The sequence below is a fragment of the Xyrauchen texanus genome, chromosome 21 (genome assembly GCF_025860055.1).
Source record: "Xyrauchen texanus isolate HMW12.3.18 chromosome 21, RBS_HiC_50CHRs, whole genome shotgun sequence".
In the NCBI taxonomy this organism is placed as follows: Eukaryota; Metazoa; Chordata; class Actinopteri; order Cypriniformes; family Catostomidae; genus Xyrauchen; species Xyrauchen texanus.
In genome coordinates this window covers 22,381,760-22,453,848 of record NC_068296.1, presented here as the reverse complement: position 1 = coordinate 22,453,848, position 72,089 = coordinate 22,381,760, and positions in this window count along the sequence as shown.

The following is a 72,089-nucleotide window of genomic DNA, read 5'->3' as shown; positions in this document are numbered from 1 at the left end:
TCTTCTAAGCTACCTGCTTCTGTCATAACCCTGGAACTGGGCCAGATTTATGATGTTTTGAGTGGCGCTGAATCCTCTGTCACGTCACTCTCTACTGTTCATCCATCATTTTGATTCATATTTTAATCAGCTAACAGTATATTTAGAGTTTGTACACAGAAATCATTGGATTCCATAATGCAGATACATTTTTTTTATTTATTTATCAGGGACAATACACATTATTTGTCACCTCTTTTATATTCAATATACACAGATGATTGCACATCACACACTGAATCTGTTAAAATGTTTAAATTTGCAGATGATACAACAATAGTGGGGCTCATTTCTGGGGACGACGATGTTGCCTATAGGAAAGAGGTCCTCGCATTGATTGAATGGTGTTCCAACCACAATTTAGAGTTAAATGTCTCCAAAACTAAGGAGCTAGTGGTTGACTTCCGTAGAAGGGGGAAGTTGTCCCAGCCCCTGTACATTAATGGGGAGGTGGTGGAGCGGGTGGACAGTTTTAGGTTTTTAGGTACTACGATATCATCATCTTTAAAATGGGATGATAACATAACTACCATTACTAAAAAAGCCCATCAGAGGCTTTTTTTCCTTCGACATTTGAGGAAATTTGGAGTTGCTTGCAAGGGTATGTTGCAGTTCTACCAAGCTGCCTTCGAGAGTGTCCTTACTTTTTCTATTACTGTCTGGTATGGCAACTCTACTGTCCAGCAGAGGTCTCAGCTAGACAGGATAGTGAATACAGCCTCAAAAATCATTGGCTGCAAACTCTCCCCAATCTGTGAGATCTACGAGGCCCGTATTCGTCGCAAAGGCCTTAGAATCCTACAAGATGATACTCACCCTGCCAACTACCTTTTCTCCATACTTCCATCAGGAAGAAGGTTAAGAGCTATTAAGACAAAAACCTCCCGCTTCCTCAATAGTACATATTGCAGAGCTATAAAATCTCTTAACAGCCCTCAACCCATGAACCAGTCACTTATGGAAAAAAGGCTCTCTTAACGAGTCTGCAGTATTTGCATATTTTTTTGCATTATTGGCACTAATTTTTTTTATAGTGTTTTATTATACTTTTTTATATATTTTATGACAACCATCAGTGTTTTTTATCGATTTCATCTATCTATTGAAGAGTTGTGGATTGCGCTCTGTATTCGTATGTAATTGTCACTCCTATCTGACATCAGCCACTATAGCATACTGGACTGTCATCCAAGTACGTGGTGAGCGGTGTGTTCCTTTTACTTTTATCTGTCTGTGTCAAGTGTCATCCCGTGGGGGATATCGTTGTGTATATAATTGTTCTATGTCTTTGGTTGCATCTTGTTGTTATGAGCACACTGAAGCAAATCCTTAACAACTTGTACCGAGTTGTATGGCAATAAAGTATTGAATTGAATTATGTAACATCACGTTGATGTAAATGTGTCAGATTTAGCCAAGATGGATAGTTTTCATCTGATATCTCTTTAATTAGAGAAGTATTCCATTTATATGCAGGGGCGTCGTGCACCGTATTTATTTGTTTGTTTATTTATTTATTGGGGGCACTCACAGTCCTGGCTCACTTATTTCTTTTCATCATCTTAGTAGCTCATTACTTGTGTAAGACATGCTTAAGAAAATATGTAGTGGAACAATATTTGTTTAGTGTGCAAGGAGACCTGGGTTTAAATCCTGACCTAACATAAGCATAACATAATAACATGCATAAAAAAAACTATCAAAATTACATCTGAATTTACAGCTAGTGCTCCACATGCAATTTTGACAGTTTAATAACTCAAAGTCATAACGGTTTTAAGCAACATGGGGGTGAGTAAATTATGACAGAATTTTCATTTTAAAGCAAATTATCTCTCGATTAGACTAACCAAATTTAGACACGTAAATGGGTGATTTACCACACGGGATTTTAGGCACTTTTTTCCATTAAATTAATTATCAACAGACCATTTCGATTTCATGAATCTAAAATCTACTTGGTTCTAAACCTAAGGGGGCACATTGGAATCGGCATGATGCTTCTGTGTTTATTAAATATAAAATTAGTGTTTTCCTAATTTTAGAGGCTGAAAGCAATTAACTGACCAACTCTTTCCTGTCTCCAGACATTAGTGTATGAGGGAGCTTTTTTTTTTTAAGAGTTTACTGAAAACCACTCTTTGTAAACTAACAAGCACATTGCAGACCACCAGCTCTATATATAATAAATGACTCTCTTTCCACACACACCCTACTCTCTCAACAAACACACACACAAACCCTGTCATGGTATGAATAAGCAGTTCTTGGCCTGTGGAGCCAGCAGTGCTGTCAAGCCATTGATGTACAACACTCTGGCCTTTGTTCCCCTGTACACAAACATGGTTGCCACATTAATATTTCACAGGAAATGTACTCTCTGCTCCTGATTTAAAGCCCTTTCTTGTTAACAACGCTGTTTGCCTCATTGGGCTGCTCTGACGTATGTGACTTACAGGCTCACAATTGTCCCTGATTTTACACTGGCATTTAGGACCATACCGTTTTTATTTTTGATAGCGTAGTGTCTTTGTTAAGAGACTGAAATTAAAGTCTCTTTAAGGTTATGTCTCCTTTGTAGCTTAATTTGTTTTTAATTAGAAATCATTAAACTCATCTGTGGTTTGCCTCTAGTGAGATTCATTTGTATGGTGTTTCACTGTTTCTTAATATGTATGAGTGCAATCGTATTTAAGTGGTCTGTTTTTCTACTGGCCATGTGCCTGTGTTTGTGTTTTAATAAAAGTGAACCCAGTGTAGTGCGATCATTTGTTATAAAGGGGAAAGGAAGCACTGTAGAACCCAATAAAAGACAAGTGATCAATAGATTCTCCCCACAAGAGTGAAACGCAACAGAAGCAACTAAAGCCTTTTATGAGAGAAACAATACATTATTCATGCAAAATCTCTCTTGTTCTGCTTTGTTGTGTCTTATACAGATGGATTACAGAAGGCTAGATCTTGGAAACATATGAAAGATTAATACATGAATAGGGACATGGTTTGCTTACAAAAGGACTAAATAATTATTCTCGCACAGTGAGTGGTGGAAGAGCTCCAAAGATGGAGAACTGGGAGGACACTTTGACTGCAGAATGAGACAGTAAAGTCAGAACGAACTCCTACTGAGTGTGACCTTGATCTAAAAGACACTGCTAAGTCTAGCCATAGATGTGATTATGTAATGTCAGATTTATGGTCTTCTTAAAGACCCCAAGAAATCACTTGATAAATGTAGATTATTGTCCTGTGTTTACATACTATATTTTCTATTGAAACAGGAGATTTGTGCTGGACAAATTGAAGGACTCGTCTCTTTTAAAAAAAAAATAGTTAATAGGTTTAGACATCACAGCAATGAACCATAAACCACTTGCTGGTCAGTTGCAGGGAGAGGGCCTTCTCATTCTAGATGGCATTTGGTTGGACAAAAATCTGTTTAGTGCAACATGAGTCATCAATATTTTAGATCCGTTTTCCAGGATGTTATTTAGCAGGAAACTGGGGAGGATTAGCCTGGATCCTCAGTCGGCTTCCTCCTCTGACTGCTCTTCCTCAGCTGTCTCCAGCCAAGTCAACCATTGGTTCACCTGAAAGGAATGAAACATACATGTAAAAAAAATATGTTAGGAGTTACCTTAACAGGGATAGTTCACCTAAAAATGAAAATACTCCTCGTATGGAAAAAGATGCAATCTATCTGAATGGTGCCTGAGGCTTACATTATGCCTAACATCTCCTTTTGTGTTTATACATCTCTTTTTGTATAGACAGAATGCATTTTTTTTTCAAAGGGGTCATGATGTGCTTTTTATATAATTTTATTATCTTTTCTGTGGTCCAATTATAATGTTATAAATGTTTGTTTGCACCAAAACTGTCACAATTTAGTAATATATGATAATTTTCCACCCTGTTTTTGGCCCTCTGTCTGAAAAGCTTAGTTTTGGCCTAAGCACTTCCTTTAAACTTCAACATAAATTCCCACTGTTATGATTGGCTAACATCGTGCAGCCCCTCAAATTCAGCAAACTCAATCGGAAGAGAAGAACATTGACATTATAAAACAAAATTGCATGGTGTACATATAATACACATCCAACACACTGCATCTCAATATATTAAACTGCACATAACTCAATAACACAGGGCACCATAAAATCAAACAGTCAAACCATTTGAAATATTCATGAATTAAATGGTTTACTTACATTTTTGAAGTGTTTATTAACTGCACCATCCTTCAATAACAGTTCATTTGCCAATCTTGAATCGTATTTTGACTGTTCACAAGCAATCCATGCTGAAAAAACAAACACGCATAGTCCAAAGAATGGTGAAAGTACACACATACATACTGAAGGCGCACTGAGGCACAAATTGCTCTCTTGACCTGCGTGACAGTGGGTGGGTAAATACAAATGAGCAATGTGTCGTGACGTCATTAGCACACATTTCAAAACAAGATGTTTCAGCAGAGTGGCAACTATAAATGCTCTATTTAGACTGGAGAAGAAGTTTTGAGTTCTGACAATTACAGAATGCTAGTATAGTACAGTTACCTCTTATATGCCTACATATTAAGGAAAAATTTATTCTCAATTTCATGACCCCTTTAAATGCATATATCTGCTAAAAGCTGCGTTTTTTGACATTTAGAATCAGAATCAAAAGGAATTTGTCACAAATGCTACCCGTACTCACAGAAATATAACAGCTAGACACAGATTAATAGATGAATATTAGAGTTACAGATGAATACAAAAGCAATAATAAAAATATGAATAGCATATACACACAGACAGTGCTATGTAGTAATGGATTACATGTAATATGGATTACATAATCAGATTAAAAAAATTAATTAAGTGTAAACAGATTTAATTACATTATTAAAATACTTATAATCAGATTACAGTTACTGTTCATAAAAATGTGTATGCTGATGAACGTTAGACCACGCCTTATTACAAATAATTATGCAAATGAAAAACTGATTAAGCAGAGCTATATAATAATATGTCTACATCATAACAAGTGGCCTTAACTTGCTATTGATTCTGGAAGTCTGGACAAAAAAAATGAAAACCTGGCAAACAATAGTTTATAAAAAAAAATAACCCTCTCTAAATAAGAATAATTTTGGCTGAAAATGGTGATACAAATGAATTTTGATTCATTATGGTTCTTACACGCATATAAGCAACATTATGTCAAAATAGTATAGATTATTCTGCTCAAATGCATGTATCAAATAATATGCAACATCAAATAATAAAATAAGAGTCAGGTCAGAAGTAATCCAAAAATAATCAGATTAGACTACTTTAAAATGTAATCCAAGAGATTACATTAATGATAGTCATGAAATTTGTAATCAGAATTGAACTGCAAATCTGAAGTAATCTACCCAGCACTATACATAGAGTTGTTGTATACAGGAAGAGGTATGGGTTTGTAAAAAATAGAGAATATCAAATAAAATATATAAAAGTAATGAGTATACAAGCATCTTGATGACCTCCAAAAAACACACATGGACTAAAAGCCACAACGCTCATAAATTTGATTTCATGGGGTCTTTAAAGACCACTTTAGGTGAATTTCCATTGGCTGCATCAGTGGGACATTAGTGCTGCTGATGGTGCGTGATGTTTGCTAGGACTGGACTGAGCAATCAAACGCTCTTAGAGACCCATTTTCTGTGAACCATAGGCAACTCTATGAATAAATAACAACGAGAGATGTGAAGCGTACATTTAAAAGCATATTGAGGTTCACTCTCACTGGTCGCCAGTCGTTTGTGTACACAGATAGATATCCCATCGACTTCATTAAGGAGCTCTGCTGGAGTGTAATTGGCGTGTCCTGACGTGCAAGGTTAACAAATCCTTCCGCAGTCCTTGTCCATCATCAGACTGGCACATTAATTGATATGAATGCACAGGCACAATCCAATACGCCACAGAGACAGGCAGATGAGGCGTTGAGTTAGCAGAAAAACACTGGTGAACCAGAATAAATACAGCCGTTAAGGAATGAAAATGAATTGATTTATTTAAATTGATTGAATAAAACACAGCACGTCCATAATCTTTGCCGAGACGTTCCGAGGAGGACTAAACATTTGTCAGTCTTTATCTATTTTCAATTAGCTGGCTATAATGATTAATTGAGTGCTCAGAGTTATGGATGAGTTAATTAGTGCGGAGAGTTCATCTCATTAGAGCAGAGTGGCATACTCACCACATGCTGCAAATGCTGCTTAGGGTGGCACCGCTCTCTCGATCTCCACGTGTCCACTCTCTTGATGCAGTGAAGAGACTTCCTCATTAATGACACACTGCTGCTGATCTTCATCATCGTCGTCATCACCACCATTATCAAGGGCACAGAGTGCAAAGCCCTGAAAATGAGTTAATATTTACCTAGATCCTGTTTTATAACTTGGCTTGGGAGACAATCCTATAATTATATTCTGTGCTGTTCTGTTTACATTGTTCTCACCAGGGGGTCAGGCTTTGGTAAGGTAGCATCAGCAGTTAGCTCCTGCTGGTAGATGCCGTAATTATGCCATTATGCAAAATGCAAAGTTCATCATTGACAGCCAATTACAAGTAGCCATATATTCTAGGGCTCAGTAATAAGGATAGTGCCGTTTTCATTAAATGTTCCATTTTTTTTATCTTGTTAATGTGTTTTTATGCTTTGCAACTTAAACACAACATGTTCTTGCAAATTCTGCTCATTTAAAATGTTCCTGGACTGACTACCACCCCTGGAGTCACTAGTTTGAATCCAGGGTGTGCTGAATGACTACGGTCAGGCTCCCAAAGCAATCATTTGGCCCGATTGCTAGGGTGGGTACCGTCACGTGGGTTACCTTCCTCGTGGTCGTTATAAGGTGACTCTCACTCTCGATGGGGCATTTGGTGAGATGTGCGTGGATGCCGCTGTGAATACCGTGAGCCTCCATACACACTAAGTGTCCGCGTAATGCAAGCCACGTGATAAGGCTGACTCTCTCAGAATCTGAGGCACCTGAGATTTGTCCTCCACCACCCAGATTGAGGTGAGTAGCCACCATGAGGAATAAGTGCACATTGGGAATTGGGCATGCCAAATTGGGGAGAAAAGGGGATAATAAATTAAAAAAAAGATACTTGTAATATGTATCTTTACGCTTATTATTTACCAGAAGAACTACCTTACCTCATGTGCTGGAGCCCCCGCACATCCAGCAGTCGTTCAATCCAGCGATGTTATTGGACGACCAAATTCCTCTGCTAAGCTTTCTTTCCGGTGTGTATATGTTATCTGGTTTTATTACTATGATCTTGTTTATAGCAACTTTAAATGTTTATGTCCTTTTATTTAAGGCCTATTTGTTCACAGGGAATCAGAGAGTGTGAAAGGGCATGCTGAGACAGCTCTCTCCATGGTTCTCACCTGATTATTCCTCCAGACAGTATGTTCCTGCTCATAACTGCCTCTGTGACCTTGACAATGGCTGAGGTCATCCAAATGGGGCTTCATGTGTTTGCCCCCCTTGTGTTCTGAATGCTTCTGGGGCTCTCTGTCCCCAGACTGTGACCAGGGAGCGACAGCAGTATGTGCTGGCAGCATTTGCCCTTTAATGCTTATCTGAGACCGGTTTTGCAATTTCTTCTGAAATTATTAAATGGTACCCACACAATGCTCTCAGCTGCCCCGAAATACAAATAACAACCCTGGTGCGCTGGCCATATCTCTCAGGACTAAGCTGGCATTTAACACAATCCTTTATTAATGGCTGGCTGTGTGCCATTAGCTTTTGTTCTTGTTTTGTACTTCATTCTCCTCCTCGTTCTCTTTTGAGCAATATTTCTGCATGAGTGATTAGAAATTGGTAAGCAAGCACATCATTTAAATTTTAACTATAATTAAGCTTGATGAAAACAGTCCAACAGCAATGAGAGAGAGAGTGTGAATATCGGTTCTTTGTCTCTGTTTCCCTACATGTCTCGGCTCACCTTTGTGTCAACCCCCCGAAGTACACCAGGCACGCCGACCACTTCTTAACTCTTTGCTAAGTGTTAATTAAGCACACAAGAGCTCAATAATTGAGATAACATGGCAGTTGGGTGGCAGATTCCTTTTTATTTTTTCCTTATTAAGCCCTTAGGGTATATCTTAATGAAATATGGACAATTTGACAAATCAGTCCCTCCTAACAGCCTTAATGCCTGCTGCATATTCATGGCTTTTTAGAAGTCTAATCAAAGTCATTGTTGGCCCTCCCGTGTGAGTATGGGATATATGTGTGAGCATGTGTGTGTGTATAGTCTCTCGCCTATGAATGATTCATGCTGTTTTGCTCGCAGTTGCTTGGGTGCATCTGGTTTGGGTGGTGTGTGTCTGGCCAAATGGAGGGGCCACATGGAAGCTCCAGATGTTCAGCATTTGTATGTGCACAGCTCATCAAAAACAACAACCCATGCCTTGCCTGGGTCTCTGCCATCTGGGGGAGAACCTAACTACAGCTTCCTGCCAGCCTGCTGGTGCATTGTTGGGGAAGTTTGCCACAGTACTGTTGGGGAAATAGCAATAGCGCTGTCAGATGGATCTTCAACCAAAAATGTTTCATCTTCTCAAAATCGTGGGTCACGATGCACAACTGATTGGTATCCATAGATACGCATATCCATGTAAAATCCTGCAGCACTCAGGGAGGATATTTCATAGCCTGCCTCCCTTATCTTCCCTTTGATACATTTTTTATCCACCTCGATTGAAGATTCAGCTCTTTCGTTTCCTGTGATATGTGTCCTGGCTTTTTCCTCGGCAGTGAGGAACAGATAAAGCCCCCAATAACCAATTAAAAACTACAGAACTTCTCAACTGCCCTTTTTCACACCTTAACCCTGATAATTAATTCATTAGACATTACAATAGCATCTGCTTGTGGACCAACCTCTAATAAATGGTTTATGAATTGATCTGGCTTTCATTGGCAAGTTTTGGCAATAATGTAATGCATGCTAGGTGAAATATGCACAGAATTCTTTATGACACTAAACAGTGTGAATTCAAGATATGGATGGTACAGTCATTTTAGAGATGTATGACTGGTGAGCACGTTGTTATCTGTTGCTGTAGAGGTTTTATTCACTTTTGGATAAGTACTAATGTCTGCCTACCCATCGTGACATCAGCTTTGCAGCTTGTTGACACCCATTTATTATCTAATTACAAATGATAAAGATCAGAAACCTTGAGGAATATACTCACTTATCTAAAGAGGTAAAAAAAAAATACCTATGTGATCAATTTGCAGATTGATTGTGACTGTAACAAACACCTCCCCCTTGTTAGTCTGGCTTTAATCTCAAAAGCATCAGCTCCTGTCCTACCATAATCAATAAACTGATTGTAATCCTGTTGCATTACTGAATAAAAGTAGAGCAGAATAGTAAAATATTGTATAATAGGTTAGATTATTAAAATAAAGCAAATTAGAAAACAATAAATTGTATTGGTATATTTGGTAATTAATGGGTACTAGTTTCATGGTTGCAATTTCAAGCTTTTTTAAATGATATAAATTAAATATACATTCAAGAGTATACTCTTATAAACCGTATATAATTGTATAAAATCTGAAAATATTGCAACTGTAAAAATTTACCAAGTAGTATTTATATCAATGTACACTCACCTAAAGGATTATTAGGAACACCATACTAATACTGTGAGATTTATGGGATGCACATCCAGGGCACGAAGCTCCCGTTCCACAACATCCCAAAGATGCTCTACTGGGTTGAGATCTGGTGACTGTGGGGGCCATTTTAGTACAGTGAACTAATTGTCATGTTCAAGAAACCAATTTGAAATGATTCGAGCTTTGTGACATGGTGCATTATCCTGCTGGAAGTAGCCATCAGAGGATGGGTACATGGTGGCCATAAAGGGATGGACATGGTCAAAAACAATGCTCAGGTAGGCCGTGGCATTTAAACGATGCCCAATTGGCACTAAGGGGCCTAAAGTGTGCCAAGAATACATCCCCCACACCATTACACCACCACCACCAGCCTGCATAGTGGTAACAAGGCATGATGGATCCATGTTCTCATTCTGTTTACGCCAAATTCTGACTCTACCATCTGAATGTCTCAACAGAAATTGAGACTCATCAGACCAGGCAACATTTTACCAGTCTTCAACTGTCCAATTTTGGTGAGCTCTTGCAAATTGTAGCCTCTTTTTCCTATTTTTAGTGGAGATGAGTGTTACCCGGTGGGGTCTTCTGCTGTTGTAGCCCATCCGCCTCAAGGTTGTGCATGTTGTGGCTTCACAAATGCTTTGCTGCATACCTCGGTTGTAACGAGTGGTTATTTCAGTCAAAGTTGCTCTTCTATCAGCTTGAATCAGTCGGCCCATTCTCCTCTAACCTCTAGCATCAACAAGACATTTTCGCCCACAGGACTGCCGCATACTGGATGTTTTTCCCTTTTCACACAATTCTTTGTAAACCCTAGAAATGGGAGCAGATTGTGAAATACTCAGACCGGCCCGTCTGGCACCAACAACCATGCCACGCTCAAAATTGCTTAAATCACCTTTCTTTCCCATTCTGACATTCAGTTTGGAGTTCAGGAGATTGTCTTGACCAGGACCACACCCCTAAATGCATTGAAGCAACTGCCATGTGATTGGTTGTTTAGATAATTGCATTAATGAGAAATTGAACAGGTGTTCCTAATAATCCTTTAGGTGAGTGTAAATATATAGTAGTCTGAAATACTAGAGATTGTAAGGCATTTGGGGAATTGTGTTCCGTACCAAAGATTAATAAAATACAGTTACTATGAAGAATAACACTAGACTGCCACTGTCAGTTATAGTCTCTCTTTGTGTTTATCAGTACATACATGTATGTTTAGTTTTCATGCTAACATATTCCATCAAAAATAGAGTTCATATAGCCCTATTATCGCTTTGTTTGGCATACGAGCTCAGAGGCACCTGACACAGAGAGAGAATTACAGACAAGTTCTTTGAGTGAGTATTCACTTTAAACTACAGATGAAATTTACAGTTCAGAAGAGATTATGAATATTAAAGATAGATTTTTTTTTTAATGAATGGGTTTTGTTCTAGCAGACAGTAAAAGAGCACACATAAACTAAAAGGATTAGATAAACACAAAGCTTCAAGGTCTTTGCCTGGGAGAGAACTGTATTTATAAATTGCCTCTATAATTTCCTCTAAATAATATATTATTGCTGAGACTAGCAGATCATCACTGAAACATGGTAAAAGCATTGGGAAGTCAGCCTAGAGAGATGTGTGCTTGGTTTTGATTGGCATAGGGCAGCACAGAATGTCTGGCCTTTGATTAGCGGGTATGTATCCATGTGTGTATTTGTGCATATATTTTTGCTTATGTTTGCAAGTTTTAAATTTTACTTGATCCAAATGCTTTTGATGATAATCCCCTATTTGTTTTGTGAATAATTAACTTTATATGAAATAAAAAGGCTTTTAGAAAACACTCTAGGGTGAAATAAATGGATTAAGTGTAACCTTACCTTGGTTTAAGAGGTGACAGAATGTAATGCATATTTAAATCTGCCAAAAATCAAGAATTTGGAGATCTCAGACTGGCAAAACATCTATATAAAACATCGTTTTTAATCATCATCATCACTACTGACAAACTATCACAAGAGAATTAGATGCACTTGTACCCTATAGCAGTGATGAGAGAATTGTTATGAGCTCATATATCGTATCTGCTGTAATCACGTTTCTCAGTGAGCCTCAGTGGTGGTAATTAATGTGCATTGCCTGCTGAGTAAGACAGTAATAATAGTGGAGAGCCATTATTGTAGCACACCCCCATACTTCACATATGCTTGGAAGCAAATTACTGACCCGGTCGATACCCAGTGGGCATAGGCGTCGATCAATACCTGCTCTCCCAGGGAACAATCTTCAACTTTAATGACAATACATTGATTTTTAAATAACTGCTCATGTTTCAGAAACGCTAATCACTCCGCCTACTCTGGGGATTGAGAGCTCTCTCTCTCTCTCTCTCTCTCTCTCTCTCTCTCTCTCTCTCTCTCTCTCTCTCTCTCTCTATGTTCATATAGTGGCCCTTTAAAGTATTGGGCAGTTTTGGAACCTAAAGTCACACTTAAACATGTCTGAATGTCATTGTATTAGATTTAAAATATCAAACCAAGTTTCATTTGCACACAGCTGATGCTAGAAACTTTTTTAGCCATGTTTTTAGAGATGTAGTTGACCAAATGAACTATTAATTTACAGTATGTTCCACTAAGTTTGACAAGCAGACATTGTCCAAATACATAATTATATTTAAACAATGTATTGTTTTATACTTTGAAACCTAACCAAATTCTCATGAATTGCTTTGCTTTTTAAGTGTTTTTGCCTTTATAGTCAGTATTTGTTGTGAGCATCAAATTTGTTAACAAAACACCCTATCACCTTCCTGCTGTGGTATTGTGCTCTGGTCGCAAAGAACCCTCAGTGGCATTGAGGCCAGCTGGCACAACTTTACAGGTAAAGATGTTGTGTTACCATCTTGACTGACTGAACTGAGTGACTGCACAACATGAATAAATTATTACATTTATGCATTTGGCAGACACTTTTATCCAAAGTGACTTACAGAGCACTTATTACAGGGACAATCCCCCCCGGAGCAACCTGGATTTAAGTGCCTTGCTCAAGGACACAATGGTGGTGGCTGTGGGGCTCAAACCAGTGCTAACTCAAATTCAATGCTTACAGTGATTACCAGATTACCAGTTATGTGCTTAGACCACTACACCACCACCTCTCACACTACACCACCACCACTTATTAGAGAGTAGAGGTGAGCCGCGTGACAGCAGGATGGCAGGGCTGTGCAAGACTGAATGGGGTATGACAGACACCATCTCATGTCTTTAATTTTTTCCTCCTCTAAGGAGCAGACACTGACTGACTCACCAGCAAAAAAGCCCTGCTGTCGGAATAAAGCCAGACAGCAGTGTTAATCAGAGGAGCAGGAAGATAGAAGCGGCAAGAGCAGGTACAAAAGAGACATGTAAACTCACACACACACTCCACACAGATAGGATGTCTTTGAGGAATGTGACAGGCATGTAATGGTGCCATTTTTTGGGCAAGGATAAATAATTCTGCAATCTTATGTTTATGAATTAGCCAGATGCTTATATTTGAAGTGATTTACAGTGCATTCAAGGTATGCATTTTATCTGGTCTTGCGTTCCCTGGTAATTGGACCCATAACCTTGGCATTATAGTGCCATGCTCTACCAGTTAAGCTACAGGAGTATTAAAAGGATAGTTCACCCAAAAATAAAAACGATGTCTTCATTTATTCACCCTTATGTTGTTTCAGCCCCACATGACTTTGTCTTTGTTCCATGGAACACATATGAGAAGTTAGACAGAATGTTAGTGTACGTACAGCCTCACTTCCAATCACTATCATTGTATGGAAAAAAGAGCGGTATTAACATACTTCAGAATTTCACCTCTTGTGTTCCACATAATGAAGTCATACAGATTTGGAACTACAAAATTGTTTGTATATGGGTGAATTAACCCTGTAGCACTTACCAATTAGTGAAGTGTGTGGTTTGTATGTTTGTTTGTATGTTCTTTAACTAGTTTTGTAGCATTGTGTGTTGAGAGACATTTTATGCTATTGTGAATGAACAGACATGAACAGGTTATTTAGAGTCATGTGTCTGGACTGCAGACAATCAAAACTTTCTCTGACAGGTATCACAATGCAGCCAAACACTGATGTGGGCAGACGGTGCCAAAGCCAAGAAAAGCCTCTGCTCTTTCTGATGCCACGGATTCACTGACAAATGCACCCACCGACTACTAACAAATCCCCCTCTCATTGCCTGGTGTAGAGATAGAGAGAGAGGTGCAACTGAGTGAGAGGTGGTGTTAAGTGTCTTATTAAAGCAGGTTGATTGCAGCAATGGCTATGGAGCCCGACCTGCCACATGGCAGTCATCATTAGAATGATAACAAGAACCTGTTGTCATGGATGGAATTGTATTTGAATCCACAACACATTATTAACGCAGTGAAGGGCAGGTCAGCTCTCAGGCTTATTTAAATACTGACTAAACACTCCAGAGAGCTTATAATATACCCCCACCCCACCCAAACATTAAAGCAGCTTTTTCACAGTTTTATACAGCACAGTAATGAAGAGTCTAATGTAATGCAGCTGCCGAACCTTCCATGGGGACGATGAATAATGCAAACCTACTTGTTCTTTGGGTCTGGCTGATCTCTGGAGGTTTTTCTCTCTGTATTGTCCATTATGACAGCCCATTATCTGGTCTTCAGACTACTATCTCTCAGACGTTGAGCCCAGTCCATTTGTTACCCCTGTTGCCCCCCCATAACCTTCAACCAACTGAGGAGAATGACTGAAGCAGTATTGTTATATAAACATTAGTCACAGGTGAAGAGAAATGGCGAGGATGGTTTTATACAAACCATTGCATCCCACAGTGCACTGGCGCAGAGGACAGTGCTCTACTCTCTCTCTCACAACTCACCTTTTCATTAATGGCACTTATCCACTGCACGTTACAGTTCGACTCAACTCAACTCGCTTTACGTGTCTGACCTTGTATTTCCACTGCGGTTTAGTGCCATCTCAACATGGGTGGGATTATAGGCTGATCGTCATAGTTGCGCCGCCTCTACTGCCGTGATATCATCTTAAACACGACACAAACTGACCAAAACAATAACACAACCGCTAGCTGTTAGCTACTAGCTCATTGTGCTGCATAAAGCAGTTGTTGCATGGTGATTTTACACAAGTGTAACAGTTAAATTGGCCTGGTTGTTTTAGAAGCACGCTTCCAGTAGCTGGTCAACTAAATAAAGTGGAACTTTCAAGCAGAGTATAGAGTTAACGTAACAAAACATACCATCCTCCATCGGGATCAATGCCAGTCCAGGGCACTCTCCTTCTATTGCTCGCTGGTCTAGATAGCGTCCATTTGGTCGAACCACTTCCACTTTTCCTTGATGGCACTTTACTTTTTTTTTTTAAACTTTTCCCTACACTGTTGGTAGGTCCGGTGATAGCTGTGTGCGGCCAACAGCTGAGACAATTCCTGAGAGACATTTTTGGTTTCGCTTTTCGCTAACGAGTGGACTGTCTGCACTCAGTGGATTACTGAAGAGAATAATTTGAATTATTTTTTCATTTTGTTTCATTTAATATTTAGTCCTTTCAGATGGAAAAATTTATACATATAAATGATGCGATCCAAAGTGCATTTGAACAGTGGTGAAACACTTTCTTATGATGTGTTATATTCATACAAGCAGACAAAGAAGTAAGTTTGGAGCAGAATAAATAGAAATAAACCTTGTGTAAATTGTCAGCTTTATGGTAAGCTAAAATTCTGTTTCTAGCCATTTTACATGCATGTTACCAGGCATGATCATATTTTTTTTATCAAGAAAATTTACATTGGATCATAATTTCTTTTTTTCTCATAAGACCTTTGATATTAGGGCAGAAATCGTATTCTTGATAATAATTTTTGTATAGTTTCCCTATAAAAATATCTAAAAATCTTTAAAACAAGATCAATTAGATTTATTGTGTTTTAGAAACAACACTGCATAAGATATTTCGGTTTTTCAGAGAATGTATTTTTAATGTGTATTTTGTCTTACTGTACTGGCAAAGTCAAAACAAGTGAAAAAATCTACCCGTGCTGTTAAAGTAATCCAAAGTATTTAGAATATGTTACGGACCTTGAGTAATCTAACGCAATACGCTACAAATTAAATTTTACAGCATGTAATCTGTAGTGGAATACATTTCAAAAGTTACACTCCCATGACTATATAGACTTCCCCTGTCTATGATATATGTTATACTATATAGACCTATTCTGACCCATCAAGATCATTGCCACATTGAACATTATGAAATATTCCTTATAATTTGAATATATTTTTTTCCAAAACAAATTCATATTTTGTAAGTGTAAGATGTTTTGTGAATTTGTGATCACTTGCCAGCAGCCATATCATGCTGTAGTTCTAAACTGTTTACCCACTGAAGCTAAGCAGGGTTGAGCATGGCCAGGAACTGGATGAGAAACCTCCTGGGGAAAGCAAAGGTTGCTGCTGGAAGAGGTATTAGGAAGGCCAACAGTTGGGGACTGTTGAGGTCCTAATGTCCCAGTGTAGTAATGGGGACACTATTCTGTAAAAAGGCACTGTCCTTTGAATGAGATGTTAAACTGAGGTCCTGACTCTCATTAAAAATCCCAGGGCACTTCTTGTAAAGAGTAGGGGGCGTAACCCTGGTGTCCTGGCCAAATTGGCCCTTCACAATCATGGCCTCCTAATAATCCCCATTAAATAATTGACTGTATAACTCTACTCTCCACCAATTGCTGGTGTGTGGTGAATGTACTGGTGCACTATGGCTGCTGTTGCATAATCCAGGTGGATGCTGCATACTGGTGGTGTTTGAGGAGAGTCCCCTGTTCACTGTAAAGCACTTTGAGTGTAGTGTCAAAAAAGCGAAATATAAATGTAACATTCATTCATTCACCCAAGACCTATAATAAGAATATGATGATATTGGAAATTTAGTTTTGAGGATAGAAATTTTTATTTTATTGTTTATTCCAGATAGTTTTGAACTCAGTGTATGATAACAACATACAAACCCATCGCTAAAGAAACCAAGCATTTATGCAGTGGGAACTTTGTCTCTAAATAGATGTTGAAATCTTATAGTTACTGAGAAATTGCCCTTCCAACAACTTTTCTATGTGACAACTTGCACCAATCTCTCCTATATATGCAGACATATCACTTCTTTGATCCATCATTGGCTTCATAGTGTTGGAGTTTTCAAATTGTGTGTATGCGCGTGTCTGTTGCTCTTGATTGTGTCATTAGATGAGCAGAATGGTTCTCCCTTCGTGTGATACCTCAGCCATCTTGGATCAATACCTGTGGCGGTTCTTAAATCAGTGTAGCTTTAGCATTGCAGGGATTTATCTGTAGACTCACCCTGTGACCAGAGAGAGAGAGCAAGAGCCTTATCTCCTGACCTCTGTAATTACCCTGTCCTGCAGCTCTAATTCAAATGTGTTCTGACTGAGATAATTGCCTATTGGAAAGCCCAGTTGAAACTCACAATAATTCACCAGCAACCCCTGCAGCCTCAAACGTGTGTGTGAGTGTGTATATGTGTGTCTATCTAGGGGGGTTTGAGTTAATGTATGTGTGAGCGTGTGTGTATGCCGCTGCTGACACCACTGACAACTGTGCTACCCAGGTCTTTCTCATCTGGTTAGTGTCCCACTGTTTTACGTGACAAGGAGAATCGAAAGTGCTGTTTGTGTTGTGAGCGCCACCTGGCTGGTCTAAGGCCAGCTAATCAGAGTGCTGATAATATCAGGGCAGAAACAGAGAAAGGAGGTGGTTGAAGGGATGGATATATTTATCTAGTTAATGAGAGGCCAAACATGGGCTTGCACCTTTGGGAGTGGGAAGGGCTGAGGAGTCATGGGGATGCTATGCACGCTGGATGGTCCCTGCGTTGCTCATTATACCAGCATCATCCTGGCTACCTGGTACACACAAACACACTCACATACACATCCACTGATTAATTCATGAGAACAGGGAAGAGTGTGTCTGCCAAGACCAAAGGCAACAGGACACACACAAACACACACACTCTCATTTCCCTGACTTCAAAACAGATGAAGACCTCCCCCTTCATATATTTGGCAATGAGACAGGGTGAAAAAATACCAGTTATACAGATGTGTTGTGAAACATTAATGGCTACTGCGGAATTTCCTTTACAGTACTAAAGAAGCTCAGCCAAATCTGTTTGTGTTTGTTGTGTGTTTGTGTGCATCAGCTCAGGCATGTGTGTGTGCACACTTTTATTTTAATGCTGCAGTTTTCAATGTTGGGTAGATGAGGCAGCGTAAACATGCCAGGCGGTCTTGTGTGTTTGTTGGTGTGTTGCCCACGCGTATGTGCCTTTATCGGGACTCCACAGACGTGCTCTCTAAAGCTGCCCGAGGGAGGGGCTTGCTGGCACAGCCAGACAGGAAATGGGCCTGGATATGGATTGCTCCAATTGAATTAAAAACATTAGCTCTAGAACGAGGGGGGTTCCTCGAGAAAATGTGGGGAATTAATTTGATTACAAGAGCATGGAAAACTGGCTCTAATGGAGCATTGGGAAAGAGAGAGAGAGACAGGAAAGAGACAAAGGAAGAAGCGGCGAGTGATTTTGGAGGGAGAGTGAGATAGACAGACTGGGGAGTGTGTGTGTGTGTGTGGAGGGGGCAGTGTAGTGTAGCGAGATAGTTTCAAATTAACTGTCATCATGGACTGCTCCGTATATGATTACCCATGAGAGCTTAGAGTGTGGAGCTCATTTCCAGAGAGAGAGGTCAGATGAGAGTGTGTGTGTGCGTGTGTGTGTGTGTGTGTGTGTGTAAGACAGACTCAGCTTATCCCATGCCTCATCATGCACTTCACTCCCCATCCTGAGCTGTGTCTCATTATCCCCAATTTCAGGGTGCAGGGTCAGACACACATACACTCATATCCATGCTGCTCAGCTGTGCCTAATGATCGCACACAACCAATAATTCTTCAAATAAGACCAATAGTTTAATTGAAAACAATTAATCTATTCATTTAGTGTAATTTCTCTCTGGCATACACGTCTCTCTCTCTCTCTCTCTCTCTCTCTCTCTCTCTCTCTCTCTCTCACACTTTTTGTAACTACACCATTTACACGAGTGTAACTGAGTGTGAAACATGGGTGCATTCATGGTCCACCAACATTGCTGTTTTTTTTATTTGTGTTTATTCAACTTTTGTAAATTTCATGTCATAGGAGTTGATTTGTATTAAAACTAATAGATTTAATCTTTTTTTCATATATGGTCACATTAAAAACATTTAGAAAAATTTTACCATTTAAATGTTTATTTATTTATTTGTACTGTTCAAATGGCTGTTATGTATAGATTTTAGTGTTTTTGTTTTGTCCCTGACCTAGAATTTCAATATTAAACTAAGAGATACAAATGTAAATTATTATGTTTAAAGCTATGATAAGCTAAACAAAGAGTAAAATAAATATTTAAATTAATAATAAAAATATTTTAAATATTTATCGTGTGAAGATGACAAAATTCTCAGTGAAGAGCGTGCTTGAGGTATATGAGAAATATAAGACGTGCGGTTTGAAAAAAAAGGAATTCAAGGTAAATATCACATAAATATTTATAATTTGTCAAGCTGTAATGTTTACAAATGAGTGAAATGTATTATTTAATTGTGTTTATTTATTTATTATTTGTTTGTTAGCTTTGAAATTAGCTTTAGCAAGGGGTTTTACAAAGGGGTCTGCCATTTTTATGTTATTTTTAAACATTAAAAATCTAATTTTCACCACAGAATTCTGTTGAACACAATACAGAATATGTGATGTAGAGAAAAATTACATAAATCTTCAGTGATGTATGTGCATGCACTGTTGGACATTGTTAGGTGGCAAATAAATTAGTGAGAGTGTGACAAATGTTTTAACAGGATTTTACTTTCTAGAAATTCACAGTGCTTAAAGTGCCTGAAGTTGAAGAACATGTATGTGTGTAAGAATCATACATACCTGCAATACAAGATACATACATAATACACAGTATACACATAATAAGCACATTATACACAATTCACTGTATACAGACAGCAGTAAACATATTACAAAATCTACGAAATGTACAAGCACTTAAGCAGTTCCGTTGGAGTGACAGATGCTTTATTATCCAATAATATTTCAAGTGTCTGGAAACCACACAAATATACCTACATGTTTATTGGTTTTACATCTTATACATAGGGATCTTAGGGCAATATCTTTTATTTTAAATTATCACAATGTATTAAATGTAAACTTAAATGCACATTGCACATTCTCTCCCATCTCTATTTACACAAACAGTGCACTCCCCACCCCCCACATGTCTGTTGTAACTTAATAGGAAGCTCAGGATCAAAGGAGGTTAAACAATGGCAGCCCATCTCTGGTTTCACCTCCACATGTTAGTACTGGTGTCAGCACTGAGAGGGGGTGTGAAACAGACCCCAAGGCCGGTGAAAATAGATCAAGCTTGCATCCCCACCTCTCTTTCTCTGTGCTCTGTGTGTGCACTGGGGGCCATCAGTGCCACATGTTTACAGTCCACCAGGCATGGGTGGTCATGCGTAAAGAGAGGGAGGAACTGACAGCTTCCAACAAAAGTAGCATGATAACTGAATGTTTTGTTTGCCAGTGATTGTAATGACTTATTACAATTGGTCTGCTTATCTTATATAATACACAATTGTGCATGCTTGGAAAGAGTCCCGATTTTTTTTTCACCACATTCCTTCCTTCTCTTTTTGTAGCGTGATTTAGGATGGCAGTGTGTAATTGATGTGACAAGCCAGAAACGCTTTTGCATTTTTTTTTTTAAGTAGCAGGCTGTGATCTCTGCTGTTTTCTAATATTATTAGATCTAAATGCATTCTACCTCATTATCATTGATGTGGAAAATATAACTTTAAATGACTCATTAAATTACTCTACTGACACGAAGCAAGCGCCTCTAATTGGCAAGGCTTTAAATTTTATCTTTTTTTCCACCTGGCTGGTTGGTTTGACTTTGGTGTGGGATATTGGGAGCTTTACTGTTAAAAGAGGCTAAAAGGATGACAAGCACTCCGTTGTATGGTAAGCCTGCATTATGATGCTTAGGCATGAATGAGAATATGAAGCTACATCAAATCGACTGACTGTGCAGGCACCATGTGGTGATAAGATGGTCGAGGGTGGTTTTGCCAATGCTGTCTGTGATACAGAGGGGCTTTCAGTGGGTACATGGCAGACATGACAACAATCGGCCAACACTTGTAATTGCTTCCACCTCTGAGGAGAAGATGTTTTTTTCATGTGTCTGGTGGTGGGTGGTGGGTGGTGAGTGGTGAGTGGTGAGTGGTGGTGGCATAGTGGCTAATGCACAGGGCTGTTAATCAGATGGTCGCTGGTTCTAACCCCACGGCCACCACCATTGTGTCCTTGAGCAAGGCACTTAACTCAAGGTTGTTCCAGGGGGATTGTCCCTGTAATAATTGCACTGTAAGTCGCTTTGGATAAAAGCGTCTGCCAAATGCATAAATGTAAATGTGTCTGGAAACAACACTCAAAATGCCTACATGTTTCTTGGTGCATTTTAGCTAGGTACATATTATTTATAGAGACATTTAGGCAATATACTGTGTATTAAATAATAACAATATATTCAATATAAACTGTGTATATTGCAATGATTTCAGTAAACACATTTTTGTTTCATTATCTTTTAGTCAGAGCGACAAAGATGTGTTTATAGCATCTAGGAATTAGCAAAAAAGGCATTAGAGTAGTTGGTTGATTTGATTTCCATGAATCAGTTCAAACTGTCCGTTTCAATTAATTTAAGCAAAACATACTAAAAATTTATAATTTTCATGTTTTCAATTTTCATTGTTACTATATATTGGTATAGTGTTGCATCTAAAAGAAAATGATTTCATATTTGTCCTGTGTTCACTTAATGAACGGTAGTGTGGTAAAACCTGCCTTGATTTTTGAATCGACATTGTAACTATGATTGATTGGTTGAAATTAATATCATCAGATTGCAAAAAATCACCCTTTTAAGCCATTTCAGAGCAAATACAAAATCTAAAGATGTCTACGTAATATTGTAAAATGCTGAAAAATATCTAGATAAAATTGCTGTAGCTATATTGCTCAGCTCTACTTATGTAAAATGTTCTTTCTTTCTAAAGAATAATATCAATATATACAAGTCAAGCACAGGTACATCTTAATTTAAAACCTATTTATGATTTTGTGCATAAGGCATGCCACACAGCACCATTCAGCTTTATACAAAACCACACAATGCAGGACAAAGGATCTGCAATCAACCACTATTATCCAACATCAATGCACTTAAATGACTCTCAGACAATGATGGAAACAGTTAGAGGTTCATTTCCAGTATACACACACTCACATCCACAAGCATTCTCTAATAGATGCCAATTGCACTAGATCTGGCCTGCTCTGTTTATCTAATGGTGGTTATTTACTTTGATCAGTAATGTGGCTTAAAATTTAAAACGATTCATTAATTCATCTTAAGCTGGTAGATTTGTTTTGAAATATGGTAGCTGGTCCAAGATGGTAATTAGATGTTCCAAGTTGGTCATCAGCTGGTCCAAGCTGGTCATTAGCTGGTACAAGTTGGTCATTAGCTAGACCAAGCTGGTCAATAGGTGGTCCAATCTGGTAATTAGATGGTCCAAGTTGGTCATTAGCTGGTCATAAACTGGTCATTAGCTGGTCCAAGCAGGTCATTAGCTAGTCCAAACTGGTCATTAGTTGGTCCAAGCAGGTCATTAGCTAGTCCAAACTGGTCATTAGTTGGTCCAAGTTGGTCATTAGCTAGTCCAAGCTGGTCAATAGCTGTTCAAAGTTGGTCAGTAGCTGGTTTAAGTTGCTTATTAGCTGGATCAAGTACCAGCTAGGTCATTAGCTGGTCTAATATGGTCATTAACAGGTCCAAATTGGTTAATTAGCTGGTCTAATCTGTTTATCAGCCAATCCAGGTTGGTACAGTAAATTAGCTGGTCCAATCTGGTCATTAGCCAGTCCAAGTTGGATAATTAGCTTGTCAAATCTGGTTATTAGCTGGTTCAAGATGGTTATTAGATGGTTAAAGCTGGTGATTGGTGGTCCAAGTTGGTTATTAGCTGGTCCAAGTTGGGCAATAGCTTATGTTAGATAAGCAACAAACCAGCTACCAGGTGGTCAAACTGTGTTTTGGAACCCGTTAGCAGGTCAACAGCTCATGACCAGCTTGGACAAGCTTATAACAAGCTTAGACTAGCTAGAAGCCAGCTGCCATGTTCCAAAGCTTTTTGCTGCAAGGTACTGCTCTCTTCAGAGTTCGTTTCCTGTATTCATAGGCTTTGAGCAGTACTTTTTCAGCAGCAGTTTAGGGATTTGGTGTGTAGTGGCTCTGGGTCATTTGAGTGATTTGCAGTGAGATTTGTAGTGATAGCCATCAGATCAGTTCAGACTTCCCCTGCAGATTATGGGCCACTATAACTGCTGATTAAGACGGCAGGTTGCTGTTGGAGAGAGATAAGAGATTACACAAGGCACACAACTTGATAAAGGTTTTGTGTGCATGTGTGTTTACCTTAGCGAGTGGGTGGTTGCATGGGCGTCACATTGTTTTAAAATATGTGGGGGTGACTTCACAAAGTGACGAAATTCATGAATATTACTTGCAGATATTGTCAAATAATCCTTTTCTGTTATGATAGTCATTTTTGACCTATGCAAGAGCTCCAATAAATATTTCACATAATTAATTTCATAACTTGATCTGTACACCTAATACTTTCAGTAGTGGAATTTTGTTAGTCAGTGAAATAATAGATGGATCAGTTTAATTATAGCCAGAATGACTGATTTGTCTCATGGTAATGTTTTCACCTCTAGTACAAAGAGTTCTGGTTTGTAACCTACCCTAATATAACTTTTTATATAAATAAATGAAGATTGCATCTGTAGGGTGGCAGGGGGTGGCAGGGGGGGGATCTACCGGGGTGGCACATGCAACCCTACGAAAAGGCATTGCCACCCCATCTGCCACACCAGTTTAAGTATACAAATGTCTAAAATATAAGTGTAAAATGTTAACATTGTATATGGGTTTAGTCATTTCAAACTGCCTCAAATCTCACTGGATGCACAAATGACAACACAGACTGATCGTGTGATTGATTATAGTGGCAGCAAGTCACGTGAAAGTATATCAGTGGTCAATTGCGTGATAGGTTAAAGAAGCAGCCAATGGCGTGATGGGTTACAGCAGCAGCCAGTCACGTACTTGATACTCACGTACTCAAGTGCTGCAGCCTATTGTGCAGTGTGAGTTTATTTCCTCAACCACAACATATTTGGGTGAATTAGAAACCAGATCCTCTAAAAACTAGATGCAAAAAGTAACAACTAGACCAATCAGTCATGTTCTTGATAAAATTGCTGATCTATGTATTCATCTACTGACTAACAAAATCCCTTCAGGTTCAATACAAATTAAGCTCAATTGAAAGCATTTGTGTCAGTGTTGATTACCACAAAACTGTTTTGACTTGTCCTTCCTTTTCTTTTAGTGAGGCTGTCAGGATATAAGCACGGAGGCAGAGGTAAGTGAATCCAAACACAGCTTTATTTTCAGTGGCAAGAGTGTTAGGTGAGTATATGGTAAGTTCAGGTGCAGATACTGTGAAGATCACTCGGTGCAGGGCAGGCAACAGGTAAGCACAAACACTTCGGGAATATGGGCATCGGGTAGTAACAGCTTAGTGATATCAATCCTCTCTTTCAGAAGCAGTCTTAGCAACCAGGTTCGGAAGACTAACTGGAGAGCAGACGGTAGGGGGTACGAACAGGAGTCCTGGAGAACAACAGAATGAGGACACAGGGGTAATGGCGATAGGAAATGTAAACGTTACGTTTTTCAGCAATCGGGATGCTTCAGGGGCTCAGAAGATGAAGAAGAGAGGTCTGTTCCTGTTGGAGGCTTGACCCTGAACTGGGGTTATGGTGAGTGATTTATAGTGCGTGTTGATGAGGTTGCTAATAGTGAACAGGTGTGTGTGATTAGTCATCCGGGGAGAGTGATCATTGAGTGAAGAGTGGAACCAATCTTGGCTGATCTCTCACAGTACCCCCCCCTCTAGAGTCCGCGTCAGCGGACCTTGGACCCCCACGTCGTGGGGTGGATGCGGTACTGAGCAGGCAGGCGAAGTTGGTAGGTGACTGGGTTGAGGTCCGGGAGGCAGCCATAGGGCAGAGACTGGGTCAGGGGGCCTGGAAGGTGACTGTAGGACAGGGACTGGATCAGGGGGCCTGGAAGGTGACCACAGGACGGGGACTGGGTCAGGAGGTCTGGGAGGCAGCCATGGGGCAGAGACTGGGTCAGGGGGCTTGGAAGGCGACTGTAGGACAGGGACTGGGTCATGGGGCCTGGAAGGTGACCACAGGATGGGGACTGAGTCAGGAGGTCTGGGAGGCCGCCACAGGTCGGGAACAGGGTCAGGAGGCCTGGGAGGAGGCCACAGGACAGGAACTGGGTCAGGAAGTCTGGGAGGAGTAATGGTTACTGGGGGAGCTTGCAGAACCATGTGAGGAAGGGTTTCTGGGGCGGAGCCATGGGAGGCGGAGCCAAGGCAGACTCCGGGGGTGGAGCCGTGGAAGCTTTGGCAGGCAGAGCCCTGGAAGGTGGAGCTGTAGAAGACTTGGCAGGCGGAGCCCTGGAAGGTGGAGCCGTGGAAGACTCAGCAGGCGGAGCACTGAGAGACTAAGGAGGCGGCGCCGAGGAAGGCTCGGGAGGCTCAGGAGGCAGAGCCATGGGAGGCTCAGGAGGCGGAGCCGAGGAAGGCTCAGGAGGCAGAACTGAGGAAGGTTCGGGGGGCTCAGGAGGCGGAGCCGTGGGATGCTCAGGAGGCAGAGCCGTGGGAGGCTCAGGAGGCAGAGCCGTGGGAGGCTCAGGAGGTAGAGCCATGGGAGGCTCAGGAGGCAGAGCCGAGGAAGGTGGCGCCATAGGAGGCTCTAGAGGCGAAGCCCTGGAAGGCTCTGGAGGCGGAGCCGAGGAAGGCCCAGGAGGCGGAGCCGAGGAAGGTTCGGGGGCTCAGGAGGCAGAGCCGTGGGAGGCTCAGGAGGCGGAGCCGAGGAAGGCTCAGGAGGCAGAACCGAGGAAGGTTCGGGGGGCTCAGGAGGTGGAGCCGTGGGATGCTCAGGAGGCAGAGCTGTGGGAGGCTCAGGAGGCAGAGCCGTGGGAGGCTCAGGAGGCAGAGCCGAGGAAGGTGGCGCCATAGGAGGCTCTAGAGGCGAAGCCCTGGAAGGCTCTGGAGGCGGAGTCGAGGGAGGTGGTGCCGTAGGAGGCTTTAAAGGCGGAGGCCTGTAAGGCTCTGGAGGCGGAGCCGAGGAAGGCTCAGGAGGCGGAGCCGAGGAAGGTGGCGCCATATGAGGCTTTAGAGTCTCTGGGATCAAAGCCGTAAGAGGTTCGGGGAGAAGAGCTGTAGGAGGCTCGGGAGGCGGAGCCCAGGAAGGCTCGAGAGACTTGAGGGGCGGAGCCCTGGGAGGCTCGAGAGGCTTGAGGGGCAGAGCCCTGGAAGGCTCGAGAGGCGGAGCCCTGGGAGGCTCGAGAGGCTTGAGGGGCGGAGCCCTGGAAGGCTCGGGAGGCTGTGGGAGCAGAGCCGTAGGAGGCTCTGGAGGCGGAGCCATAGGAGGCTCGGGAGGCGGAGCCGTAGGAGGCTCGAGAGGTGGAGCCGTAGGATGTTCGAGACCCGGAGCCCTAGAAAGCTCTGGAGTCTCTGGGGGCAGAGCCGTAGGAGGCTCGGGAGGTGGAGCCGTAGGAGGCTCGAGAGGCGGAGCTCTAGAAAGCTCTGGAGTCTCTGGGAGCAGAGCCGTAGGAGGCTCGGGAGGCGGAGTCGTAGGAGGCTCTGGAGGTGGAGCCGTAGGAGGTTCGGGGAGAAGGGCCGTAGAAGACTCGAGAGGATCTGGGTGCTCGGGAGGCTGAGCCCTGTGTGGCTCGAGAGGCTCAAGAGGCGGAGCCCTGTGTGGCTCGTGAGGCTCGGGAGGCGGAGCCCTGGAAGGCTCGAGAGGCTCAGGAGGCGGAGCCCTGGGAGGCTCGAGAGACTTGAGAGGCGGAGCCCTGGGAGGCTCAAGAGACTTGAGTGGCGGAGCCCTGGAAGACTCGGGAGGCGGAGCCCTGGGAGGCTCAAGAAACTTGAGAGGCGGATCCCTGGAAGACTCGGTAGGCGGAGCCCTGGGAGGCTCGAGAGACGGAGCTCTGGAAAGCTCGGGAGGCAGAGCCCTGGGAGGCTCGAAAGACTTGAGTGGCGGAGCCCTGGAAGACTCGGGAGGCGGAGCCCTGGAAGACTCGGTAGGCGGAGCCCTGGGAGGCTCGAGAGATGGAGCTCTGGAAAGCTCGGGAGGCGGAGCTCTGGAAAGCTCGGGAGGAGCCCTGGAAGACTCGGTAGGCGGAGCTCTGGAAAGCTCGGGAGGCTCGGAAGGCGGAGCTCTGGAAAGTTCGGGAGGCGGAGCTCTGGGAAGCTCGGGAGGCGGAGCCCTGGAAGACTCGGGAGGAGGAGCCATGGAAGACTCGGGAGGAGGAGCCCTGGAAGACTCGGGAGGCTCGGAAGGTGGAGCTCTGGAAAGCTCGGGAGGCGGAGCTCTGGGAAGCTCAGGAGGCGGAGCTCTGGGAAGCTCGGGAGCCGGAGCCCTGAAAGACTTGGGAGGAGGAGCAGAGGCAGGCAAAGCCATTGAAGACTCTGAGGGCGGAGCAGAGGCAGGTAGAGACTGGGGAGAAGGCGCCCTCTTCTTTCTCTTTCGGCCAACAGGGAGCATAGTTATGGGGACGGCCGAGGCTACAGGCGGGGCTCTGGGACGGTCGAGGCTACAGGCGCTGGCTCTGGGACGGTCGAGGCTACTGGCGCTGGCTCTTGGACGGTCATGGCTACTGGCACTGGCTCTTGGACGGTCATGGCTACTGGCACTGGCTCTTGGACGGTCATGGCTACTGGCACTGGCTCTTGGACGGTCATGGCTACTGGCACTGGCTCTTGGACGATCGCGGCTACTGGCACTGGCTCCTTGACGGTCATGGCTACTGGCACTGACTCTTGGACAGTCATGGCTACTGGCACTGGCTCTTGGACAGTCATGGCTACTGGCACTGGCTCTTGGACGGTCGAGGCTTCAGGCACGCTGGCCGTGGCTGGCAAAGGCTCAGGCTCGCCGACCGGGGCAGTCGTGGGCCCCGGCCCGCAGACCGGGGCAGGCGCGGGCCGGGAGACGGAAGCCCTTCCACTCTCTCTCCTCTGGGCAGATGAAGTGGACCGTGCAGGCTCAAGGGAATTGACTGGTGTGGGGGTTTGTTTGCTGGCTATGTTGTGGAACACCGGCTCGGTGTCCACCTCCCCCACGGTGAACGCAGGACCAGCGAACAGTAGGGCGAGGTCAATATACTGAACCAGGCTGAGGGAACAGCGACCACCAGGCATACAAGAAGAAGTTGGCTCATTTAGCCCATAATGAAAAATGTCTTTAAGGGCTACCTCACTGAAGTTGACCTGGTCTGCCAGGGCACAAAATTCCGCGACAAAAGCCTCCAGGGGTTGATTCCCCTGACTGAGAGCCAAGAGCCGAACTGCTGGGTCCATAATGGAGATCTTTGATCTTTCTGTAGGATACAATTGAGGTTGTTGTTCAAGGATGAGCGAGGATTGCAGCAAGAATCCGTTGCAATCTTCCGCCTGACCTGAGAAGGGCGCTGGGTCACAGAGAGAGTGGAATGGAAGTAAATGGGGCCAATTTTTGGAGGGTTTAAAAACACTATAAACCTGTATATGTTCTACTAACTTAAACATTTTAGGCAACTGATTGCCTTTACTTTTAAAAGTATCAAAACTTAAGTCTCAAGTATGCATAAATTATTTTTCTCAGAAACTATAAATTAAAAGAAAGGTTTTTGGTCCAATCAAAATATGCAATTACTAATTGTAAAGCGGTTAATGGGCAAGGAGGAGGCGAGAACCGGCTTGGCAAAATAAATGATAGTTTAATGAAAAACTGAACCAAAACACACAAACATAAACACACAGAGCAGCTGCCTGTCATTCTCCCTCTCTCAAACCGCCTTTATCCCTTGCACGCCCCCATCAGGCTGATTAGTTGTTCCAGCCCTGTCCCGCCCTCCTCCGCTCTACATTAATGTTTATTTTAAGTAACCACAATTCAAAATTTAAAGTTATACATTTTTTTTTTTTTTTTTATTACAGCAATAGGCTCCCTGAATCTATTTATATTTAAAAGATATAGTATTTGTGAGTTACATAACAATTACTGACTTCCTCTTACTGTAATATTGACATGTGCAATTTAACCTTGATACAACCTTTTAACTTAATGTAGCCCTGTGGCCAGCAAAAAGCCATTTGTTTAGGTTTATAGTTAGATATGCAAATGTAGGCCTATATTGATTTATCCATTGTGTATTAATAGTCCCTGGAACATTTCTTTTCTGAAGAGTAAAACAAACAAAAAAAAATAACATCACAAATAATCATAATATATATTCAATTAATTAGACTTGGAGGCCTACATTCAGAACTCAGTTCAGCTTTAGCTCAGTTTAAACCCTGTAACTTGAGATTAAAGTCTTCTTTTTTTATCAGTACTAAAGATTTGATTCTGAACTATAGAGGGCTAAGACTTGAGGTTCTGAAGCGATGTCTTGTACCCATGTCTGATGATCAATTGTCTCAAGTCCCTTGAGCCGCACACAGGTGTACCTTGCTCTCATACATACAGATGCATCATTAGAGTAGAAACACAACAGCAATAGAGGACAGTGTCACCTTTCCTGCAACCATATTAATTTACTTCAGGTGGAAACTTTGCAGGCAGACAGACTATCAGGCCCCCTGGGGAACCCATGTTCCTTGTCCTCCTCCACTCTCTCTTTCTTCCTTGACTTCTCCTGTGTCCCCTGATAGTGCTTTCTTGCCTAACCTCCTGAGTGAAGCTCACATTAGCTGACATTTCCTGCTGCTCGGAGCTGAGACTGCTCACTGCCACTCAAGAGCAGATTTATCAAACCCAAATGTGTACCACCTGTCTGCCTACCTCCCCCCATGCCACCTCGCCACTGCCACCAGTCACAATTATGACATGTCACTTCGTAGGAAGCAGTAATACCCTACCAATCTCTCTTATCATAAACAGCCAATGTGTCATTTTTATTAAGGCTGAGATATGAGACTGTGGGTTACAAATCACACTGTCTTGGCAGATTTCATGCTTGACATATGTGCATACACCACAAAGTCGAAATGAAACCTGACATATCAGAGGGTATAAGTTTTAATCTATTACTTGAACAGATTCAGGACTAAAGAGCTTTGCTGCATGTAATATTGTGTCATAAAGGTGGCCATGCATGTAATAAAAAGCAGGGCACAATATTAAACTTCCACACCTGCCTTGCATTAATAAAGTAGGCTAGAATAAGTAATTGAATTTGCTCAGATGTCCCCAGCTCCTTGAAAGCAAATCCCTTTTGGTGTGAAAACCTTCATTATTCTCTTGGATTTTTCTTATATTGCAACTTTATAAATCTTGGTTTAAAAGTATAGTTCACCCAAAAATAAAAATTCTGTCATCATTTACTCTAGTGCCCTTGTGTCATTTCATACCTGTATGTGACACAAAAAAAAGAATCTTAGCAGAATGTCCAAGCTGTTCACTTCCACACAGTGCAAGTGAATGGGGTCCAGGGACTGTCAAGCACCGAAAATGACATAAAAAGTGTAAAAGTAGTTTTACTTGTGCACTATGAAGCCATTCGAAATAGCTTTGTGTGAGGACCAGACTGAAATGTAAATAGTTATTTACTGAAAATCTTGCTTGACAGCCACTGTCATGTTTTTGTTTGGAAAAGAGCAGCATAGACGTTCTGTTATAAATAACTCATTTTATATTATAGGTTTATCATGCAGGTTTTGAAAGACATGATGATGGAGTTTTCATTTCCAGGTGAACTATTCCTTTAAGGTTTCTACTGAAATAGGCTCATGTTTGAGTAATAAGCAAGGATGTCGACTCTAAAGCAGTGTCCAGTTGAGCGCTGCAGGTTAGGATCATGTGAGTTTGTGCAGAGTCACACAGGGAGACAGATGGCCTGGCACTCGAACACAAAGGTCATGGAGGCAACAGTGTCCATGCTAGCTGTGCACATTCATTAGGAGGGCAAGAGAGCTGCGGGAACCTCCAGAGCACAAATTAATCAACTCTGCATGCAATATATGGGGCCTTTAATCCATCACACTCTGCAATCTAGTGATTTATTAAGGTTATTAATAAAAACAAATTTGGATTGCTTTTCAAACCATGATCTATGCACCTGTGAGCAATGTGGCACATTTGGGAGCTATTTATAAATGAATGAAAACTGAGGTATATTGAGAAAGATGTAATATTCAGAGAACTTCAGGGGCCACAGTAATGTTAACACATTCTGAAACATATGTGAAGATTTTTATAGAATTTACATATTACATACCACTAGACATTGTGAATTGTGATTGTATATGGCACATTCCATGAATACGGTACACCTTAGTGTCTCATTAGGTTAAAAAGCATTATAGGAAAATACCATGCTTTTTTAACTATTATAGATTTTAGAACTATTATGCAACACAAAGTTAACTTGGCATGAAAAGAAGGTAATTTCAAACAAATCAAATGTCTCCCAAACCTACAAAAATGGCAAAATTCGGCTTGTCCAACCGCAGAGATCTTCGGCTGTGTCCAGCAATTAAGAGCATATAACAATGTCATAATCTATTTATATGACAACTAAACTTCCTGTTACTCAAGTTATTATAAGAAAAAAAAAAAGACTATTAATCATGATTAAAATTCTTTAATATATGGACATTTTAAGTTTATACTGTAAATAACTACAGATCAATGTTTGGTCCAAAACTAGTTAGCTCTTACTAACGTTTATTTGGCACTCACTTCTTGGTGTCTCATTCGATTGATAAAGCATTATATTCAAATTCTATGCTTTTGAACAAATACATTTTAGATAAACATTTATGTTACGTTAAGTTAATCTAACATGAAAAGTAGCTTATTTTAAACACATTAATTTATCAGGGCTGTTTGAACCCATTTTTATAATTGAGTTATTATATTTAAATGTTTTTTACTTTTTCAAACCTAAATATTCAACTAAATTGAAAAATAAATGAAATACATAAAGAAAATTAATATTAGTAACTTAATATTTCAGGTGTAAGGTGGGGACAGTAGTTACGTTGTCTGGCCAATTGACTGATCTCTTCTTAATAAGACATTTCTTTTCTTCCATGTAATTCAGTCAGAGCTCAGAGGCTCAAAGGCTAAAGAAGGAAATCGATTTAAGAAAGGATTTTACCAGGGATAAGGATGAATGAATGATGTAAATGATGTAACTAAAAAGTGCAAGAATAAGTGTTAGAGATGCGGTCCTCAAGACTAGAGTTTTAACACCAGCACTCTGTGCGTTCAGTTGTTCTAATTGTGAGTACAGTGGTTTATTACCATTTGCTGTGTTTTGTTAATGGATTGTGAAGTGTTTTAAACATTATTTAAGTTGATAAATGGATAGAATTTAATTCACTCAAACAAACAAAATTCATAACAAAATTCCATCAAATTGAATAATTATTATTTATTTTTTTATAAAAAATCGTAATATATTGAGGTTTTATTCGTTTAATTTGGTTTAAGATGACTCAATTAAATTTCATGGAATTTTGTTATGAAATTGAAATGCGTAAATCTGAAATATAGGCAAGTTTATGGAGCATGCTCTCCAGAGGATAATTTGATTAGACATTTATTAAAGAAAAAAATTTAGATTGAGCTTTTTGCTAATTTAGCATATTTAAAAGTGCTAATATGCCACAATTTCAGACACATGTACAGGCAAAGGATAAAGAAGCGTCTTCTGGCTGCAACCTCTGCTTCACAACGGTTACCAGGAAGTGAAAATATATCTTACTCTCTGTTTAGGAGGTGTTTAGGTTTGCAAGCCCAGAGATTCTTTAGCAGAAATGTGTCACTTCTATTAAAATGAATGGGAGAAATTGGAACGCCTAATGGTCACCAACGGTCAACAGATGTAGAAAGGAAGTCCTGCCTTCAGGTAAAAGTGACTACCACACCTGGAGTCGCAAGTTTGAATCCAGGATGTGCTGATTGACTCCAGTGGAATACAGTTACTTATATTTTGTATTTTAAATACGTATTGCCGTAACATGTATTCCGTTACTCCCCAACCCTTGGTATTGGGGTGGTCGAAACGAATTTTCAGCTATGTTAAATCTTATGGTAGTAATATTTCAGTTTAAAATGTTTAATCGTATAACATTTTATCAAAATGAAAATAGCATGTTATGAATCAGGATCTAAATATCTCTAGTCATGATCACACACAGGCAAAGCTCAAATCATGAGAGTCATCTGCCAGAAGAGTAGTGCCGAAACACAATCACGTTTAGTGTTCTTCCGCAATTTGCTTGTAATCTTTTTTTTTTAATTATTATTTTTCTCCCAACTTGGCATACCCAATTCCCAATGTGCTTTTAAGTCCTCGTGGTCGCGTAGTGATTTGCCTCAATCCGGGTGGCGGAGGACGAATACCAGCTGCCTCTGCGAGACCATCAACTCACGCATTTTATCAAGTGGTTGGTTGAGCGCGTGTGGAGGCTTCACGCCGGGCCAGTTTGGTTGCTTGGAGACCTCGCTGGAGTCACTCAGCACGCCCTGGGATGCGAACTAGCGAACTCCAGGGGTGACCAGCGTCTTTACTCATCTTTTAATGTATTTTACATTTATTTATTAAGAAATTATAAGTTTATCAATAACTAAAAACCAAAATTCGTAACGAGTCCCAAGCTAGCAACATTGTTATTTCCAAAAGGTTGCAACCTTGTTTCCATCCTGGTTAGGCAATCTGGCATAGGGTAATATCAAATGAACAGAAAATAAAACAGCTCACATCATATTTAGTTTGAACTTTGGAGGTTGACAAACAACATTTTCTGAAGGATAAGCACCTCCCATTTTAGTTTCATGCAATCTTTTGTACCTTATTCGTGGAAAGTGGCATATGATGGGGTACATCTTTACAATTTGAATGTAAAATGTTACTGAAAAGACAACATCAAAGCTAGGCTGTAAGCCTGGCAGAGTAAAGGGGGAAATTCTATCAAAAATTAATATTAAAAATATGAGGGAAATAATAAAAAAGTATTTAGTAAACTTTTAGTCAATAACAAATGTTTATTTCCAGATGTTGATTCAAATAGGCTGAATGTCAGCATGTAGCAATCCTAGTACATTCATTGCAGGGGTTTTTGTGACCATATGCTATCAATGCAGACCACAGGATAAAGCGTTTTTCTTTGTCTTAAGATTGCAAATGTTGTCCTACTTTGTAGGGCTGCAGACTTGTACAAATGAGAGTCTACATAGTGGGTTTGTTTCATAAGTAAGTAAGAAGTATCATATATGAACATAATCCGTGATTATTTTTATTTTTTATTGTTGTAGCAATCCTAGTACATTCATTGCAGGGGGTTTTGTGACCATATGCTATCAATGCAGACCGCAGGATAAAGCGTTTTTCTTTTCAAATCTTCAATAATGAAAAGTTCTTCCATTCTGTCTGAGGTTCTTAAACTTGAACAGCAGAATCAAAACAACACAGAGAGAGTTTTTTGATAGGTATCATAGGTTATTCTCACTTTTTTCCTCATCTATTTCTACTGTACATACTTTGTGTGTGTGTCTGTGGGCTGTGGCAGGTGAGAATTGGGGTGAGGGTTCTAAGAATTCATTACATACAAATCTGAATCAGAATGAGCTTTATTGCCAAGTGTGCTCACGTACACAAGGATTTTTTTTGTGATAGGGGAAACAAGCAAGTGCACACAGACCATTACAGTGAGACACAGAATGTAAAACAAGGTAAGAGTATAAATTGACATACAAAAATAAAAATAATAGAACATATAACATAGAATGGCATATGTACATGTGCAAGTGGTAGTATATGTGCATGGCAGGGGTATGTACAGTTTTGGAATTAAATATGAGTGAATTTATATTTATTTACATTATTGTACTATTGGAAGTCTTGAAGGCAGTTTAATTGTTCATCTTGTAAATGGCTAAAAACTTTTCTTGTGCCTGGATGTCCTGGTGCTGAGTGCTCTATGGTGCTGGCCAGAGGGCAACAGTTCAAAGGAAGTGGCCAGGGTGTGTTTCCTCACTCTGGAGACGTACAGGTCTTGGAGGGTGGGCAGGAGGGCACCAATAATCCTCTCAGCAGTCCTGACTGTCCGTTGTAGTTTTCTTCTCTCTGATTTGGTGGCTGAACCAAACCAGTCAGTTATAGGTGTACACAGGACAGACTCATTGACGGCTGAGTAGAACTGTGTCAGCAGCTCCTGTGGCAGGTTGAACTTTCTCAGCTGGTGACGGAAGTACAACCTCTGCTGAGCCTTCTTCACAATGGAGTCTATGTGGGTGTCCCACTTCAGGTCCTGGGAGATGGTTGAGCTCAGGAACCTGAATGACTCCCTGCTGCCACAATATGTTTCAGGATGGTGAGGATTTATCCTGAAGACCACTATCATTTCCACTGTTTTGAGTGTGTTCAGCTCAAGGTTGTTGTGATCACACAATCACAATCATGAACTTTTCTAATCAGAGGTGGCAGCGGAGGGTGTTAATTCATTCTGTTGGAGGGAAGCAAAGAAAATGAGGAAAAGATATTGGAAGGGTAGCCTCTGTTCTCATGGGCTGCTCGGTCGTAAAATAACCACTGTGTGCAGGGACAGAGAGGGAAAGAGAGATCTCACTCATCTCTTCTGCAGCTCACTGCACTTAAGTCGACTGCACAGAGGAGAGCACTTATGGACTGATTATGTTTTTGGATCAGAAGGAGTAACTAATTAGATTTGCTGTAGATTTTTCAAGTCCTGATTGGATCTCAGGTTGGAAGCTCACCAGAGACTTTAGTGCAATTGCAAATCAGGATTTTGTTGTATAAGAAATCCAATCTCTCTGCATCCTGTTATAAAGCCCTTATGTTAAGTCTACGTCCAATTTTTTCTGTATTTGTTGTTGCAAATGTAAATGTAAGATGTTAATGACACTCAAGCTGTTTGCTTAAGATGAAAATAAGCCCAAAAGGCCATTTTCCCCCTTGCCAGTCCCCTGTTTCTTTAATTTCTCTGTGAAAATCTGGGCTTTGGAGCTCAGTACTGGAATGAGCCTCTCCCAGATGCCATCCCTACTTAATAGTGTCTCTGAGCTCCCTTACCACCCAGCTTGGCACCCACTACAAAGAGTGAGGCTGGCAGTAGCTGTGAGAGAGTCTAAGAAGCATGTGTGGTAATCTCCTCCACTGGTTCCATACTGCATTCACTGAGGATTAGTCCTCATCACAACCTACAGCTCTGGTTCATAGCCCGCAGCAGCGCTCTGTAAAAGCCTACTGCCTACCTGGTGCCGTCCGTCTGCCTGGTCCATTAATCTGGCTTTATCTGATACGCATGGCCCACTGTTTTAGCTCCAGGGGAGGAAGACACATTAGCAGATAAAAGATGAAGGGTTTTTCTTTCATTTATGGCTGTTTAAAAACTCAATGGGAGGAGACAGCCTGGTTGGTGGAAATGGAATCTGGTTGGCCACGTATATTATTTTATTTCTTTAGCATATATCTGCATGGGCACACAGTATGGCCAGGTTATATCAAAGGGGCTAAAATGAGAGGGAATGTATTGTCAATTTATTGCATTAAGTTGCTAAAACATTTCTGTAGCACATCTGCAGTAATATGAGAGTCACTCTGTCATAATGATCTATAATGATTTGGCTACTGAAGCATGCAACAGTTCTATAAACAAGAAGTTAATATAGAGTAACTTAAAACTGACAGAATATGGCCAGTTATTTTTGTCTAGTTTTGCACTATTAACGATAATAGTTACAAACGAATCCAAAGCAGGGTCAACCATTGCATATCACTGAAAAATGCTGATTTTCAGCCTGTTAGGATCATAGTTCTAGACTGTAAAAAATGTAATTGCATTTTATCCAGCTTATGGGGGTTTTTGAGTCACAGATCAAAATGTGAATTACCATCTACATGGAAATCTACATAAAAACACGTTAGACCAATAATATTCCATTAAATGTTGTCCCAAATAGCCTAACAGTATTGTCTGAATAAAACGAGTTCCCAGCATGCATTGCAACATAAATTAATTATTGGTTAGGGTTACAGGCTTATTTTTAGCTGTTTATTTATTGTTGTTTTTTGTTGCCAGTGACAATTGTGTTGTAATGTTAAGTCTTTTAAGTTTGTTGATTGTGACCGTTATTGAGGTTTGCATGTTAACGGTTGAGGTCTATTGTGTGTCTGTCAAACAACTGTATGTACAAGTCATCATCAGAGGCAAAGATTCCAGTTAACTTCATGTAAAAACAAATTAAATGGTGATAAAATGAAAGTTCTCAAATTGCAAATTGATAGTTGGCTGAACAATAAATTAGTAGTTCTCTCAACAAGAATTTTTGCATTTTGTGAACAAACACATTCAAATTGACTAAACAAAGCAATGATATTGTGGACAATTATTTAGACAGTTTTTGAGAGAACTCAAAAAATTTACTGCATCCTGTTGTTTAACAATATCTTTTTTTACAGTGCAGTGCCATTATACAAAATATCAGCACTCTTGGAACATCACTTGTCCAATCAGATAAAAAGACCGGAACTAGCTTTTGTATAAAACCAAAGAACTACAGAGTGCGTCCTAATTCACCTCATTTATTTCTGGTGAGTATATTTTAAAACTCCATTCCACAACAAAGTGCAATCTAGCAAAACTTTCCAGTACCTCATTGCAATTATCCCCTCTGCTTTAAATAACTTGCTTTAGATGGATTATTACAAGTGTTTAATGCCAAGTGAATGGCCAGTTAAAAAAAAACAACGAAAACTGAGCCAGATTAAATGGTCCAGAGCGTGAATTGGCAGCCATTCACATTGTAAGTGTAAATATAAACAGCATTAAACTAGGGTTGCAAATATTGAGTCCCTTGATACTAATGTGAGTGCTTTGCAGAGAGATGGCCAAGCATTACAGAGAGGCCTTTCACTGCTCTGCTCACTAAATGGCAAGTATTGTAACGGGAATCTTATTTTCAAACAGGATGCTTACACAGTTCACCTCCCCTGCTACCTGTTCAGCTGACTTCCATTCTGACAGATGCAAGCAGATGTTTCCTGAAACTTGATCGCAGGACAGAAGCATCCCAGCGCGATATTTTCCTGTCGTTTAGGATCAAGGCCAACCCCTGTGGAGTGGGGTCTTGCTCTCACACACTCTTGGACCTGTTATTTCAGTCTGCTCTGTCTGTTCTAATGACCCGCCCACCCGATCTCCTGCTCAGGAGGGCAGCACGACCGTAAATGTGTTGATGTGAAATCATCATAGCATGTCAGCATGTGGGCTGCGGGTCTGCCAGAGAGTGGCTTTGAAAAAGAGCCAGAGTTCACTTCTTACTAATTAATGGGCTGAACTTTCCAATGAGATTGCACAACTTTACAGGCAATGGCTATATTTACATATGCCATGTGAGATAAGGAGGGTATTTATGGGTAAAAAATATTAACCGAGGTGTTATACAACTGATCCTTATATCCAGTTACAACAGTGTTAAGAGAAGGTCAAGGATCTTTGAACTCCATTAGCACAAATGCAGTGTATGCCATTTTTTAAGTCACCAGATGAGGGGAAAGGCATAGGGAATTTTTATGTTTCTGTTCTAATTTGCATGTTTCTAAAGGTTAATTTGGGAGGGAACAATAAGAAACGGCAGTCCCTCACTCTATATAATTATTGAAAGTTCGTTTGTAAGTCTGTTCCAACTTGGATGTTAAAGCTCCAGCCCAGAACAACCTTTATGAAGTGTGTAATTTTAGTGCCACAAGCAATAATAAGCTATAAGATTTCCTGAACCCTCCACCCATCTTCCATTGGTCAGACTAACCGTTAGACCCACGCAAACCCATTGGTTGAGCCAGTATTGTCATATCTGACTAATCAGGATGTTCAAACAAACAGCAATTTTCCGAAATGGCTTTATTATAGTTGTCTATCCACATAACATTTGTAAAAAAAATAAAATTGTAATAATACTTACATCAAGTATTATCCTGCTGAGCTGCAGAAGGTGGCATGAGGATAAAGGGGTGGGGCTTGTGGGTGCTGAAAACCAAGCTCTCATGGTACATGAGGAGTCGTTCACTTTCACAGCAGTGCACTGTTGTCACCTCTTCGTCTCCATCTCTCTCCCCTTCCACCCTCTGTCTGTGATAGCATAGGGCTCTGAGCTGCTGAGGTCAGTGCTGGTTGTCAGCGAGGGGATTGTGTTTCTGATCTGCCTGCCTGTGTCATGACTGATTCGCCTCTTGACAGCGAACATCAGCTGATTATTGGTGGACTGTAAAAGAAACCTGCATTGGAAGGAACAGCATTCAACTTTTATATGCTCACATATTACAGCATGGTAACTTGGGCACTCACTGGAATCTATCCATTATCTTTACAAAAAAAACTGAATTGGGTTACAGATGAATAAAAGAATCGACTGTAGTCATTTATATTTATTAATTTATTAGATACTTTTATGAAAAGCGACTTTTATTTTAGATGAATACCAACAGAAGCAATTTATCCAAAGGAGAGCATAATGCAAGTCGTGCTACCACAACAAATGTACTTAGTAGTAGTATTTCCATAAGCATTTCAGTGTATAGTACAAGTTTAAATGAAACATTTGTGAAGGTGTGTGTGTAGCTATTTTTCAAAATAAAATTTAGTCAGGCTAAAATTTTACAAGTGATAATGCGGCTGTGTGTGATAAATGTACAGTGTGTTCGAAGGACTGTATAGAGTTCCCACGGTCAAGGACAGTGTTGGGTGTAATCTGATTACAAAGTAATTAGTTACTGTAATATAATTACTTTTATGCACAAAAAGTAGTTTAATGCATTACATTTTAAATTACTGTATTCAGATTACGATGACGTTCAATGAAATAATTTTTTTAAGTACATTTCATTAGTTACAATTAAAAGGTTTTTTATAAATATATATATATATATATATATTTATGTGTAATATAGTTAAAATGTGAATTAATATGTTTATGTGTACATCTGTTTGCATGTCTGTGTCAGCTGAAGGGTGTGTGACAATGAACAAGGAGAAAATAGACATTATTTTGAATTTGTTGAGCGTAAAAACTAAAGAAAATTTTGAATTAATTTAAATTTAAACTTAAAACTTAGTAATGTGATCAATTAAGTAATCAGTAAAGTAATCTGATTATAATTTAAGAGAAGTAGTCAGTAATTTGTAGTGAATTACTTTCGTAACTTACCCAACAATGGTCATGGAAAACCTGGAAATATCAGGTAATTTTTACATTTTGATATCCAGGCCTGGGAAAAGTCATGGAAATTACACCAAACACAGACCCTTGGTATGCTGTTTCTAACATGTTAGCCTTAGTGAACTTAGAACAATGATTCAACAACACTTTGAAATGCTTCCTCACTCGATGTTACAAGCTGCCTAGAAAAGTCTAGAATTCAGCTTCAGAGCTAAACGTTCTTTTCCCCTGTGGTCCTAAACAGTGTTTGTGTATTTTAAGTGCCTCTGAGATTATAAAACTAGCAGCCGTTCAAGTAGGCTGGGCAGAATACAGGCGTCTGGTATCGTGTTGAATTCATGTTGAGGTCACATTTCATCCAGCCTGCAGTTATGTGGGCAGATGAACATAGCTGCCTACTGCACATCAGACACACAATTAGAACCCTGTGATCTGCAATGAGAATGCCGAGAACTTCTAGTTGTTGCTATATTTGTTTGCATTTGTACAGTTTTGTACGATACAAGGTAACTGGAGATAAAATATAAACGATTTTCGATCTAAATTATCCTTGTCACCAACTGTCAAGCTTTGTTTACTGCTTTTTCCCTGTAAAGATATAAAGTGACATAGAACTGCATTTCTTATTGAAGACATCAAATGAGAAAGGATGACATCTTTTGTCCCACTGCATTATCGTCAGTATGAATTATTTAGGATCTTGCGGGGTGGTTACTGGCTGTTGCACTACGGTGCTGTTTTTGAGTATTGATGTGTTATGACACCATGTTGTGTTTATAAAGGGGTGTTCCTGCTATGAGAGTAAGAAGCCTCCCTCCCACCCCTTTCCTTGCAGTTTTTCATTCTGTCATTCCCTTACACTTTTTCCATCTCTCTCTCTCTCTCTCTCTCTCTCTCTCTCTCTCTCTCTCTCTCTCTCTCTCTCTTCCACTTTATCACTTTACTGCAGGACTATGCTTAGAGGAGCAACAGCATTAGAGTTAGTAAAAAATCCCTTATAGAGTCCCCTTCCCTCCTCCTACTTGGCTATGTGTGGCAACATACAGTTCAGCCTTCATCTTATTAGGCATGACAGCTCTACCAATGTCCCCGCTCACTCATACATTATAAAGAGAAATCTCTCTCTTGAGAAAACCACTGGCCTTAAAGAATGCATGCATGTTTATCGCAGCCTTACGGGCACAATCAAGCTGAATTATATGTGAGTTAATTTAGTTCTCATGTTCTGATTTGTTTGTTTTCTAGGTAATTTGTAGTTTGCTAGTGAGCTGTGTAGTGTGTGCACACGTGTTTCCCTGGAGATTGCTGCTTGAAGGTGACATCTGTCTGCAGCTCTGTCAGGGCACTATAAATATGCTTGTACAGTGTGTGTGAAAGTCCATGCATTTGTGTGCTTGAGCGTGTGTATGTGTATGAGCTAGAAAGCACATTTGATCAGATGAGTTGAGCTTAGTTCGACTACATACCTGCTATTCATTCTGTCACCTCGTAGATCCCTCTTAATTATTGTACCATAGCAGCTCCCTCCTATATGCTGGTTCGGATATAGCTGAGCCACAAGCAAAACACAACAAACTCATACACACAGTGACACACAAAGTGATACTAATTTAGAGTATGTGGTATTCAGACCATGTATGTGGCTGTAATTGGGTAGGGATAGGTTTGGATAAATATTTGCATATTTTAATTGCAGAAATATTTTATAGCGTGTATACTTAGCACTATACACCTATTTGTGCGATTATCTAATCAGCCAATTGTGTGGCAGCAGTGCAATGCATAAAATCATGCAGATATGGGTCAGGAGATATATGCTATAGTGCTTCAGTAAATGTTCACATCAATCATCAGAATGGGGAAAAACTGTTGGTGCCAGATAGGCTGGTTTAAGTATTTCTGTAACTTTTCACACACAATAGTCTCTAGAGTTTACTCGAATGATGCCAAAACAAAAAACATTTGATACACCCTGTTCCATAACTGTTCTAGGAAGACAATATGACAAAGAATTCAAACATTAAAAACATTAAAAGACATCTACATGCTCAAGCTGAAGCCCCTGAGCCGCACGCCAAAAGCCCGGGACTCAATTTGGCCAGTGAGGTGAAAGAGATTCAGCATCAACTGTTGAACATGTCTGCGATGCTGACGAAGTTCATTGCTGACTTAGAGGATCTTGCTGTAATACGTCGATCGATCACTGCCATTTAGACAAAATTCACTGAGTTGGTTACAAGAGTGGTGGATGTTGAGGAATGGATCGATTGAAATTATTTGTCGTATTACCTCCGGAAGAGTCGACCGTTACCCGTCAAATTTTACAGATAACTTTTCTCTGAAATGTCTGACTGTGCATAGCCAATCCACTGCCACACAACTGATGTTGAGTATTTTTTCGGCACCAACTCCTCATCTGCCATGCTGCTAGTCAGGGGGGGGTCGGGGGGGTCAGGACCCCCATCTGAGGGTTGTCTCCCCCCTAAAATATCATTAAAATATGTGTATTGTAAATAATATAATGATATATTCTTAAAATAATTGTTTAAGAAATAAAATAATACAAATGCAAACGGGGCAACAACAAAAAAAACCTTGGTGTCCCCTTCAAAAATTGCTCTTGAGAATTGTTATGTTTATTGTCCCCCCCAACATTTTGATGAAATTTTCGCCCCTGCTGCTAGTTCATGTAGATTTTTTTTCTAATACAGCACCACATATGAAAGACATATGATAGAGATGATAGAGATGTTATAATTTGGCCAATCAGGTCATACTTTGAGTCAGGGGGCAAAGCAGGAAAACCTCTGGCTACATATATTAAGTATGAGTCTTTTTCTACCATTCCCTCAGTGAAATCTGCTGGTGGTAACATTTTTACCTCTGCCATTTATATTAATAATACTTTTAAAGAATTCTTTCTTGATCTCTATAGTTCCATGTCTTCGACTACTAATGAAGAGATTATACACTTTGTGGAACCATTAGAACTCCATAAACTGACGACTGAGCAAAATAATTCTCTTGATTCTGAGATAACATTGGAGGAGCTTGGAGAGGTAATTAAGGCCTTGCCTAATTTTTTTAGATCTTATGCTACAGAATTGGCTCCACTTTTGCCAGAAGTTTATACGGAATCATTAAAGAAAGGAAAGGTTCCACCAACCATGACACAATCCCAGATAAGTCTGATTCTTAAAAAAGACAAAGATCCAAGCGAGTTTAATAGGTATCGTCCAATTTCCCTGATCTAGCTAGACATAAAATATTGTCAAAAATTCTGACTAACCGATTAAGTAAAGTGATGAAATCTCTTATATATATAGATCAGGTAGGGTTTATTCTGGGCTGCAGCTCTTCTGATAACATTAGGCGTTTCATCGTCAGTGGCAAATGATAAGACTCCGGTCACTGCCATGTCACTTGATGCTGAAAAGGCATTTGGTATGGTAGAATGGGATTATCTTTTTAAGATTTTGGAAATATATGGGTATTTAAATATTTTTTTTGGATGGATTAAGTTACTTTATAGACTTTAGAGCAGTGGTACAAACAAATGGATTAATTTCAGATTATTTTGCTCTAGATAGGCTATCTGGAAGTTAAAAAATACATAAAAAATGCAATTCACACAAAACAATTACTTGAATATCAATTTACAAATTAGAGAAAACAACATTTATTATATATGAGATATTAATATTTTACTATTAACAATATTAGCAGTGTCACAAACCCCAGTTTAAGAGTAAACCATAATAGTACAAAGGTTGAAGTCTAACAGTAGAAAAGTGGAAAACTAGAGAAAAAAGAGCAACTAATTATTATTGTTTTTATTGCTTTTTAATCAATTAGTTAAGTGCTTGTGGAAGAGGTACCTTCAGCCATTCTTTGAAAATTAGAAACTTTCTTATATCTGTCTTCTATCTTGAATATATTATGAATTTCATAATTCCAGTGAATATGTCATACATTTCTTAGATGGCATGTGTTGTCCTCTCTGTCTAGCCTAAATTAGAGTAGTCTTTACTGTGCCTTTTAGTTATGTAAGTGTGACCAGAACGGCTGTTTTGTCTGTCAAACAACACTGTTTGTGGTTAAGATGTGGTCTGTTGGGTTTGTTGACTGGGTAATGTTTGTATTATCTCAAGCTGATGAAACAAGGCTGTTTCAGTGTGTTTTACTGTGTGTATGTGTGTTGCTGGAGCAAACAGACAGAGACAAACTGCACATCTCCATAAAGTTAGTCATGATGATGCCTTAAACAGGGGCCCTATGAAGAGTATGAATGTGGTTCACTGCTAAAGTTGGCAGCACTTTCAGACTACGCATATTTGTCAGCAGTCGAGATGAAGCAGGTTGCTATACTTATGACCCTCACAATGTGTGTCATTGTGGCTTTTACCTCAGCTCACTTTATAAGGAAGAAAAAAAGGCAGTCTTCATGTAAACATTTTCATTGGAAAGATTTCTCCAACCACCTTAGGCCTGCTATGGTTTTTGGCATGAGAGAGCATTTTTTAGGATATGAGAGGTTTGTCTTGGCTAAATTTACTGGCCCTTATGTCTACACATGTTCTCTCTGTCTCATTGAGATAAAGAGTTATGTCAATGTGGGGGTGGTGTTGCTGGGTGGTTGAGGTAAATTTACCATACATTTCCAGGGAGGACACATGTTTATACTGCCATCTCAACATAATCAAAAGATGCACATGCGTCACATGTGTCAAGTAGTCACAAAGACTATCTGTTTGATGGGCAAGGCTATTAATCCAGCACCCTGCAATTTCCATCTAGATTTCATTATTATTTACACTTTAAAAGATTTTTATGTAATGTTTGAAACTATTAACCGAGTGGCATTCCTTTTTTTACATATTAGCTGTAATTCAGAGGAACTGTGTGAAAATTTTATATAATGTTCATAGTTTGTTCTGTTCATTTATGAATAACTGTTTATGGTGTCTACTTACCTCTTAGACAGCCTTATAAAAATATTGCTTTTGAAAATATTGTACATGAACACATTGCTTAGTCAAACTACAGCTCTTAGAAAAAGGGCAAGTAGCATGATTTAATGGATTGACTCATATGCCTTTTATCAGATTACTCTTTTATTTTTTTTTTAAGTAGTTAGCTTTCTGACCCAGTAGTGATGGTACACGCCAGTGTTGTACTACTCGAGTCCAGGGTAGGGTTGCACCAGCTGTGCGTAAGGTCTCACGTAAGTTGGTACGTAAAGTTTACACTACTAGTTAGTTTGTAACTAAGTCAGTGCTTAATTTGGTTGCACCACTTGTTCTTAAGGCAAGATTTAGCAGTATGTTGTAAGCTCTCTGTAAAGTAATACGTAGTCATGTAATATGATGCTTTCCTGTATTGATCCAATTGTAACAGACACCCAGACTCGAAGATGGTGTTGAACCCGTAGGCGGTGTTTATTGTAACAAACAAAGAATGTCAGCGATTAACTGAGGTGAAGTATATATCAAACAAAGAGTGGATATAAATAGACCTTGGGGAATCGTTAGAGTAGCGATGGAGCAGTAACCAGGAAGAGATAGCACGGGAATGTCATCAAGGAAGATAACAGTGATAGCAGGTAAGATAGTCTGTTTTCTAAATCGAGATCAGACGAAGAGTGAAAGGAGAATCTGGATTTTTTGTAGTGGATCTGATTGATGCAGTAATGAGGGGCAGGTGCAGGTGATCAATACTCAGGGGAGAGGGATGGTAGAATATTAGTGCTGGAAGTGCCAGATAGATCCGTGACATTACCCACCCTCCACGGACCGCTCCAGAGGGACATGCTTCCTGACACTGTGGATGACCACATCCACGAGGAGCTGGATGATCTGGGTGAGTATCGTGGAAGTTGGAAAGAAGGGTGGGGTCCAGGATGTCATCCCGATGTATCCATGATCTTTCCTCTTGACCACAACCCTCTCAATCAACGAGGTGCTCGAGACGACCCCTACGGCGTCGAGTGCCAAGGATGTCTCAGACTGCGTAGATCGGTCCGTCTTCCAGGAGTAGCAGCAGGGGGGGATTGTCAGCAGGATCAGATTCTGAGGAGTGAGGAGTAAGGTTTCAGAAGAGAAACGTGGAAAGCAGGATGGATGCGATATTCGGGGTTGGGCTGAAGTTGGAAGGTGACAGGGTTCATTTGTCTGGTAATAGTGAAGGCACCAATGTAACAGGGACTTTTTGCATGGGAGGCACAGCCAGATGTCCCTCGTGGAGAGCAACACCTTCTGTCCAAGATGGTAAGTGGGAGTGGGAGATATCTGTGAATCAGCAAGGAATTTCTGGTGGCACACAGCCCATTGCAGGTGGTGGTGAACCAAGTACCAGATCCTCTCGCTCTCTCTAAACCAATGGTCGACAGCTGGTAATTCTGATGGTTCCCTTGACCATGGAAAGAGAGGAGGTTGGTAGCCGAGTACGCACTGGAAAGGTGTAAGGTTAGTGGAGGGTTAGTGTCCATCCTTGGACAAACCTTCGGACATCTCTGTCCATACGTGGCCACCAGAACCGGTCTTGGATGTGTGAGAGGGTCCCATTGGTCCCAGGGTGGCCAGTGCACAGGAGTGTACAGAATCAATGAGATGAGCCGCGGGGAAGAGGGTATGAAGGTCTTATTGGCATTAAAGCCCAAAGTATCTGGTTCAGTGGCAGAGGCCAGAGACCATTGGATTGAGTTTACAGTAATGCGAGGAAGAATGGTGTCCGGTTCCTCATGGGTTTCCTCGTTGGTGTGGAGATGGGAAAGAGCATCTGCCATGATATTGTTATCACCTGGACGATAAGAGATGGTGAAGTTGAAGCACGTGAAGAAGAGTGCCCATCATACTTGGCGGGGATTAAGATGATGAGCTTCCCAAAGATACTCTAGGTTTTTATGGTCCATCAGAACCAAAAAAGGATGTTGGGCCCCCTCCAGCCAATGTCGCCACTCTTCTAATGCCAGTTTGATAGCTAAGAGTTCTCTGTTTTTGCTCCACGGAGGAGAGCTTCTTGGAAAAGTAGGCGTATGTATGGAGTCTGGATAATTTCCACACGCCTGCAGTGTAATGTACAAAATGAAATGCGCATAATTAAAATAACTTAAAAAACCTACTAAACAATGTGTTTTTTTTTTAAATGCAGAAAGTTTTTTGTGAGGGTTAGGGTAAGGAGATAGAATCTATAATTCGTACAGTAGAAAAATCATTATGTCTATGGAGAGTCCTCATAATGATAGCCATGATGTGTGTGTGTGTGTGTGTGTGTGTGTGTGTGTGTGTGTGTGTGTGTGTGTGTGTGTGTGTGTGTGTGTGTGTGTGTGTGTGTGTGTGTGTGTGAGCGTGTATTTATCACTTTGTGGGGACCAAATGTCCCCATAAGGATAGTAAAACCCGAAATTTTTGACCTTGTGGGGACATTTTGTCGGTCCCCATGAGGAAAACAGCTTATAAATCATACTAAATTATGTTTTTTGAAAATGTAAAAATGCAGAAAGTTTTCTGTGAGGGTTAGGTTTAGGGGTAGGGTTAGGTTTAGGGGATAGAATATAAAGTTTGTACAGTATAAAAACCATTATGTCTATGGAAAGTCCCCATAAAACATGGAAACACAACATGTGTGTGTGTGTGTGTGTGTGTGTGTGTGTGTGTGTGTGTGTGTGTGTGTGTGTGTGTGTGTGTGTGTGTGAGCGTGTATTTATCACTTTGTGGGGACCAAATGTCCCCATAAGGATAGTAAAACCCGAAAATTTTGACCTTGTGGGGACATTTTGTCGGTCCCCATGAGGAAAACAGCTTATAAATCATACTAAATTATGTTTTTGAAAATGTAAAAATGCAGAAAGTTTTCTGTGAGGGTTAGGTTTAGGGGTTGGGTTAGGTTTAGGGGATAGAATATAAAGTTTGTACAGTATAAAAACCATTATGTCTATGGAAAGTCCCCATAAAACATGGAAACACAACAAATGTGTGTGTGTGTGTGTGTGTGTGTGTGTGTGTGTGTGTGTGTGTGTGTGTGTGTGTGTGTGTGTGTGTGTGTGTGTGCCAATAAACTTAAAATGGCAACAGAATTGTGATTTTTTTTTTGTGCCTATTTTATGACATAGACAAAGACTCATGACTTGGACGTGTATGCAGTTATTGGCGATTCGGACACAATAGTCGTGACTTGGGCTCAGACTTGAGCAGTGAGGATTCAGACTCTACTCGGACTCGAGATCTAGTGACTTGACTACAACACTGGAGCATGCTTTCTTCCTCTGGGGTCTTAAGCCCTGCTCAGGGTTGGAGGTAATGAAAACATAGTCACTGTTAAAAAAAGAAATAATTGCATACAAAGTAAGAGTTTCTTAATGAGATAGTTCACTCAAAAATGAAAAATCTGTCATAATTTACTCACCATCATGTCAGACCTGTATGATTTTCTTCTTTCTACAGGACTCAAAAGGAGATTCATTTTCACTTTTCTACTTGGTTATAACAAAATAACCAAGCTGCTCTTTTTGATGCAATGAAAGTGAATGTTGGCCATGGCTGTCCCTGGTCACCATCCACTTTCATTGTATTGAAAAGAGAAGCCTGAACATTCTGCTAGATTACTCCTTTTGTGTTCCATGGGAGAAGGTCATATGAGTTTGCGATTTTTTAGGTTTTTTGGTCAACTAGCCTATCCTTTAAGGCTTTTTCTAAAGAGAATAACTGTCCTTAGCCCCAGATATACTGTATTTTTTATTCTAAACCTTAGTCATTGATAGCAAAAGTATGAGCTAATTTGAAGTCAGGCACTGCATTATGCACTCACAGCCAAATAAATATATAAAATTGTGTGTGCTCATCAAAGACCAGTCTTCCCTCACAATTCCCCAGCTGTCACGTGGCTGTGGGCATTACATTTATCACCACTATCAAAGTGAGTGGTTGAATACCAGTCAGTAAAAAATAAAATAACATTTCCCATATAATCCCTATCTTCATATTCTTCATCATTTTCAACCTTGACACATCATGCTCACAGTCCTCAAAAGGCAGAGAACCATTGAGCAGTCAAAAAAAAATTCTGCATTCATGTTGCCTTTTACCCCGTTCTCAGATTCCTTTGATAATTCTGTGGCAGTGTAATATCTTTTGTGTTTGTAAATTAGATTCAGAAGGTCACCATGCCTCATGTCTCTGTCAAAGGGGCTGTGTGGAAAACAGTGAATCTTTCTTTAATCTCTATTATCTGGAATCATTTAATGTAATCTCTTGGCTTCTCTAAACTGACTCTCAGATATGGATGAAGGCCTCTGGCACTCTGGCATACAAAGATATTCCTAATGGTTCTCACTCCACATTGAATGAGAACTGCTGTCACAAAGAATGTGTATGCAATTCTTTTTTTCTGTATTTTGTACAGAAGTTCATTCAATGAGGAAAATCTTTTTTTTCTGATCCTTATGTCCTCTGCATGTGCTGTATTTACAGTGGCCTCTAAACATATTCAGACACTTTTGGACATGTAAGCCACACTTGAAGTTCTATGAATTATTATTGCAAATAAACTAAGAGCCATCTGCAAACAAATGATGCTACACCTTCTCTTAGAAATAACCTAATTTTTTAAATTACATTCTTAAGTGACTTTAGTGGATGTATATAGTCAGTCCTATCAGGAAGACTTACAGACTTGAGTGAAATTTAAGATGACATTTATTTGATTAATTTAAAACAGAAAATTAATGTCTCTCTTTGGCTTAGGCCCCTTCTGGCAGTCCAAAGAAGTTTTACTGGGAACCATCATAACCTGCCGGAGATAGGAGGCAGGGGCCCGTGCAGGATGGTACTCAACTGGTGGTGGTTGGGTGGTGTAGGTTGCAGTGTTAGCACACTGAAACAGCAATGCAGACTTATAAAGCAATGGCTTACATGTGATTGGCTGGGAATTACCCAGCTAATGGTGCGATGATGTACAACTGCTAGTCTCCCCACTAGAACTACACTGCGCTTACATTTCCCCTCAAGTTCACCAAAAGCTATCCAAATTTGTCTTAATTTTGAACAATATACTGAATCTATTGTTTTATCATTTCAAACCTAACAATCTTTTGTGTAATGTTTTATTTGAAAAGTGTGCAATGACATTTACACAAGTGTCTGAATACTTTTTTGGGACAACTGGGTATTTTCAATGTCTATAATTTATCAGAATTCTAGATGTTATAGATGCTCTCCAGCATAATGTTTAATATATCCTTAAATACAGTAAAACTGCTTTCAGTTTCAATATTTCAGATTGCTAACATTTTTGGCATCGACCAGTGAAAGCCAGTTCCAGTTCTGTCAGTGTGGTGTCTTATCAGTACAGTGCTGTTATCTCTGTCAGTGTGGTGTCTTATCAGTACAGTGTTGTTATGCTTACATGCCCACAGGTATGATATTAATGCTTGTGTTTCTCTCATCTGTGACATGCCGACCCAACTCTCAAATACCTGATTAGATGCTGTGCTCCAGACAGTTGAAGGACCTATTTTGTTTACAGACAAAAACTTTGTTTTACTTTAGTACAGTCTACTGCTGTTAAAAAGCAAGGTTTATTTTATACATTATACATGTAAAGTTTGTTAGACTTATGCTTGTAAAGTAAATATTCAAATTTTGTTTCTCAATCTATGTTGTTTTTAAGGATATTTTACTGGAAATGACTAAGACTAATTTAGACAATTATTTTTGCAAAAATCACAATAATCTAAATACAGAAGTGCTGTGTGCATAGCTATTTCTTAAGTCATATTTTAAAGCTGAAGTATGTAATTTCTGCACCAGTCACAAAACGGAATTGCAAACTGCAAAACCCTTGATAAGTCACAGTGATTGAACGAGTTGGCTTAACAAACATTTAGAACTTTTATCATGATTTTTCAGAAATTTAACCCCAGCCTAAACCTCACCATATAGTAGTATTTTGACAGAAATCATAACATCAGGAGACCTTTTGTCCCTTTTTTTAGTGACGAGCCAAGTCGTACTATATCGCCATCTCAAACAAATGACAACGAGCTGTCATAATACCATGTTGGAATTGCAAAAACTATCACTGTTTTCTAAGAGATCTGTGAGCACTGGTTTTACAAACAGAAAGCCCAAACTCAAAACAAAGTAATGTTTTGATAGCGCCACAATGTTTACACTTGTAGGTTAACTCAACCTACAAATGGCTGACTTATAGTTGACTTTGCTTAGTCATATGGGCTGCCATCTTGATTGTTTTGGGTGAATGGATCACATGACGGCATCACATGACAACAAATACATCATCATTCTCTGTGCACACTACAATGGATAGATGGCTTTTTCAAACTGATCCACTTGTGAGAGCGTTTTCGCTGTCAAACCTCAGTATCAGTTTAGACATATGGCCAAAATGTAGTGAAAAAGATGCATTTTCAAACAAAAACATATTGGTGTGGATGTGGCCTAAGTTTGGGTATGAGAGAGAATTTTAACATCAAAATATTACACAACTGCTACTTGAGATGCAGCTGCTCTCCATGAAGACATGTTTATAACGTGTTTATAAGGGCAGATTGCTTTAACGGTTTCCAGCAGCTCAATTACTGTGAGCCCAAAGGAGAATAACATCAGATCTGGCAGCTGACCAACAAACCATGGCAATGGCTCCGTGTGTGTGTGTGTGTGTGTGTGTGTGTGTGGTGGGGGTGGGCGTCTGTGTGCGTAAGAGAGCATGTGAGAGAAAAAGAGGGCACATAAAAATTAGAGCGAGTGATGGCGACAACACTGGATAGATTACCAAATATGGCTTGACCATGTGATTAGACCCCAGGGTTGCTGGCTAAGCCATTTCAAGTTCTGTGTCTGGCCTTTTAATTATTCATCAAGGTATTGCTTGGGATGTAACCTCATTTAGAGCAGGCTCCAGGGCCAGGCCATGTGTTGTTAACACTGCGCTGTGATCAGATTAACCAAAGAGATGACTGCCAAGGGGAAATGATACTGTGCAGCCTGGCTCAGGTCTGGAGACTTCAATTGGCTCACATTAAGCAGAGCTTCAAGAGTACTTTAGATGTCTATTTGATGTTTGGGGGACTGCAGTTAGGCAGCAAGGCCTTACGGGCATTTTAACTGTTTTTCACATTTCATTCCTGTCATCGGACTGAACAAAGTACAGATATTTCAAAGAGACATAGTATGCTAAAGTGTGTGTGAGAGATTTGAAAATGTATGTTTTGTGGCTTTTAGTCCATATCTATTAGTTTTAATGCCATCTATATGCCAGTGTACTCTTAAATGTTGACTAAATGAACTTTTAGTAGATATACACATTTACAATCTACAGCCTTTCCCTTCTAGGAAAATGGAGCAAAAATATTGATGACTCATGTTGCATTATGCAGATTAAATGTTCTCTAGAATAAGAATGTCCCTCCCCCTAATACCAACTGCAAATGACTAGCAAGTAGCAAATCATGGTTGTGATGTTTGGAGTTTTCATGCAACTATATTGCGCTAGCTGCACCAAATGGAATTGCAGATATAATATTTAAAACAGGATCAAGCAGATGCCCAAACAAATAGAGCAATGTTTTAACAGAGCAACAATTGTTACACTTTTGGTGAATCAAACTAGGAATAAATACTTATAATTGTCTCTGCATATTAAGCTGGGAAAAGAGAAAGTATCTAACATAGAAATAATTACACACATAAACTTTAAAGGCATTAAGTAGAGGTCTGGGACAAGAAGATAACAGATGAGCACTTTAATGAACAGAAATAAGTAAGCTGATCCCTCTCTGTCTCAGGCGCATGCTGTATCTGCTTAGTGTGTATTGGCTGCACTCCCACATACTCTGACCTCTGTTGTGAATGCAGTAGATAATAGGTGAGCTGTCACTGAAGCAGATCCAGAGATCAGTAGAGAACAGGTCTATAATTTCCTCCCTCATCAAACAAGGGAATAAAAACAACAATAGCAATCTAAAAATGGCAGCGGGAGGCACAAATGATTGCACGGAGTAATAGAATAAGGGAGATAAAAGCAGATAATTCTCACAAGGTCGTTATGCTTCTCTGCCTTTGTGCCAAAGTCACCTGCTGGGAGTGTGCTCACCGGAGGGCTAACGTGTAAGCAGACTAATTAAAGCTGAGTGACACTAACATGACACCAACAGACGGTGCTCTGGCAAAAAGAATCACATCCCCACAAGTGTTTGTCCAACAAGGACTGTTGAGCTGGTACCCCTGTGAGTGGACTCCTGCGAGGTGCTAGATGTTGCTATTTTATGTTAATCTAGCTTCGCTCTTTTCTACACCATCTGCCACCTTAATCATTGCTACTGACACCAGATAAGACTGGTCTAATGCTGCATTCAGGGTCATGTCGGAATTACCGTTACGTGTTTCTGACTTGTAAAAACAGTTCCCATCTTTGTCAAACTTTGTAATTACTAGTTGTAAACTCAGACTTGACAGTCGTGATGTCCTGTAAAAACAAACAAATTAATTGCAGCCTTAACATTTAAAGGTATTTGTGGCAGCGGGGGCGTGGTCAAGCGCCCGTCCGGGAGAGAAAAGCGGTAAGGGCGCTCACACCTGAGCTAAATGATGACTAACACCTGTGTCTGATTTCAGTAACATGACGAGAGCGGCATAAAAGTGCAGCAGCGACGGAGCATGGGAAGCCCGACAACCCGTCCAAGAAAGACTGTGATAAATTTATATGTATATATTTAGTAAAAATAAAAAGCTTACCCCTTAAGCTGACGCCTGTTTCCGTCCCTTCCTTTGGCGTTTGTCACAGTATTTTACACATTTCTGTTTCATATTCCATTTTATTAGCCAGTGTTGTCTGGTGAGTTCTCTTGTCTGGTGAATAACTGAGTATATGTAGTGATTAAATATTTTGGTGTGATCAACAACAAAGCTGCAGGACGATAAAATCTCCATGATGACATTTAATAATTATGGTAATTTCGACATAAGATGAACCTTAAAGGACTGAATTTTCTGACAACAAGAGGATGGTGCTGGAGTGATTCTGTTAACACTCACAATGTTGTGGTATATTGTGACCTGTGATCAGTGTGAGAAGAAAACATTCTAACCCCAAGCACGTAGACAGGATGTTTACCTTTCACTTCTTTGTGCAGTTTATCTTCCCACTTCTTGTTCTTTATCCTTATCTCAGTGTGTGTGTGTGCGTGTGTGTGTGTGTGTGTGTGTGTGTGTGTGTGTGTGCGCGTGCATGCTTTGTGTTCCTGATATACTCTGAAGCAATCCTTATTTTTACAGCCTTGCTGATGTTTTATTTCACATATGAACTACACTGTAAATACTCATGTGCTATAAAATGATGTACGTTTAAACAAAGTTAAGACATGTAAGTTAAATTAAGCTACGTTTATTCCATCTTATAAAGAGCAAGCTTGGAGCAGTAAATCCCCTGCCCAATCTCAGTAATGCTACAAGAATGAGCTTTTGTTGTTTTAAGCTCAAATCGATTGAAATGACTCACAAATCTGAAAGTTTAGTTACTTAATAGTTTCTTTAAAATTGCAATGTATTCTAACATGTACTATAGCTAACTTTAATGAAATGGTTAACGGGATAATTAACCTACAATTTAGAATGTAATTATTTACTCACCTGTATGTTGTTACTAATCCATATTACATTCTTTCTTCTATAGAGCACAAAAGAAAAGGTTAGGGAATATGTTAGTCTCAGTTACCATTCACTTGCTTTGTATTTTTTTCTCCATATAATACAAGTATATGGTCACTGAAGCTGTGATTCTGCTTAACATCACTTCTTGTGTTTCACTCAAGAAAATAAAATAGCCGTACAGGTTTGGAACATCATGAGAGTAAGTAAATGATGACAGAATTTTTATTTTTGGGTGAATATCCCTTTAAAGACCACATTAGGTGAACTTGATTAAACAAGGGCTTACTTAATTACTTTGAGGCAGTTAATTAATGCAAATTCATGCAACAACATGCAATTTCCCTTCCATTAATAAGGCCTATATAATATAAAATGTATGTTAAGTCACAATGCCCTCCCCTCTGTCTTTGACTTGGTATGTGCCAATGACGCATGGACGTCCCCTGTTCCCTGCTCGCCCATCAACCCCTATCATGCATATCCAGGTAATGCTAATGAGTGATGCTGCCATGGAAATGTGTGACGAATGGCGCTTTCACGCTGCCTTAGATCTAGCCCTTGGCCATGCCATTTACTGTTTCCTGAGCCACTCACCACTCAAAACCTGACACTGATATCCACCATCTGCTCCACAACAACGGGACAAATCACACAGAGCCCTTCAATTTCCCTCTGCTGCCATTAAAGACAACTGATTCAATATAGACTGAGAATGCAGGCATGTGGGACTAATCTGTGAGACAGGGAAGGAAAAACAAAGCCTGCCCTGTAATTGACAAATGTCAGCCCCCAGCACTCCTGCACATTCATTAAAATAGTGCTTCTCAACTGGTTTTGCTTCAGGACTCATATTTTACATTGGATATGTAGTTGCAACACAGTGCCAAAATGTCCTAAAAATCTAAAAATTTAGATTAATATTTAATGTATTTAATCATATTTAAATACTATTAATTTATTTTGTTATATTTATTATAAAAAACACAATGTTACAATATTTATTAAAATAATATACTATTTTTTTATCATATTAATATTTTATTATTGTATTAACAATATTACTATTTAATGAATATTCCTGAGAACCGCAGAGACCCAACAATGTGCAAAATTAGTAACACAACATGCATGTGAATATAAATTTTACCTTTGTTTTTAACCTTGCAGCAATAGTTTTATTTCTAGTTTTTGAGGATGACAGCTAGCTGCTACCAAGTGAGATGAATTTGCCTGAAAATACTGTAGAGTTTGATTGGATGCACAGCCTTTCACGTCAACAACAATATGGAAAGTATTTTCTCCTCCTTTATTAAAGCTGATAAACCTATTTATTTACGACCCTAACTATGGTTATATGGTTAGTTGTTTTTTATTATTTGACTTCAGCATTGATTTTACCCTATATAACACATTCACCGGTTAAAAACTAATGCATTAAAAAAAAAGTAAATGTTCTGAATCTGATCAATATTTCATCCTCCATTAGGATCTACATGTTCTACAGTGCCCACCACAATTTTAGCTTATTTCTCATTCATTATGTAGGCGCAAAACAGAAATGGAATATCATTCTGACAAAATAAATCTTTATTTACAAACACTCAACGAGAGCCAAGAGTTAACCTAAACACAGACAATTACCACCACCCTAATTCTGTGTTATGGAAAGTTCTCATGCAGCATATGAGGGGTGGGTAATGACTGTCAATAGACTCTCCAGCATGTACATCTAATGAGAATAGCAAAAGCCCCTTTGAGCTCAGGGAGAGGTTCCATATTACACCCAGAAGTCCCTTACAGATGTCCCAGAGAAGTGTAAGCAGATCCAGGGAGCACATCCTGAAAGAGCCCATAGACAGGAAACATGTCCAGATGGTGTGCATCCTGTGTCATAAATAGCGAGTGAACTGTGAGCACAATAAAGCTGCTCATAAACCACATCAGATGATTTACAAACAAGCTGTGGATTTTTTTTTGATTAATGCAAACAACGATTAGGGCGTGGGCTTTGAAAATAGCTACATCCTCCTCTTGAGGTTTGGCGATGAGTTGTGTAGACAGAAATGCCTTCCTGAGAAATACCAAAGGATAATTTATTTGTATAAAATGGATAGTTCCGACTCTAAATTCTGATTGGATGAGCACTTTCAAAGCAGTTTTAAAATGACTTGAAATGCACACCTGTGACCACACATTCTGTATTAATGTGGCAAGCTGCTAGATAACTTGGCACCTGCCAATAGACTACATTAAGGATAATTAACTATATTATAGAGGAAGAATTATTTATTCTTAACTATTAATGATAAATTGACTGTTTATAGAACATTGGTATCTTTTATTGTAGTGCTGTTTGCTGCCTATTTTAAAAGCAATAAGCCACACACCATGTGTGAATCATGTCTGTGTTTTACAATGATTTTACTACAGGTAAGGTTTTTTTTATTGCTTTGAATTAGAGCACATCAATTACTAATAGGTCAACAAATATGGTGGCCTTATACAATTTAAATGGTAATGGTTTGGACCCAAAGAATGTAAGAAAGCAAGGAAGCTAAACGAATATGCTAATTTGTGAGTGGATATCAGAATGTACTTGGAATGTGAATGTGTTTAATTGCTTACAGAGTGCATTTGGTGTTCTGCAGCAGCAGAGTTTGGCTAAGCCGTGCAGTGCTCAGTGGTTGGTTCAAACATTGGCCTCTTTTCCAAAGGAGAACTAATTTAGTGCAGGCTGGCTTCACAGCCAGCAGTGCTTCACTTCTAACAAGAGCAAGGTGCCTGCAGTGCTCAGATACAACCATGTTCTTTGCTAAAACAGAAATGGCCATGAAAGTCTTTTAAACTGCAGTAGACTCTAAGGGGTGCATTGAAAATGCATTTAGAGTATAATGTCATTGTAGTAGTACACAAAACTTTGTATGTAGTGCTCAGTATTGAGTTTTCATAAGAAGCACATACTGGAAGTGCATGCTTGCATAGCACGTGACTTTCCTGACACATGTAAAAGTTGCATTGTACCTACATAAGCATTACCAAAGTCCCTTTAAGGCAAGTTAGGTCACTTGGCCTACATGTCCGTAATGCTTCCAGGCAGCTATTTCTGTCTCTCAGAAAACTGAATACAAGTGAGATACAAGTACATCTCCTATCTACTTGCCTGGAGAAATACCAAAATCCCCAAATAGTAGCTCAATATTATGAATGAATAACATGTCACATCAGCAGTGAAATATGACAACAATGGTATCATATATTATGAAGCTTTTGAAAAAAAAGAAAAAAATTCAGGCTGCTCTAACTTATATGCATACACATTCTCAATGTAAACTTACAGGTGATGTCTCAATCAAAAAGGTAATTAGCTCTTTTAACTCTATGGTGGGACTTCTATTTCCATCATATTCAGCATTTCTCCCATTCATAAGTATAACAGTGACCCGTCTTGTCCTATACTGTCTTTGGTATTATGTACTAATGTCACTGGAATGTAAGTGGGTAGTTGACATGAAAAGTTTTGTCCTGCACTGTGATGTGCTGTGCTCCATCTAAAACCATTTATTTAATTGTTTTATAATTATAATCCATACTGTTTTTATGACTTCAGATTAATTGAGAGCTTACATTCAATATTTGTACTTTTAAAAATGAATTTGTAACACCAAAGTACCACTTAAAACTAGTGAAGGCAAAGGGATGAAAAGAAATGGTGACCAAGATGACCAGCCCGTCTGGCACCTACAATCATGCCATGGTCTAAATCACTGAGATTACATTTGTACCCCATTCTGATGGTTGATGTGAATATTAGCTGAAGCTCCTGACCCATATCTGCATGATTTTAGACATTACACTGCTGCCACACAATTGGCTTATGTGTGTGTGAGTATATTTATATACAGTATATATACTGTATGCACACATCCACATTCCTGCACAGTGGCTGTCTGTTTTTGTATGGCCATAGTTTATCTCCTCCACTGCAATGCTTTTTAGGTAGACCGTAATATTCACTTATTGAGTGTGCCTTTGTTCAGAAATATGAAGGGAAGTCATGCCTTTGTCTGAGAGGGGCGATGATGAATAACTCACAGGCCCGTTTGGGTAGCTGGCTCATGTTAACGGCTTGTATGGTTAGATTTTCAGGGCGGCTCTTTTCAATTGACGCTCGCTGCAATAAAGGTGCGAACATTATAATAACCCAGCTGAAAGAGATGTCGGGTTAGCGGTGCGACAGCTCTGGCAGATCCAAGAGGATTATCTGTGGCGATGCTGTGGCAGGTGCTAGGGGAAAGGGTTTTTTATTATGGAGTGTTTTATTGCTGACGGAGGTAAGACAGGCAGGGGAGGAGATGCAATAAAGGGGGGCTGTAAAATATTGCGCCCTGAGCTTCCAGTTGTCCTGTCGCTTGGTGGAAGAATTACAGTGCAGTTGTCGGTGAGATAGAGGGGAGGGTGTGTATGTGTGTCTTGTCTACGAGTTTAATGTCCTTATACAAACAAGTGGGGCTATCTCTGTGTGTGTGTGTGTGTGTGTGTGTGTGTGTGTGTGTGTGTGTGTGTGTGTGTGTGTGTGTGTGTGTGTGTGTGTGTGTGTGTGTGTGTGTGTGTGTGTGTGTGTGTGTATGTGTGAGCGTGTATTTATCACTTTGTGGGGACCAAATGTCCCCATAAGGATAGTAAAACCCAAAATGTTTGACCTTGTGGGGACATTTTGTCGGTCCCCATGAGGAAAACAGCTTATAAATCATACTAAATTATGTTTTTTGAAAATGTAAAAATGCAGAATGTTTTCTGTGAGGGTTAGGTTTAGGGGATAGAATATAAAGTTTGTACAGTATAAAAACCATTATGTCTATGGAAAGTCCCCATAAAACATGGAAACACAACATGTGTGTGTGTGTGTGTGTGTGTGTGTGTGTGTGTGTGTGTGTGTGTGAGCGTGTATTTATCACTGTGTGGGGACCAAATGTCCCCATAAGGATAGTAAAACCCGAAATTTTTGACCTTGTGGGGACATTTTGTCGGTCCCCATGAGGAAAACAGCTTATAAATCATACTAAATTATGTTTTTTGAAAATGTAAAAATGCAGAAAGTTTTCTGTGAGGGTTAGGTTTAGGGGTAGGGTTAGGTTAAGGGGATAGAATATAAAGTTTGTACAGTATAAAAACCATTATGTCTATGGAAAGTCCCCATAAAACATGGAAACACAACGTGTGTGTGTGTGTGTGTGTGTGTGTGTGTGTGTGTGTGTGTGTGTGTGTGTGTGTGTGTGTGTTGAGTTTCAGGCAGAAAGGTGAGGTAGGTGTTAATATTGGAGTTAAGCCTCTGGAATAAAATAAAAATCCCGAAATATCTTTACCTTTGGCGTTGCAAGGTATGTCGCACTGACCTAAACCTAATTTCAGTTTCACCTTAAGGCTTCTTTGGAAGAAGCCAAACTTTTTTCTCCTGGATGAACTGAAGCACCCTAGGTAAATGAAGCTGCTGTTTATACTACGCGTAAAGTTGTTTTAAAATTAGTTAATTTAGGGTGATGTCACGGTGTTTCACATTTCCAGCCACAAGTAAAGCCAATAATGCAGGTTTTTCTCACCGTGGACCACCACTTTTAGCATTGTGCCGCTTCTTTGCTTTATTAAACTTATCACGGCCCCTTCCATTTTTAAAAACTCAAATCTCTCTCCACTCATTTGTCATGGTCGTATTGTCTTTGTAGAGTTTGTTTTGCAAATCATGTAAAAAAGTATACTTCCACACAATCTCTGAGAGACATGCTTCAAAGTTATAAATTTGAATGACAGTAAACTAGGTAAACTCGATTGTATAGAAAAAGCGTCACGTTCAAACCACAACCAATCATCAACGCTCTTTGACCAGCAGAGTTTTCTTGGGTCAATAATTTCAGAGATGTGTGCGGAGAAATCTCACCAAAGGCACACCTTGGCAGAACAAAAACATCACTGCATTTTGTCATAATTTGTAGGTGAACTAAGCGAAGCCTGTTTGCCCAGTAAGTATAAATTAGCCTTTAGACACACTTCACTATATGTGTGTTAAGAGACTTGCTGGCTGGCATTTTAACATGCCGTCTCCTCTGTATTTAGATTTTGAAAAAAAGGTTTGACTATAATTTAAAGACCCAAATATCTCAAATCAATCTGCAGTGTTGGGATGTTAGAGGACCCATCTGTTGATGAAAGAACAATAAATCTTATGTTTGATATTGAGTTTACGTATATAACATATACATATACATATATATATACAGTATATATATATATATATATATATATATATATATATATATATATATATATATATATATATATCGAAGCACAATGAATGAGTAAATCAAAATAATAGTGATTAATTTTCTTGCTGGTTAGTTCAGGCTTGTCTTCTGAGTGTGTGTGCAAACCTAGGAATAGTTTGGGAACAGAGTTTTCTCCAGAAGTTAACTAAATCTGACAAAACCTTCTTTTAGGGACATTTGAGGATGTTCTCATTTTTTTAAAAAAATTACATTTAAAATGTATTTTTTAATGCAGAAAGTGGATCTTTTTAGGGGTACAATTAGGGTTAGCCTATAAACAGTGTTGAGTAAAGACCAAAGTGTGCTTTGTTTGTCCATTTTGCTGATGGGAAAGGGCTTGAGTATACCCGGGCCTTATAGTTACTCAAAAATTGTAATTCACTACAAATTACTAACTATTTCATTCACATTGTATTCAGATTATTTCATGCAAAAGTAAATTATATTATAAATTACTTTACTTTTACATCACTTCATAAAACAGTTTTCAAGTATTTGTAATTATATTATAAATTAATTTACTTTTACATCACTTTATAAAACAGTTTTCAAGTATTTGTTTTTCTGCTCCACGAATTAAAAATAATGTCTATTTTTCCTCATTGATGATTATTGCTGTTCCTTCATCTGCCACAGAAACAAAAACAGATATGTACATATTAACATAATTCATGTTTTAAATGTGTTCTACTTAAAAATAAATAAAACAATAAATAAAGCGAGAGTGAGAACCACTAAACGTGACCACAAGGAGGTTGCCCCATGTGACTCTACCCTTCCTAGTAACCGGGCCAATTTGGTTGCTTAGGAGATCTGGTTGGTGTCACTCAGCACACCCTGAATTTTAACTTGTGATTCCAGAGGTGGTTTTGAGCGTCAACACTCGCTGATCTAATCAGCCCCCCAAAATAATAAAAATTTTAAAATAATTTAACAATAAAAATTTTGTAATATGTGTAACCCAAGATATGTACGTCAAGGTAAAATCAATCAGTAATTCAGTAACTGTGATCTGATTACAAGAATTTTAAATGTAGTGCTTTGCACTACTTTTGACTTAAAATCAATAGATTACAGTAACCAATTACTTTGTAATCAAATTACACCCAACACTGTTTATAAATAGTTTAATTTAAAAACAATTGAAGTCTATGCAAAGTCCTCATTTAGATGTGTGTGTGTGTGTGTGTGTATGCATATTCATTCAGGGTGACTCTCACACACTCCAGTATTCCTCTCAACACACATCACACCAAGACCAAACACCTTTGGTTTGTTTTAGGACAACACTAACCTTACACTCACCACAGCTTTATATTACACCATTTCTTGAGATGAGAGCATAGAAATGAAAAGGTTGCTCATGGCTTGCAGTCATTGTGTGTGTGTGTGTGTGTGTGTGTGTGTGTGTGTGTGTGTGTGTGTGTGTGTGTGTGTGTGTGTGTGTGGCATTATGTGTGATAGAGAGTTTGCGAGAGGGAATGTTTGCTGCTGCTCTCTCTCTTTCTCTGCATCTCTTATTACTGCTGTTTTGGCAGCTGACTGTGGGTAATGGACGCCGAGCTGTCAGGGAAATTTGTAGCTGTCTGCTTTACAAGGGCTCTCCATTCCAATCAGCAGCTGTCAGCCTAGGCCCGGGTGGATATTAATGATGGCCACTAACTGCCTCGCAAATTCTCCACACTATTTGGGAGCTGGCATGAAATAGGGTTGTGCTTTCTCAGTGTGCTGCAGTAGACTAATGGAGAAGGCTCAGATATCTCACTGCACCAGAGACACAAGCCCTAAAAACTCCAGCCAGCCGCAGTCTCGCTCTTTCTGAAGGATTAGCACCGCCGCTACTGACTAAGGTGCCTCTTTAGTGGTTATTTACAGGTGAGTCCTGTTGCCCCATAATCCTTCCCTCATTAATTTTCATGTAAGACACAGTGCGTAATGGCTATAATTGGGTTATGATCATAAATAAAGCTTGGCTGACTGGGACGTAGGAGGTTAAACTAATAGAGATGTTCAGGCAAGACAATAAATGTGCCTGCCAGAGAAAGGCTGAGTGGAGAACATGGTGCACATTTGGATTTAAAGGGACTTTAGGGAGCAGGTGACCAGTAAATCCTTCAGGCCAGAAGGGCAAGGGTGACCAGAGACAGCAACTTACATGATATTGCTTACATGAAAAATTGCAGCTGGGAGGTGAATCAACCATGTGATTAGACACCTGTGAATCTACTGACGATGAGCAGATATCCTGTCTGTCTGGCTTGGTCACATCCTGGTTTGGAACAAGAATGTCACAATTACAAGGAAGTGTTGTGTTTTCATTCAACCTTATCATTTTAGTCAACAGTAATGTCAAGGTGGAAACCGATATTATCTCTTTGGACCACAAAGGATAATTACAGTTCAAATGAAATGCTAACCTGTTTCATCATGTCAAAGCATCTGTGTTTTGATTTTATTCAACCTCTTTGTTACTGTGTTTTCATAAGAGATTTCTGCTTCATGTTTTGTTTTGTTCAGTGTTATCTTTCATCTCTAGTCTATCAGTCATCACTCATCCAAGGTCTTATGGTACAATTAAGCCTAATGCCAGTGGCCATTACACATTCCTGACCTGTGACAGGCACTTATTAAACACTTACGATGTGTAACAAGCCATTGTCTTGTGATTTATTTTCCAGTCTCACGCTTGGGGGAATGCCAGAATAGATGTCGTTCACTTTCCTCAGACTGAATGCCAAATATTTCAAATTTAAAGATGTTTTGTGTAATTACTTCCATGTTAAATTATGCCCATGTTTCTCCTATCCAAGTCTATTATGCAAAGACAACTATAAGTAATACATTTTTAGGATGATTTCACTGAAAAGTGTGTCTGTGGTGCTATCAAAACAGTCCTCTTTGTTTGAGCATCCCAAAAAGCCGACATAGCAGCATTGGTTCAACCAAAACAGTGATTTTGATGTGGGATTATCTGTTTAACAACCAATGGGAGATGGAAGGAGTGTTCAGGAATCCACTTTGAATTATTTTTGCACTTCTGTTTGGTGACTCTACATGTTTTAGCAATAAAATCCCAAATAAGTGGCTTTATGAGTGCAGATTTATTTTCTGTGTTGTCATACGTTCACTAAGCAATTTATTAGGAACACTATGGTCCTAATAAAGTGCCTGACATGGTGTTCTGCTGTTGTAGCCCATCCGCCTCGTGGTTCGACTTGTTGTGCATTCTGAGATGCTATTCTGCTCACAACAATTTTACAGAGTGGTTATCTGAGTTACCCTGGCCTTTCTGACAGCTCGAACAAGTCTGGCCACTCTTCGTTGACCTCTCTCATCAACAAGGCATTTCCGTCTGCAGAAATGCCGCTCACTAGATGTTTTTTCGAACCATTCTGAGTTAAATCTTGAGTCTGTTGTGCGTGAAAATCACAGGAGATCAGCAGTTACAGAAATACTCAAAACAGCCCATCTGGCACCAACAATCACGCCACGTCAAAATCACTAAATTAAAATTTTTCCCCATTCTATGGTTGATGTGAACATTAGCTGAAGCTCCTGACCCATACCTGCATGATTTTGTACATTGCACTGATGTCACACTATTGGCTGATTAGATAATCACATTAATAATTAGGTGTACATAGTTTCCTAATAATGTTCTCAGTAATTGCATTTCATATTGAAACAGCATGTTGGGACATGCCCCTTTTTAAAATAGCCATTACGTCACAGCCATACACATGATTTGCTACTTATTCTGTGGAGTGCATTTTATTGGACAAAATGAGTGAGTACAATTTAAGTTATGAATATTTTTGGTCTGTATTATCAGAAACAAAATACTACAAAAGACAACAAGTGAAATTTGGTAATTTCAACATTTAGGAATACATTACAATATAGATGGCCTCAAAGATAACAGACATTGATTAAAAGACACAAAGCTCCTATTTTGATTTTGTGGGGTCTTTAACTTTATTCACAGATAAAGGATGACTGTTAGTATTTATAATTAGCTGGTACCATAATGGATGGCCATGAATATCCCGACGTACACTGAGAATTAATCTAGGTAAAAAAATTAAAAACATTTTATTAATCAGGCTAGTAATATGATATAAAGCAGATGAGCGAAATATCTGAAGATCTGCTTCCCCATACATCTAGCCAAAGTAAGGGAAGATGATCATGCCTGACGCATGTCAGTATTTGCATGCTTTGAGTCAGTTATAGGAGATTAAATATAATGGCACATATATAATGATTGGGAGAGAGATATAAACAGGTGCTTACGAAAGCTAATGAAATGTGGTAAGTCAGGTGAGGTGAATAACTTGTGATTTCACTCATGTTTAAATAAAGACGAAGAGAGGTGAAGCCAGTCAGCCTAAAGGCTTTTTACAGCCTCTCCCTACAACACTATAGTACACACACCCAACCCTGTTAGACAAGCACTTCATGTAACTGCAGATTCGCACGCACACACACACAGATAAACAGAATGTGGGCCTAAATGGATCTCTCATCAGAGACTTGTTGGTTGTTTTGGCAACAGCTAGATAAGAAGTGCAAATATAACATGTTTGATAATAGACAACATCTAACAAAGGGTGTCATAATGATAAATTTTAGCATAGGGATTTGGACTCTGCTTCCGACAGATTCTTCTGTTTGTTTGTTTGTGTGTGTATCTGTCTGTCTGTCTGAAACGGCTCATTAAGATCCAGCCCACATATGAGACAGTGCGGAAGTGCATTCCATCACACCTGGAGAGATGGGCAGCATTGGGTTATGAGCTCGTCTGAGTATTTGGATGGTCACGAATGCAGTACCAACTGGCCTTGCCTTAGGTTCCCTCCATGCAAGAGTGCGCTGGTGCATGACTTAGCCTGTCCCTGGCACTAAATTTAGAAAGCTTTGACTATTTGTTGTGGAGCATGCATCCGTTTATAAGTGCTTTGTGTATAGAAACATTTATTGCGCAACTGGATTTATGAGCCAAGGGTTGCTGTACAGATATTTATTACTCACCTGTGGCATCAGTTGTGTATCAGAGTGCTTGAAGGCCCTCAATACTGCGGTTGAGCCAGGAAAAAAGTGATGTGTGTAGAATGTTGACATGATTTGTTTTGTGTTGAATTTGGCTCTATCCCAATGAAGTTTAATTAAGCAAATATCATGGGAGCTAATAAATGCACACATACAGTGGCCCCAAAAGGAATTTTGAAAATGTAATACAGTGCAAAGTGCCCACTCATTTTATCATCCATCTTTGTTCTGGAGGTATTTTTCACATACTTTCTTTTCATAGACAGCTCCAGGGTGAATCACAACATTACAAACTTTGATTTAAAGCAAAATAGGCCTTTTTCACAATTACGTCACACAACTTCCGGTCTGACTCGAAGCAGGGTATCTCTACTTCCGGTGTGCTTTCGCCTTGGAGACTTCTCCGGAAAATGCACAGATGCTCATCAACTTTACGAAATTGCGAAAGGTAAGGTTAAGAATAATATATTCAAATAAACGCCGGGCCTCTGATAGTGGCCGGGTGCGTTATCAACGCGGACAAATAAAGGCCGGTCTCAAATTAAGGCCGGGGAAATTAGTGTGGATAATCTCCTAAATGCCTTTCATTGAAGAGATGATACAGCTGTCCACTTCATGCGTGTTCTGTGATCTGATAGCTAAAAATTTATATCCGTTTTGCTAAAACGCATTTGTGAGCAGATTTAAGTAGAATTGTTTTGATAAATCAGATAGCTTTCCGATCTGAGAAAACACATGAAGTGGCCAGGTGTAAACATCCCCTAATATGCATTCAAGTTCATCGTAACGCATACAGCCAATAGATGGTAGTAGACAATAGATGTAACACAGATATAATTTAGTGCTGCTATAGTGTAACGGTCTTTTCAACAACTTTATTGAAAACGAAATTGTCTTGAGGAGCATGGAACCCAGACGGAAATTTGAATTTGATTTTTTTAAAATAAAGGCCTGCCTCTAATAAAAGCCTGCTTCAAATAAAAGCCTGTTACCTTCTGCAGTTTAGGTAAATAAAGGCCCTGGCTTTTATTTGAGGAATTACGGTAAATGTATAATCACTGACATCTTCCACTGTTGTTTATAATAGCTTTTTAGATAAAAGCTAAATGCTAAACCATTTCCATTTGCTGATGTGATTCATCATGTCGCTCTTTACTTTCTTCTTGTGTCCATCTTTCGCAGCAGCAGCCCACCCAACATGCATGGCACAGTCATCAAGACGATGTTATTGTAGTGTTCCTTGTTGTTCCAATAACAAACAGAAAAGTCCGTATTTGAGTTTCCACGATTTTCCTGTGGATGCCACATTTCTTGGATGAACATTCATTACTGCAAGTAGCTGGGCTGGAAATAAAAAATGATCTATCTCTGTATATCTATATCTATCCTGTGTTTCTTTATAGCTATTAATGAGTGAATTAATGAATTAATGCTGTCGCATTCTGTAAAAACTTTTGTAAATAGCTTGTCCTTAGTAGAATGCATTTGTACATCATTTACATTTAACTTGCATCTTTTTGTATTTACACATTTGGCAATGAATATATTTAAGGGAAAGGAAATACACAAATTAAAGCTTCCATTGTGGAACAAAGCAGAAACAAGGTTTGTAGCAATTTCTTGCAAACATACATTTAATAATTCAGTTAAGCATTGTACATGGAGCATAAGAAACAATGAGCAAAAAAAGCTGTACATACAGATATAAAAAGCATACTGTGTGTATATTCTGTATATATACACACACACATCTAAATTCAATTCTCATCAGTTTACAAATTTGGTCCATTTTGCATTGAAAGAAAAAAATGTATTTACAAAAGGAATATCAATTTCACCTTCCGCATTAACCTAAAACTTTCCTCAGGGTTTACAACTTAAGAAGACATCCATGTAGATGTTATGATAGAAATGATCAAGCTTCTGTCTCATTGAGTGGATAATCTCCTCATCCCTAAAGATTCTCTCAACTGTGAAGTCAGTGTGGGTATCAGTAATAAAATCACACCACTGAAGTCCGCTTACAGCCAGTTGGCCTTGAACCTGATAATAGTACTTGTGGCTCTTCTTAAGGCAGGTCTGGCCTTTAAGTGTGATCAGGTGTTTAACTTGTGCAACACTTTCAACATCACAACTCTTTACCTCAGCTAACCCAAATGGCGGTGTTTCCTTCGGGTTGAAGACTTTAGCATCAGGGCTGGCTCCAAGGTGAGGTGCATTGGGGTGGATGATGATCCCACACTGTATCACAGAGACATCACACAAATCTGAATATTGCCTCAGTATTTCAGGTTCCAGATCCAACCCTCTTTTCATAGCGCTTGTCTGGGGAGTTCCTCTCAGAATCCGGGCTGCCAAGGCTTTGGCGGAAGACTCCCCGCGAACATGGCATATTTCACGGAATCTGCTGGCTGTAAGTCTGGGTTTGCGTACCTGGGTCCACAGCTGGCATTCTGATTGCTGTCGGGTTTCTGCTTCAATACAGCACAAATCTCGTGTGATACCTTTATGCTCTCCAAGTGGCAATGTTGCTTGTAGTTGGGCTCAAAATATAGTGGAAACTTAAAGTTGTAACCGTCAACAGGCAACTGAGGAAATTCTGGGGCACCTGGATGCTTAATAATGTCTCTGCTTATTTCAAGAGGGCACTGATAAGAAAGCACAGATCCAAATGGCACAGGGCCAAATTTAGAGTCCACCAAAGTAAGGTTCTCAAGCCCGTGCAGCAATTTGCCCGGTTGTGGACGTATGTCTTAGTTTCTCCCCGCTGGCCATGACGTGACGATCTGGAAGAGGACCTGACAAAGTGAGATATGTCAAGTTTAATTTAGATTTAATTCTGTCACATGGCCTTTCAAACTATAACACAGTCACACTAATCACCTCCCTGTACATGTTTGTAATGCAAAATGTCCAAAATAACTCCTTTAATAACTCCTTTAATAGTGTTATGTTAAGCTGCCCCAAACTTTAATACTAAAATTGTATCATAAATTGTCAAACATAATTTCACAGAAGGCCTGTATATGTTAGAAATGCATTACAATGTTTGAATAGCTGGGGGCTCATTCACTCACCAGCATATGCTCTGTACAGTGTGCATTTCACACCAGTCCTGACCCTATTTTTTGTCCTTGCCACTGGTTTACACACCGCCATATCATTTGTAGTCTCTGGTGCAATTCCCTGTAATATAGTAATGAATCATAAACGATTAATTTACAAACAAGTCGATACAAACTGTTAGTCCAACATCACTAAGTATAACTAATATTAATATCTGACCTGTGTCCTTGGCCGGTGCCAGGTCTGCAGTGAGCTGGTGCACGACAGAGGCAATGGCACTGTCTTGAAGCCCATAGTACTGTAGTGAGCAGTTTGAAACAGAAGTGCCACCATGTGATTGCACAGGGCTTTCCCAGCTGAGCAAGAACATGACATGTGCTTCAGGTCCACAGGAACCTTTGCAGAATCAAGTGTAACCTGTTAACAGGGACATAAGTATTATTGCTGAACATTATATTATTTATTTTTTATTTTATCACACATAATCTGTCAGTCTTTTGTCCTCAAACAACCAAATACTGTTTTAAAAATATTTACAAAGACTTTAGCTAGCTACACAAAGTAATTTACATCAGACTGAGAAACACATGTAACTACAGTGGGATATTACCAAGTCTGCAACCGCAGCAAAACTAACAAAAAGAAAACTTAACCCCTAATCATAACGTTAGATAACTATTCGTCTGATAAACCTGAAGGTAATGAGCCTCCTCGTTTTTCTTCATTGACCTGTGACATCGTCCTCTCACTGACACCTCACCCTCAACTGCATTCGAGACTGTTCCAGTACAGTATTTTGGGGAAACATTTCATTAACGTTACTGACTTTTATCTTACAAACCAGACTCAATAGCTAACAGCAGTAATATAGAAAAGTGGTTGCAAAAATAATTTACAGTCTGTACTATATGAACCTAATTAAGATTAGAGCCTAAAGACATTATATTTGCAAAACAGAAACGTCACGTAATGTTAACTAGCTACTGCTATCCTAGCATGTTCATAACGGCTAGAAAAGACTAAAACACGTACCTCCATAATCAAACAGGTACTGTTCAATAAAGAATTTGTAGCCTTTATCAAGTTTTGAACGTGTTGTCAGTGAAAACTTGTCTGCAAGTCGTTGTATATCATCAAACTGTATTTGTGGCAGATGTAGTAGCGACTGTGTAAACTCCATTCTCCGGAAGTAGAGATACCCTGCTTCGAGTCAGAACGGAAGTTGTGTGACGTCATGTGAAAAAGGCCTATTATTTGAAAGTCAGACAAAATTACAAAGAAACAAGACTGTATACTTCCTGTCTTTCATGATGTGACAGGGCGGAGGGCGGGGACGGGTCATGATTCTACACACCCGGCCCCTTATCAGGCTATTCAAGCCTCCGAGAAGGATAAAGGCTGACTGCGGACGGTGGTGCGACAGAGAGAGAGCGTTTACATATGTGTGTGTTTGTGTCTTTTTGTTTAAGTTCTTTATTAAAAATATTATTTATATTGTCAAGCCAGTTCTCACCTCCTCCTTTCCCTTAATCCCTTAACACATGACTGCATGAACTACAATTCTATGAAGCATTGTGAATGATGTAATCCAATTAAAAACTATTGAAAAATAGAAAACTGTTGATTAAAATTTGTTGAATATAAGTATGAAAACTAGGGCTGTCGATTAAACTCATTATTCATTATTATTATTTTTATAGCAGAAACACATTTAAAATTTTCACATGTTAGATTGCCTTATAATGAAGACAAAGGTATTTGGCCATTTTCTGATTGTCAAACTTGGTGGAACATGTCTATTGTGAATGTGATTAATAGACCTTCATAGACCTTGGGACCAGTTAGTTAAAAGAAATAGCAAAAGAAATGTCAAAGATACATTTTATTAACCATTATTTCTGAGAAAATATCATTTATTTGTAGATGCCACTAAATGTCTGAATATCATTGCATAGAAAAATAAATATCAAACCTATTTATTTTTCAATGCAATGATATTCAGACATTTTTAAATGTGGCGTAAGTCTCCAGATAATTTTTGGGGCCACTGACCTCAATAGCTTTTATGGAAAAACATTTGGGTCAGAGGCCCTTGAGTGTATAACTATAGGCTGTATCACAAAGAGGATGCTTTCTCTCCATAATGGGGCCAGAGGGTGTAGAAGAACAGAGCCAATAGGTGGCCGATGATATTTTGGCCCTAGAAACCTGCACTTAGTGACGTGTGAACTACGTGACTGAACAGAACACAGCGACCCAGCTGTGCCACGGCATCATTAGTGAGGTATGTAATCTTAGACTTCATAAGATCACATCACCTATCTCTCTCCCTGTGCCTCTCACACCTGTTTTCCACACAGAGACAAAAAGTGAGAGCACAGGCTTGTAAATCACTTTCTAAAGGCTTATATTTGTTTGAGGCTTTCAATGTTGGTGTTTGCTTCTAGCTAAGCCATTGCATGTTATAAAGAACATAGTATGTGCACACCCTTTAGCATGACTTGATGGTCTACAGTTATAAAGGAGAAAAATGGCACAAGGGGTGGAAAGTGTGACTATGATTGTCAGTTGAGAAGGCTGCTCCTCCACCAGACATGTTTTCACAATGCTGTGGGATTTCTCATGCATGAATGAACACTGATTTAATCTAATCCTCCTTCCAGAGCGCAA